Source organism: Ochotona princeps, chromosome 2 (assembly GCF_030435755.1).
Source record: "Ochotona princeps isolate mOchPri1 chromosome 2, mOchPri1.hap1, whole genome shotgun sequence".
NCBI lineage: Eukaryota > Metazoa > Chordata > Mammalia > Lagomorpha > Ochotonidae > Ochotona > Ochotona princeps.
The window spans coordinates 89,964,869-90,036,957 of record NC_080833.1 but is presented as its reverse complement, the minus strand read 5'-3'; positions in this window follow the sequence as shown (position 1 = coordinate 90,036,957).

Here is a 72,089-nt window from a genome sequence, read left to right as displayed (position 1 = left end):
GTTGTTTGTTTCTAAATTAACTGTATATAGAGCATGATATTTAATGTTTTATTTTCTTAAAAGATGTATTATCTTTTTTAAAAGTCAGAGTGAAGGATAAATAGTTAAAGAAAGATATTCCATCCCGATGATTCATTCTCCACTTGTTCACAGTGGCTAGCACTGAGCCAGCCTAAAGCCAGGAACCAAAAATTTATCTGAATCTCCATGTGGGTGACAGGTCCCCAAGCACTTGGATCATCATTTGCTACATTTCCCAGACCATTAACAGGGCAGTGGATGGGAAGTGTCCTAGCTACAACACAAAGGCAAAGGGAAGGCTGTCATCACAGGTGGATTAACCCATTGTGCTGAAACCTTGGCCCCAAGTATTTTTCCTTTATATAAGAAAAGTGCTAAACATACTTTAATTCTCACTTTTTAAAAATCATTGTTATCATTTTATGATACAGTTCTATAGGCCTTGGGATTTCCCTGACCCCTTCTCCATGTCCTCTCCTTCTCCCGACTGAGTTCCCCTATATTACTCCTAGTAAGCAGATTCTCCTGCTTGGGGCAGGTTTCAAAGCTCCGTCACACACAGGTCTACAATTTGATTTTACTTGTTGCAGCTGGTACATGATTCTTTGTTTGCAGTCACTCATGCCACTCTATCCAGCGAGTTTCAGGTCTGGGCTATTATGTTAGACTTCCGCCCTGGTCTCTGTAGTCCCAGCTCCTGACTCACCAGTCTCCACCTCCTGTGTTACCATGCTGAGTCTTCACTATTGTATATACAAGGTTTCTCCCACTTCTGATTCCAACAGTTCCAAGGATTAGGGAGACACCAGGTGTCCTAAATAGCTACCTTGTTGGTAGTACTGATCTTGCTTGAACCTGCTGGCCGATAGGTCTCAGGGCTACCTAGACCTATTTTGAGTCATATTATGCCAAAGTCAGTATTATTTTCGCTATGAGATCAGTACAATATACTGAGCTCACTGGGTTTGCTCCCAGCTCGGTGCATGTGCAGCTCACTCACTGTTGCCCCAGAAGTCTCAAATCCTTTGCCACACTGCTGGCTGTTAAGTCTGGGGGCTACCTGGACCTATTTTTGGTAGAACCTGTAGGATGTCACGTCAGTTCACTGTAGTGAGCCAGAAATGAGTTTGTTCCCAACTTAGTTCATGCACAGCTATGTCCCATTGCCTTTGCCCGCCCACACAAGATAGCACCGAATTCAGTTCTGGTGAGGGTGTGGGCTGTGAAATCCACGCTGTTCCCGCACTGCCTGTTTTGGATCTGCTGCTCTGTCTCTGTTGCTGGGCAAATCAAACAAACCAGTAGGATGGGCAGTTTTTTGGGTTCATCTCTTGAGCTCGCAGTGAACTCTCCTTCCCACCTGGTTGGTGGTGGAGTTCTTGCCACCGATGGAGTTCAGATCACCACCACTCACTGAATGCCACTAGGGTATCTGGTCAATGCAACATCCTGTATTCATCTCCACTGCTTTCCTGTGTCCATCTGTCTCCAGGTGTGCCTCTGCCATTGGTCTGTCCTTTTGTATGTCTAGTCTATGCGGATATTTGCAGCATTTCCGTGACAATTTTCTCTAGTAAGTTATGATATTAGGATTATAATTTTGATCCAATTTTGAGGGTTTTTTGGTATAAAGTGTATGGTAGAGTTGTTTCATAATTTTACATACATAGAATCATTTCCAGCACTCTTTGTTGAAGTGACTGTCTCTTCTCCAGGTACTGATTTTAACTAGTCTGTAAAAGATTAGTTGGTTATAGATGCATGGATTGGTTTCTTGTTTTTTTTTTGTGTGTGTGTTCCATTGGTGGTCAATTTTATTTTGTGTATGTGTGCCAGTACCAGACTGCTCCAGTTATAATATCCCTACAGTATATCTTACCATCTGGTATTGTAATGTTGCTAGATTTTTGCTGTTTAAAATTGTTTTGATTATTCACTGTCTTATGATTCTGAATGGATTTTGCCATTATTTTTTGTGTATCTGGGAAGAACATCCATGACACTTGAGATTGGATTGAATCTACATTGCTTTATATGGTATCAATGTTTTAATGATATTAATTCTTCCAATCTACATGGGCATGGGGATATTTTTTCAAGTTTTTTGTGGATTTTTTCTTTCTTTAATGTTTTGTAATTTTCATGGTAAAGAGCTTTCACATCCTTGATTGATTTTATTTCAAAGTATTTAAATATTTTTGTAGCTATCATGGATGCTATAGATCTTACACATTCTCTATCAGCCATGATAGTTTTTACATGTACAACAACTCTTGAGTTATATGTGTTCATTTTATACATATCCAATAAATTTACCGAACTATTTTGAATTCTAGTTGGCTATGAGTAGAATTCTGGGTTTCCTTATAAATAGGATGATGTGATCTACAAGAAGGAACAATTTGATTCTTCCTTCACATTTTGTATTCATTTTGTTTGTTTTCCTGACCTAATGGCTCACACTAAAACTTCCAGAGTTATACTGGATAACTAGAAGGAGATTGGGAGGACTCCAGGATTCCAGCCCCTTTAATTAGTTTGAATAGTTTGAGAATAATATGAATTTGTTCTTCATATGATTGGAGTTAGGCAGTGAGGCTATCCAGTGCTTGGAGATTTCATTGTTGAGAGGGTCTTCATTACAGATTCAATTTCTGTCTTGATTATTGGTCTATTTAGATGTTCCATGTATTCCTGATTCAACTGTGATAGCTTGTATGTTTCTAGAAATTTGTCCATTTTATCTAAATTTTCCAGTGGTTGGCATATAGTTGTTTACAGTAATTCCTGATTGTTTTTATTTCTGAAGTATTCATTGCAATGCTTGTTTTTCAACTCTGTTTTTATTGTTTGGGTCTTCTCCCTGTTTGTGTGTGTGTGTGTGTGTGTGTGTGTGTGGTATGTCAGCCAATGATGAATCAATATTTTTTGCATTCTTCAAAATGCCAGTTTTTCAGTTTATTGATCATATGTATCTTTGTTTTCAGTTTTATTTGTTTTTCCTCTAATTTTATTTATTTATTATTTTTCTAGGTCCTTAGGATGTATTGTTATATGACTTGTTTGATATATTACAATTTCTTTTTTAAAATTTTACTTGTATTTATATACTTATTTATTTTTATTGAAAAGGAAGATTTACAGAGACAAGGATATATAGAATGATCTTGCATTTACTAGTACATTCCCCAAGTGACTGCAATGGCTGAAGCTAAGCCAATCTGAAACCTGGACCAGGAGTTTCTTCCATGTCTCCCATGTGGGTGAAGGATCCAAAGGCTTTGGACCATTCTCAACTGCTTTCCCAGGCCACAAGTAGAGAGCTGGATGGGAAGTGGATCAGCTGGAATACAAACTGGTGCCCACATGAGATCCCAGCAGATGTAAGGCAAGAATTTAGCCACTAGGCCATGGTGCCAGGTCCTTCAATTTCTTGATGTATGCACTAATTGCTATATACTTCCTTCATATATATAATAATTGCTTTTGGTATATCCCGTAAGTTTTTATGTGTTCTGTTGTTTTCTTCATTCATTCAATTAGGGAATTTTTAAATTTCCCTTTTGATTTTTCTCAGACACTGTTTTCAAATTTTTTTCTTTTTCTAATTTGATGAGACTTGCTTTATGTCTTACCATCTGGTGCATCCTAGAGACTATTCCATGAACTGGTGAAAGTAATCTGTATTTTACAGCTCAGGGATGAAATATTCTGTAATCTTCTGTAAACTTGCTCAGCCCTGACTCACATGTTCACCAGCGGGAGGTATGGCCCATCAGGGGAATTCCCCAAGTTCCCCCACCAGGCCAACTCCTTGGCACAGATCTCATGCATGTTAGCAGATACTAAGCTCTTACCCAGCATAGTCCACACTCAGTCCTGGCCTTTGTGTGTCCTGGTGAATGTTGGGGCCCTGCCTTGTCAACACTCAATTCTTGAGTGTGCCTACAGGTGCTAAAGCCTGGATCATCCTGGCCAGTTCCCAACCCCAGCACATATGAGTGTGTTGGTGAATTCCATGGTTATGCTCCATTTATCACCACCCTCTAGTTCTTGAGTGAACCAACAGATACTGTAGTACCACATTGGTGAGCCCACACATCTCTCTCAGAAGCTGCCTCCGACCTGGTACTTTCATGTGCTGGTTATCGTCACAGTGCAGCCTAATGTGATCCATCTCCTGTTCAGATACTCACTGACGGGTACTATGATCCAACCCTGCTGTGTTGGCCCCTAGGCCCTAGCTTTCATGTGCACCAGTTGACAGTGGTTGATGCCAGCTAGCCCAGCTCAGGTCTTTTACATGGATGGATAAATTGATCTGGCCCAGAAAGATCCTTTAAGCCCCTTCAAAACTGCTCAGTCAGGCCCATTGCTTACCTGCAAGTACAGCAGTCTTATTAGCCAAAGTCCCCTACAAGTCATTCTTTACCTGCAATATATTCCCTCAGCAGTCACCCCTCTCACACATTACATACTCCCCTCTCTGCTCAATCCTGTGCCCATAAGCACATGAGTTCCACAGTCCATTCTTGTGCTGGTGTGGTGTGGTGTGCTGGCCCGGAGCCCTGTCAGCTCACTCAGGACTCGAACATGAATGACTCCCCAGACCTAGTCTGCTGATCTGGGACCATATACTTCCACCCACCTGGGACCCAATCATGTGCATGAGTCTGCAAACGTTTTTCACCAGAACACCATGCCAGCATGGCCTTACTCCTTGACCTACCCAGAACCCAAGCACATAGATGCGTTCCTGGGCCTGCTCTACCAGCTCTGGCTACACTCTGCAAGTTCCCCATCCCCAAAAGCTACCCAGGTGGTGTATGGATAAAGAGGCAAGCTGCCCAGGATGTGTTTTCAAAATCATATGCCTCATAGAGTAGTAAGTGCAAAGCTTGGTAGTGATACATAATTATTATGAAGAGTGCATAAGTAGGACATAATTGACTTAAAACATTTTCTAAGTTTATTTCTTACCTAAATATATTAATTATTCTTATAGAATTGCAATGATCATTTTTTGTTAAGATGAAACAAAGTTTGATGCTTTATTAAATTTATCCATTGTTAGTACTGTTTCTTAAAGTGAAAATTTAATTATTTCAGTGCTTCCAAACTAAGCAAAAAATCAGTTCAGCTGAATTTTAGGTAATTTAGGCTCCTTCAGCTAGTAAAATCAATGCATATAAATACAACACATACAGCAATTAAGTATATCTTTATATTATAGTGCTTCATAATTTTGCTCATTAAAATAAATAAAATTAATGTTTATTACTTATTTTATTTAATTTTAAGAGACAGTTCATAGATTTTATACCATATAGTCCCTTTAAATATACAATCTCTATATAGTTGATTTTTAGACATACATATTCCTGTATCAATATTAAAAATTTTATTAAAAATGAAGTTAGGGTTATCTCATAATAAACCAACAGTGTAAAAATGTTTATGTCTTATTTAAGTACATTAAGAATTTCCTAAAAAGTAAGCTGAAAAGTAGCCTATTTGTCTTTACCCCAAATATAATTTTAATGGAATATTAGCAAATGAGTGAATGATTGCAATAGAAATCAGACATTACACGTATTTGTGGGTCATGATAGTGAGGTAACAATGACAAAAAGAAATTGTACTGTCTTTAGATATAGTTCACAGTATTAACCCTAAGAGTTTAAAAGTATTGAAGTTTCTTCACGGTGAGGCTTTCAGGTGCAGATAATTACTATAGATCAGAATTCCACATTGTACAATGATAGCAAAATGGTGAACCTAATAAAATGCAAGGTATTCTATCCTTCTTTATGGAATAAATGCTATCAGACATTATTCTCTGGTATTTCTTACTGAATAGTGTTGCTCATTCAAAGAAAGATTTTTGTCAGGACTTTATAACCTGTAAGATTTAAAAACACTTTCTGAGTGATTCTCACTTGGTATAACTTTGAAGCATTGTTGTTTGCCCACAGAACTATATGTTATTGAATCTGTAAAGAAACTTAGTGAAAACATTTTAAGAATTTCATGAAGATATTATCATGTATGGAGTTTGATTTTAAATGAAAACTAAATCCTGAAAATATGGACTGAAATGATTTTTAATGCTATTTAACTGATACTATACCTTGAATGTTAATGAAGACATTTTAGTTCAATAGGGCAGAATCTGTCCCTATATAAGAAAAAACTTTATTTTACAATATTTAATATACAAAGGCTACATTAAATTTTATTTTATTTTATTTTATTTTATTTATTTATTTATTTTTATTATTTAACTTCATTAATTACATTGTATTATGTGACACAGTTACATAGATACTTGGGTTCTCCCACCCCTCCCCAAACCCTCCCACCATGGTGGATTCCTCCAGCTTGTTGCATAACCACAGCTCAAGTTCAGTTGAGATTCCCCCATTGCAAGCATACACCACACATAGAGTCCAGCATCTTATTGTCCAGTCAAGTTCAACGTCTTCTTAGGTATACCCTCTCTGGTCTGAAGACAGAGCTAGCAGAGTATTATCCCAGTCAATTGAAAGCTCCATCATACCATCAGCAAAAATTTACATCATTATGGAATTAATTGACATAGTAATGAGTAACCAATATGTTGAAAGTAAATGCGGGTTCCCAGCCACCTTCTGTGACCACCTCACCTATACTTCAATTTAGTTTATACACAACATATGGGCCAAACTGGAAACCATAATGCTAAGGGAAATGAGCCAATCACAAAAGGTTAAATACCACATGTTTGCCTTAATTTAAGATAATATGATGTTATGTATAACATGTTATGTTTTGAATGTTATATGTTGTGTACATTAAATTTTAAACCACATTACTGTAGCATTGTCCAGAATCTAATCAATGAATAAAAATTATCTATTAGATTTCATGGCATTAAAATTAAGTGAAATCAGCTCTCCATATTCTGGCAGTGATAATAATTATTCCATCTGCCAATAAGTGATTAATAATTTTTGCTGTTTGTTAATTTTAATTATGTGAAGAAAAGTTCTCATCAGTAGTTGAAAATGACATACTGAAAAGGCCTTCTGTTTTGTCCTTTTTTTTTTTTACACAAGAAACTAGATTTTTTGTGATTTAAAACAATAATTAATATTTTTCGGTATAATGACCATACATAAAATGCACATTTGGCTTTGTGTTTGTAATGTGGAGGCAGCCAACACCAGCTGTGTCTATAGTCATTTGAGGGTTGATTAGCCTATATCCAAGACGGTAAGAGAATATGTTGGCTAGCCTTTGATAATCCAATTAAAACTGCTGATCTGAATGATTTAGATTTGACTTCTACATAGTTATTTTTTTTTTTTAAGATTTTATTATTATTGGAAAGCCAGATATACAGAGAGGAGGAGAGACAGAGAGGAAGATCTTCCATCCGATGTTTCACTCCCCAAGTGAGCCGCAACGGGCCGGTGCGCGCCGATCCGAAGCCGGGAACCAGCAACCTCTTCCAGGTCTCCCACGCGGGTGCAGGGTCCCAATGCATTGGGCCGTCCTCAACTGCTTTCCCAGGCCACAAGCAGGGAGCTGGATGGGAAGTGGAGCTGCCGGGATTAGAACCGGCGCCCATATGGGATCCCAGGGCTTTCAAGGCGAGGACTTTAGCCGCTAGGCCATGCTGCCGGGCCCGACTTCTACATAGTTTAGACTTCTCCTGCAAGGGAAATTAATATTGAGATGAGTCATCCTAACAGACTTTTACAGTGCATTTTATTGGCTGAATAAGACTTTAAGAAGTGAAAATTCAAGAAAAATGGAACTAAATTCGACTTCATGATGTGAGATATAACATACATATGTAGTAGGGGAAGGGAATGATGGAGGCCATCTTGGAGCTGCTTATAAACACAGGTTTCATTTTATAGACTTGATTTATTTCAAGCAATTTAAGATGTGTGGCACATTTGACTAGAATGTTCAAAATTTTCTCACACAATCCCTACCCCTAAATAGGTAGAATTTCACACGTAGTCTATATGAGAATAATGTCTTCATTATAATTGATGAACCAGCATTTCTGCATCATTATCCCAAATCCACAATCTATGTTAGGGTACGTCATTCACTAAACAATCTGTGAGTTTTAAACAAATTTGTAAACAAGTGTCTGTATGTCCCCAATTATATATCATATAGGATAGTTTCATTTCAGAATTATGTGTTCCACCTGTTCCGAAAACGTTGCTGAGAAATTGAATTTTAACACTGAAAAGAACAATTGCCAATTAAAACATGTTCATTACAATAGAATTAAGTTAAATTATGTTAATAGCACTGTATTTAAAAATAAGGTAGTGTAGCACAATCAGTAATTGCAAAAACATGGAAGCAACCAAAATGCCCATCAGCAGAAGACTGGATAAGAAAGCTGTGGTTCATCTACTCCATGGAATACTACTCAGCTATTAAAAAACACAAAATGCAGTTCTTTGTGGCCAAATGGGCCAAACTGGAAACCATAATCCTAAGGGAAATGAGCCAATCCCAAAAGGTCAGATACCACATGTTTGCGTTAATTTAAGAGGATATGATGTTATGTAAAACATATTATTTTATGTATATTATGTTATATGTTGTATATAAATTAAAACTGATTTGACAATGAGGTGGTCACAGAAGAGGGTTAAGAAATTGCAATTGTTTTTAACATACTGGTTACTCAATACTATAACTATTAGTTACACAATGAAGTTAATTGTTGCTGTGGGTATGTTGGAGCCTTTAATTGATCGGGTTGATAGTCTGATGGTTCTGCCCTCGGACCGGACAGGGTCTCCCCAGGAAGCTGAGGAACTAGATTGGACTATGGGATGTTGGACTCTGTGTTTGGTTTATGCTTGCAAAGAGGGAATCTCAACTGTACTTGATCAGTGGATATGCAACAAGGTGGAATATTCCACATGGGAGGAGGGCGGGGGGAGGGGTGGGGTGATTCCCAGTTCCAACGAAACTGTATCACATACTACAATGTAATCAATGAATAAAAAAAAAATAAGGTAGTGTCTGGCACATAGCCTAGTGGCTAAAGTCCTTGCCTTATATTTGCTGTATCCCATATGGGTGCCAGTTCATATCCTGGCTGCTCCAGTTCTCATCCAGCTCTCTTCCTGTGGCCTGAGAAAGCAGCAGAGGATAGGCTAAGGCTTTGGGACCTTGAAGTCATATGGGAGACCCAGAAGAAGCTCCTGACTCCTGGCTTTGGATAGGTTCATTTCACGTCGTTGTGACCACTTTGGAAGTGAGCCAGCAGACAGATCTGTCTCTATGCTTCTTCTCTCTGTAAATCTGAGTTTCCAATAAAAATAAATACATCTTTTTTTTTTAAAAAAAGATATACCTCGTATTAGTGATTGACTTTTCAATAAAATACATTCAAGAAGTATTAGCTGCTCCTAGGTACTAACTTTTAAACTCCTAGGTAAAGTGAACTGAACAGCAATGATAACAATTTATATTAACACATTAATTTTTTTGTGTGTCAGATACCAACCCAAGAGCTTTCTAAATAGTAATTTACTTAGCTTCTATCTGTGGCTACTTTCTGCCTATGGGTGATAGAAATGAGGAATAGAATGACCAGCTTTGAAGTATAGGCAGATAAGTTGTCGCTGTGTTATAATGGCATCTTGTATGGGGCCAGGATTTGAAAACCACCTGCCTTGCTTCTCATTCAGCTTCCTGTTAGCGTATCTTGGAATGAACCAGACAATAGACAAAATACTTGGTCTTCTGCCATCCACATGGGAGACCTGAGTGGAGTTCAGAGATCTTCGTTTCAGCCTGGCTTAGACTTGGTTTTAGTGGCTATTTGCAGAGAAAACTAGGCAATGGGTGATCTTTGTCTGTCCCTCTGCTTGTCACTATACTTTCAAGTAAAAATAAAATAAGGTACAGAAGATTAAGCACCTTATCCAAGGCCACCTGATAAGCAGATGATAAGGTCAGATGATAAACTTGGACTCTGGTTTCAGAGTCCAGGCTTTCTTATCTATTATTTACGTTATACAGATTGCAGTGCTGTGAAAAATATAGAATCATAAGTTTCAGATCAAATCAAGTAACAGATTGCTTAATTACATGCTTGTTAGTGCTGAAATGTACTTGGAGAATAATTTATTGGATTATTGAATATATTTCCATTTGAAGAATAACACCTGAAATTTAGACCTTAGTTTCTAATGCTGCCCTTCCACAAAAGAATTAAATGGCTGATTCCAGGACTCTAGTTTCAAAAATACAGAACACATCATAAAGCCATAAAGAAGACATGTTCTATTTTTCTCTCTCTCTTCTTTGTGTGTGTGTGTGTGTGTGTGTGTGTGTGTGTGTGTGTGTGTGTTAGACACACAAAGAAATGGGATTTCAAAAAAGACACAGAAAGAACCGGTATTATAGTATAGCAAATACATCCACCACCTGCACTACTGAAAAATTTTTTGAAATTCCTTGTAATTGCTGATTTGTGTCCTGGTTGCTTCACTTTTTATTCAGCTTTCTGCTACTAGCCCAAGAGTTATTCAGCAGAAGATAGTCCAAGCATTTATGCCCTTGTTACCACATGGGAGACCTGGAAGAAGTTCCTGGTTCCTGTCTTTGACCTGGTCCTCTCCTAGCTGTTGGAGCAATCTGAAACATGAACCAGCCAATGAAATATTTCTCTGTCTCTCTCTCTGTTTGTAACTATGACTTTCAAACAAATAAATACATCTTTATATGGGCTAACATGTAAAAATCTCTCAATGAACAAATTGGAAATATTTGAGTGACAAAATAAATAGCACACTACGAATCAAAGCATAAAATGAATATTCATGAATTGATATAGATAAAATATTTCAAAAAGTTTATGGAAATGTAATTAAAAGGAAAGTTTTGTGTTGAAATTGGGCTGGTGGCTAAGCAGTCAATTAGGATACCTAATTGACTTTTGAAGTATCTGGGTTTAATAGCCGTCTCTTCTCCCAACTCTAGCTAATGTAGACCCTCGAATGCAAGTGGGGTTTATATTGCTCAACTTGGGTTCTGCCACACATGGGAAATTTGAATTGACTTCTCATCTCTTGGCTTCAGTCTTGCTTGGTTTCAGCTGTTGGGGGCCTTTGTGAAATGAAACAGTGAATTCTGTCTCATTGTCCTTTCTCTCTCTCTCTCTCTCTCTCTCTCTCTCTCTCTCTCTATATATATATATATATATATATATATATATGTATATATATATATGGGTTTTTGAGATTAATGCATAAAAGTTGTGTTTAAAAATTTGTAGAATGTGTTTTATGAATAAAATTGTTGCAGAGAACAAGAGAGATCATGCCAGACGAGTATAGAATTGTGAGAAGGAGTCTTTATTGTCCAAGCTTGCCAAAAGCAGCTCCTGCTAAACTCCAGGAGACACTGCACTGCACGGCCAAAGTCAGGAGTTTTTAAGCTCTCACTCTCCAATCAGCTTGAGAGGTATACAATAAGAAGTTCCCACACAAAATACAAAATATTCAATCAACCAAGTGTCAGGAGGCAGGAAGGAAGTTTCCGTGCAGTTAATTAGCCTAAGTAGCATGGTGGGTGGCTGGAGTGGCAGGGTACACAGATCCTCTAGAACTACTTACATTTTGTCAGCTAATCTGAATGGCATGCTTGAGGCAGGAGGAGCGGGATGCATGTGGAACTTCAGAGCTCATTTCTGTGCGTCCAATTAACTTGAATGGCATGGGAGGAGGTAGGAAGGGTGCATGAGGAGATGTTTCCACAGTGTCCGTGCTATCAGTTATCCCAATAAGCCTACCCATTGCTATTGAATATCAACTGGCTATACCCCATCACAAAACTACACATGGATTTCTAAAAAATTACTTCAGACATTCATTATGTTTTTTTTTTTCATTCATTATGTTTTAATTGCATTTTGCATGGGCATTTTGAAGTACCTTCATATTTGTAGATAAAGAGATAAAGAAATAAATGAAGGAGAATAATAAATCATCATTGAAAGAAAATTATAGTTATGATATGTAGCTACTATTGTGGGAGGTGAAATTAAACCCTTTATATTTGTAGAACAGACTTGATGTAGTGATTCACTTTCAAAGACAGAAGTATTGAAGGGGAAAGATGGAAACCTGACAGACACAACATTGATCAAGTGAGTCAGTAAAACCTCACTAACAATAAACTATGCGCTGCTAAATTTGATATGCTAAGAAGACTAAATATCACAGAAAGAACTTCAGAAGATTCCAAATCAAATAAGAATCAATGAACCAAAAGACTAGTAATCTTCAAAAATATCAAAACCATGAACAACAAAGTAAATTTGGAGACTGTCTCTGATCCAAAGAGATTAAAAAGATTTATATTTAAAAACAATATATTACCCTGATTTATACCTTGCAACAGAAAAGGGATCCTGGTTACAAAACTAGTTAAATCAAGAGAAAGCATATGGATTGGTTAATCATTAAGTTAATTTCTTAATTTTAAATGTGTACCAGAGTGATACGTGAATATTATGCAAAACTAAATAAAAGGTTTGTAATAATTCTATTATTTTTAAAGATTTAAATATTTATTATTGGAAAGGAAGATTTACACAAAGAAGGAGAGACAGAGAGAAAGATTTCCCATCTGCTGGTTCCCTTCCCAAGTGGCTGCAATGGCCAAAGTTGAACAGATTCGAAGCAACAAGCCAGGAGCCTCTTTTGGGTCTCCCACCTGGCTGCATGGTCCCAAAGCTTTGGGCCATCTTCTACCACTTTCTCAGGCAACAAGTAGGGAGCTGTGCTAGAAACCAGCTCTGGCTGACTTGAGAGCTTCCAAAGGATGCATGGATCTGTGAGAAGACAAGGTTGAGACGTGGACCACTATGTCATGATGCTCATAATGGACAACTCAAAAAAAGCTGCTTTTTTTGTTTATATAGAAACCATCACATGCTTTTGCACAACATCCAATTGTTTTATTTTTACTTCATGGTTAACAGAATACAAAAACAATCCTATAAAAACATTGTTATTATTTTACTTCAAAGAAAACGTGTTCAGCGAACCATTACTCATTGAAACCTTCAGTCACCAGGCTGAAACTAGTAACTCCATGGTTGGCAGCACATGAGATTACACAGTAACAAGTTTTTTACTTATATTCAAAATCAGTTTAACTAAACCTATACCAATATTACTTAAAATATCAAGAATACAGAATTAAAAGGAAAACTCATAAATGAAAGTAATTTATAAAGTTATATGTCATAGACTCTTTATTAAATCTTATAATCAGTCATATACTAATTACCATCACCTTCAACTAGTACTGATTCGATTATTTTTGTTCTTTTGTTAAAGGGCAGTGAAAAGAGTCAGGGCAACTCAGCCTTCCAATGGACAGAGGACCTTTAACAAGAAACTTCTTTTTATCTTTTTAAAATATTTTCTTTCTATAAATATAAGTACCCAATACAAGGCAGAAGTTTTAAACCATTTTTCTCTAGGGGTTCACATTTGTCTCCATTTAGAAAATGTCCCATACTCTGCTTTCCATGGTGAAAAACCAAAATGCGTCATTTCATGTGTTGTAACAGTGCAAGGCTGCACAGTACACAAGCTCTATGTACCTCCATGATTGCCATCTATTCCAAGATATTATCAAACCATTTTTGATGGATAACATCAGACATCTTAGAGTAAGTTCCAGGTCAAAAGTGGGCACACAATAAGACATTTGGGAACAATATAGGCTCAGTTGTGCTACTGTATGCTTTTAGCTGTGTCTCGTCTCAAGTTGCTAAAGACTCTTTTACCATAACATGATTGATAAAATCAGTTTCCAGTATTAAACTAGTGGCAGAAATCATTTAACATTTGCAGAAAAATAACAACACCTTCAGGAGAATTCCATGAAATATCAGAGAGGTGATGGAGTTTCTGTACAATGGGATGAGGCAGCAATGAAGTGATTAGAGACATTCTGCCAGGCCTTGCCATGCAGCCAGAAACCTCTCATAGCCTTTCTAACCAAGGAGCCATGCTTGTTACACCCGATGCCATCTGCCCCAACTGCATGCCACCCCACTGCAGAGCTGGGTGGAAGTAGAGTAGCCCCAACATGAATCAGTGCCCCTGTTGAATCCTGGCTCTTATAAGGTTAGGATTTAGCCACTGGGCCGTCACACCGGATCCAAACTCTATTTTTTTTCTTTTTTTTTCCCAAATCTATACTGCAAATCCAAAACTATTCCTTAAAAAGTTAATTAAAATAGCAAGGTATTTTTGTGCAGCATGTTTCCCAATATGAACACACACAAATGCATAGCCAAACAAAGAGAAGGGAAGTGGGATAGAAGGAAATACATCAACAAATATTAACTGTTTTTCTCAGTTTTATAGATATAGATTAATTTTCTATCCTTAATGTTTTTCTGTATTTTTCAATTACATATAGAGCATATTCTGCCCTTATAATTAAAAATGTGAAAAAAATGAAAAGCAATGTAGTATAAACACAGTTTATGAGCAGCATTTGTTAGAGTTCTCAGAATGTTAATTGATGCAAATGAGAATGTTAACTAATTTTTCGAGTATTTAAGAACAAGTACAGTGGGAGCTAGGATGAGACTTGGGTGAAGCATCTGGAGGGTGTAGAATTGCTTCTTATTTCTAATGCTTCAGCACTTTTAAGAAAGACATTTTAGTGATATTGACACCTTCTTCCTAGCCCTAATTTTTAAAAAATAAAATGACTGCATTTTGTTGGGTTTGAAGCCTAATTTTCTTATTTTGGAATAAGGATATATCTGGAATAACATGTGTAAAATAGTATACAAATGTTGGGTACTTTTGTTGTTACTACTTTTTAAGATATAATTGCCAGGAGAAAAAGAGAGAGAGGGAAAAGCAGAGAGAGACACCACATACTTGTTTACTATTCATATATCCACAGTGCCTAGCTAGGGTTGGACCAAGGATGAGAAGCAAGTTGGAAACTGATAACTAACCCAGGACTCCTGTTAGAACGACATAACACTGTTACGTGAACCATCATTTCTGCCTCTCAGGGTCTGCAGTAATAGGAAAGTAGACCACAGAGCTATAGCCAGAAATTCATTCCAGGCAATCCAATGTGGGAAGTGGTGTCTTCATCTCTATTAAAAGAGATTTCTCTTATTAGTAATGATATTATTGTAGTATAACTCTTTAGTATTTTTTGACTGTAACATTGTATCATTAATGAATACTGGAGCAGTAAAGGGACGTGAGTAGAACTACCCAGTGTACACATTGCATATAATGGTACCTCCACAAATTCATTCTACTTTGGCTATTTTTGGTTCTTGAAGTAATGTACAAGGTTCCCATAATGCTGAAAATTTACCTACTTAAGTGTTTGATCTTCTAGAAAATGGCTTTTGTATTTCCCTTAAGAATAGACTAACATTACCTTTATATCTTCACTATGTTTATAGTTATGATTATTAGAGCAGTCATTACAAGCTGCTTTCATGTCTATTTACTTCACTCTTCTGAACTGTCTGAGGAAAGAGCCCTCTTTCAGATATTTTTAAAAACTCCACACTAATCAGGACATTTTTTCCAAGTGCGTATCAAGTGTCAATAAATATTTATCACATTTAATTATTTGTTTATTATTCAAATGGATTTATAATTTTGTCTCAAGTCCTTTGGAACCATAACCAGATTTTGAAGGGTAACATTGCATCCTAATAATATAAAAATTCATTTTGGAAAACTGATTGAATGGGAACAGGAATCTAATCATAGAGAAAGAAATTCAAAGCACTTATTGCTGTGAACTGAATACTGGTGGAAACAAAGAATGGAGTCTGCAAACCCTTGTCAAAATAGCAGGAGACTGATTGAGTCATGCTGTGTGCTTCTGACCATAAGGAGTTATGACTTTCTTTGGAAGAGATGGGGACAGATCCAAATCATTATTTAGTTTTTGGATCTTCTTTTTTTGTTGCATCTTCATTTATACTTCACGCACTTGTGAAACACAGGTTATGAAGAAACAAACTAATAATGGATAATAACTTGTGCAGAGTCATGCTCAGACAAAAAAAAATCATTTGCACTCTTCATCCTCAACAAGGAACTTTTGTATCATGTTCATTTCTTACTAATCATGAATGTTGAATCTATTCATTTTCCTGGAAGAGAAGTCTGTAGAATAGGGGTCTAAAACAACGAAACTTTGGTTTTTCACTGTTGTGGAGGCTGAGCAATCCAAGATCAAGGTGCTGGTTAATTTGGTTCTTGATAAATGTTTTAAGCATTTCTTCCTATCTTGAAGATGATCATCATCATGGGTCCATAGGTGACAGAAGGAGAGAGCAAGCGAACAAGCTTTTCATTGCCTCTTCATACATGAGCACTAATTTCACCATCATGACTTCATTTAATCCAGATTTCTTCATATAGACCTCATCTCCAAATGCTGCCTCTTTGGAAGTTAAGGCTTCAACATAAACATTCACAACAAAGTGATGATGAAAAATCAACAATGAAATAGCAAAGAGAAGTTGCACTCTGGATGAACTATATCTAACTAATATCTGCAGAACTTTTCATCCAACAGCTACAGAATTCTTGTCAACAACACATAGCACAATGTCCAGAATGGTTCCTATGGCAAGCCATACAGCAAGTCTCAGTAAGTTTTAAAATATGGAAATCATTTTGAGTATGCTTTATAACCACAATGCATTAAAACTACAAGTCACTGAATTATTGAATAATCATAAAGCTTTCTTTGCTAACTTCTTAATCTTTGTCACATTACATATTAATATTCTCACTTTAAGAAAAAGTTAACTATGTATATACTATGTAATATACTTTACTTATACATATATAGTATCTATACATGAAGTGAATGTGTCAAAATTTGTTTGCCAAATCTAAAAAAACAAAAATAAAGACAATAGCCAACATTAAATTGTGTGAGAAAGGGATGAAAGCTTAAACTCTAAACTCTGGAAAAAGACAAGGATGTATAGTTTTCACCAGTTTTATGCAAAATAATAAGGACATCCCAGGATAGACAATTAAACAAAAGAATCGAGGACATCAAGATTGGAAAGGAAGACATCAAACTGTCACTGCTTTCACTGACATGACTTTACCCATGGAAAATCCCAGTGACTTGATGAAAAATTTTTAGAACTCATTAACTTAACAAAGTTAGCAGAGTTGCAAAGCATACAGAAATACATGTACAAAAATCAACATCATTGTGATACATTGATAGTGATTCATCTAAAAAAACTAAATCAAGAAAGAAACCCCCTTTCTAATAACTATCCTGAGTTCCCCTACTTCCACAAAAGCCTGATAGTAAATTTAACCAAAAAAGTGTAAGTCACTACCATGAAAATTACAAATTATTAAGGAAGCTGAAGACACAAATAACTAGAAATATATGCTTTGTTCTTGGATTAGAAGAATCAGTGTTGATAAAATATGTATACAACCCAAAACAATTTACAAATTCAATTAAATTGGTTAAATACTGACATTTTTCAAAGAACCAGTACCGAAATGTATATGGGAGCACAGGAGATCTGAAAATAGCCAAAGCAATCTTGAGAAATATGAACTAATAAAGGAGCTATTATAATATCTATTCAGTGTATATTTTAAAGCTGTCAGAATTAAAACAGCATAGCATAGGCATAAAAGGATGCCCATAAACCAATGCAAAAGAATAGAAACTTAGAAGTAAAGCCAACATCCATAAACTGATGTATGGCAAAAGTGTTAAGAATATACAAGAATATACATTGTAAAAAGGTTACTTTCTCATAAATGTTTCTATGAAAATTGGATATCCACATGTAAAAAATGAGACTAAACCTTTATCTCTCACCATGTACAAAAATCAACACCAAATGAATTAAAGATATAAATGTGAAACATGAAACTTAGAAATTACAAGAAAAATAAGGATAACATTTCAATATATGTGACTTACAAGAATTTTGTATGTCAGACTTGAAAAATCACAGGAAATAAAATAGACAAATGAGATTTCATCACAATACAGAGCTTTTGTACAGCAAAGAAACAATCAAAATAGTGAAGATATAACCTATGTTCAAGGGTGTCAGTGTTTTGTTTTAGGATGCATAAAAAGAAAGTTTTCACATTAGTAGTTATAAGCTCTTTAAGTGAAAATGTAGATCTTGTTGTCTAATAGATGTATATGTAATAAATCTTGTCAAATATATATAATTGTGCTGGGATCAAAGGAAGAACCAAGCTGGTGAACTGAAATTTAAAGTTGTTTTTCTAAAAATTCTACCCTAGCGTTAAGCAATGGCCTAGGATGCCTTGCACCAAGGTCATTAATACACAGCTGGAAGAAAAGCAGCTAATAGCTGGCAGGCAGCCTGTGTCTGGTTAACGCCAAAATTCTGTTAACTATACCAGTATACTAGAACAGTTGCCTATCCTATCCTATTATTTATTTATTTATTTATTCATTCATTCATTCATTGATTCATTCATTCATTTATCTGTCTACCTATTTTTTAACTTTTTTTTTATTATTGTTTTATGGCACAGTTCCCTAGTCCTGGGATTATCCTTATCCCCTCCCCAGTTCTCTCTCACCTCAGAGAGTTCTTCCATATCGTTACTATGGTATATTTTTTCACTAGCAGACATTTGTCCATCTTTGCGGGCATGTACAATGGCAGAGAGTCCTGCCATTGTACATGCATCCTATTGTCAAGGTATAGTAAACAGTTTCACTGGGTGTCCATCTTTACCTGGAAGTAGAGATGCATACTGCATTGTATCCTCTTATCTGAATATGATAGTATCCATTACACAGTTACTATACATCCACTTAAATGAAAAGGTGCAATATAAAATCAACTACAGAAGAAAAATAGAAAGTTACAATGCCAAAAAGTTAAATTACACGCTGCTAGATATGATAGCTTCCATTACATAGTTGCTACACATCCCCTTAATGAAAAGCCACAAAATAAAATTAGCAAAAGGAAGAAAAAAATGAAATTAACAACATCGTGACGTTAAATAACATGCTACTGAATGACTGATGTGTCGCTGAAGAAATGAAAAAGAAGATCAAGAACGTTCTTGAAGAAAATGGTGCTACTGTATGATCTATGAGTCATTGAAGAATTTAATCACAAGAAACTGTTTTGAAGAGATGAAACTAACCAAAAAATTCAAAATCCATGAGATACAGTTTCCACTGATCTTTGTTGGTGAAATGTGTCCCCTGTAGGCAACAATTAGATGAGTTTTGTTTTTTAATTCAGCCTACTAATCTATGATGTTTGATTGATGAGCTTAAGCCATTTACATTCAGGGTTAATATATATGGGTGGTAATTTGGTTTTGGTATTTTAGGAATGGGTTGTTCATTGATTTAGTCTTCTGTTGTTATTTTACTGGGATGTTCTTTGCATTTACCTTTGGTTTTGATGGGCGCTATTCCTTTTCTCTGTCAAGAGAACATCTTGAAGTATCATTTGTAGGGCAGGTTTGGAAGAGGCATATTCTTTTAACTTTTCTTTACTGTGGAAGAATTTTATTTCATTTTCTTTCAATAGTGTCTTTTAATCCTTGAATACTCTTTTTGGCCTGATCCAGCTTTGCTTCCAGCTTTTTGTTTGTTTCCCCGTGGTGACAGGAAATATCTTCTAATTTAGAGATTCTCCTGCCTTCTTCATTCTATTTTGTAGACTATCCACTGTACTTTTATTTTGCTTCACTGTATTCTTAATTTCTGAGATATTATCTTTCATTTGATTGATTTCCTGTATGGCATAACCCTTGAATTCCTTGAATGCCTGCTTTTCAAGCTTCTCATTGTTGATAAGTTTTATAACAAGTGTTTTGAATTCTGTATCCCTCATTTTCTTGATGTTTTCCTGAGTTAACTCTGAGGTTGGCAAAGGGTTTTGCTCCTTTGCAGGGGAGTGTTCAGTACTATTCATTGTGTCTCTCTCTCTTCTTTTGCTTTTGGTCATTGTGCTTCTGGTTATGAGATTTTTCTCCTTGGGGCAGGTTTCTAAGCTATGTCATCCACAGATCTACAATTCAATTTTACGTATTGCAGTTGGTACCCAGCTCTTCATTTGCTGTGATTTGTGCCACTCCCTGCAGTAAGTTCCAGGTCTGGGTTCTTATGTTAGATTTCCACCATGGTCTCTGCAGCCCCAGCTCCTAGCTTACCACTCTCCACCTCCTGTGATACTTTGCTGAGGCTGCACCATTGTCTGTACAATCTTCCTCCCACTTCCAGTTGGGATTAGGTCCCAGGATTAGGGAGACATCATGTGTCCTATATAACTAGATGGTAGGTATTGATTAATTTGCCGGAACCTGTTGCTCGTTAGGTATGAGGGCCACACAGACCTATTTGACCTGTGCCATGCCATCGTCGGCATTATTTTCCTGTGGGACCAGTGCAATGCACTGAACTTGGTGCAATTGCACTGACTCGAGTTCAGTGCAGTTGAAGCTCACTGTTGTCCCCTGCAGTCTAAAATTCCCTGCAACACAGTATGTGCCACTACTAGAGTTCTTGATATGCTGGCCGTGAGCTCTGAGGGATACCCAGACCTGTCTTGGGTGGAACCTGTAAATGCCACGTTGTTGCAGTTCACTGAGCCAGAGAAGAGTTCACTGCCAGCTCTGTGCATAGGCATTCCTGCCCCATAGCCCTTGCCTACTTAAAATCGCACCAGATTTGGCTTTAGGGGGTGGATTGGGCTGTGAAATCCAACCTGTTCTCGCGCTGCCCGTCTGGGACCTGCCGCTTTGTCTCTCTTCCTGGTCAAATCAAACAAACCAGCAGGACGAGCAGTTCTTTGTCTAGGTTTACCTCTGGAGTTCCCAGTAAACGTCCCGTCCCACCTGGTTGCTGGTGGAGTTACGGCTGCCATTGGAGTTCAGATTGCCGTTTGCTGAATGCCGCTGGGGTATCCTTCACTGCAACACCACACCGTTGTTTTCACTGCTTTCCTGCATCTGTCAGTCTCTAGGTATTGCTCTGCTGTTGTTCTGTCCTCTCCTATTTCCTGGAATGTGCCCTCTCTGCTTCACACTAGCTAATATTTATTCATCTGTTTAAATGTGTCCTTACCCTATTCTGCCATTTTTATTTTCCTATCTATCTTTAAATATATATGGGGAGATTTGTTGCTGCAATCCTGGGCCATCCTGCTTAAGTGCCATTTGGAGCTGTGCTCCCCAAGCCTGGTTCAGGCCGGCTTGTGCAAGCACCCTTTGGTACCACGTTCACTATGTGCTCCTTGGCTTAGGGTCTGTGAATTAACCATGGCAAGGGGCAAAGAAATATGTAGGACAGAGGAATGCTGAAGGGATATCTTGTAGGTGAGGAATGGCTTCTGAGGGATTTCCACTAACAAGGCCACTGTATACTTGCTGATCATGGAATGCACGTGTCAGAACTGGGCCTCCTCAGTTGCTCACATGGAGCAGTGGATGGCATATCATTCATGTGCATCCATTTTGGGGGTTGCACAGGACACCTGGTACCATAGCAGAGGATAGAGGGCAGTATAAATTGGTCAACCATCCCACTCAGATGTTGACAGCAAATATCTGGGTGATTGGAGACTCTAATGTGGATTATATCAACCAATAGACCTTGGAATGTTTTACTCATCCCTGGAGTGGCAAGATTGACTGTATTTCAGAATTATCAAAATCGCCTGATCAAAAACCACTCAGAGCATATTCCACATTAGGGACTCTGCAGTGACACTTGGATCTGGAGTGTGAGCATCTGAATTCATGTTTTAACTACTAGATTAAACAACCAACTTCAAAATTTTTCACCACTCTACAATTTCTCATAATTCCCCCATATTGCTTTTTAAATATTTTTTCCCCATTCCTTTCCTTCTCAAGTCCTACCTTAAGTTGATGGGATTAAGGATAAAAGCATATATTGGGCCTGGCATGTTGGCTCAGTGGCTAAACCCTTGCCTTGCCAGTGCTGTCCTCCTATGTGGGCACTTATTCACATCTCAGCTGTTCCACTTCCCTTCAAGGTCCCTGCTTGTTGCCTGGGAAAGCAGTAAAATGGCACATAGCCTTGGGACCCTGCTCCCATGTGGGAGACCCAGAAGAAGCTTCTGGCTCCTGGCTTTGGATAGGCGCAGCTCCAGCCATTGCAGCCACTTGGGGAGTGAATCAGCAGATGGAAGATCTTTCTCTTTGTCTCTGGTTCTTTCTTTAGATCTGCCTTTCCAATAAAAAGAAATAAATGTTTTTTAAGAAGTATTTACTTATTTTGGCATAATCAACTTCTTAATGATGAAGTGTTCAAAATATTTTTGTAAATTGCATATAATAAGAATAAATATACAAATCCTGTGATACTTATAAAATATGTCATCAAATAAAACAAATAAGCAATTTTCTGTTACTTTAATTTGTTAAAGAAAGGTTTCCCTTTTTGAAATTTAAAGAATTTACTATTAATATGGCTTCATGTGTTATATATTTATATGTGTGTATATATGTATATATATACATATATATATATAAATAACTGTGAATCTCAACAGTTAAGAGTGTAAATAGAAGATTTTATGTTACTGGTAGTTATCTAGCACTGAATGCTCATCATTGACTATTTTTATGGAAAACTCAATAGGATAAATAGTCTCCAAATTCTGTTTCATATTAGACATCCTCAGTAGCCTTCAGAATCCATGGAGTAGAAGGTAGTAGGCATGGGTCTCATCCTCGTTTTTAATTAGTAAAGTTCTATCTTTAATAGTTTTATGTATCAAGTTTTGGAGTGCTAAAATGGAAAAAAAAAAAGGAAAGTGTTCCAACTGATTTAACAACATTTGAAAGCTGCTAGTTCTATATTTCATTGCTTCTCAAACTTGGCTGTGCATCAGAATTCCCTGAAGGGATTCATAAAAGCATTAATTTCTGGGTATTTTTCCATAGCTACTAAATCCAAATTTATGGGGCTGGCTTGTAATATCTGTATTTTTACCAAGCTCCCCAGGCAAGTTTTATTCAGCTGGTTTTTGGACATTATGTCCTCTTAGGCTCTTTCATAATTTTAAGGTGTTATATTTCTTATTAAGTTTACTTAGATGATAGAAAGAAAAATTCAAATTCGCAGTATCTATAATACTTATGGGTTATTATTCTTGAAGCCTTACTTAAAGAATAAAACACCAGCATTGATGCCTACCATCACAGCAGGTTAAAGTTGGTTTAGGAAGTACCAAGTTATTTTGGGTAATAACTATATAAATGACTAAGTAGTAAATAATTTGTAACTCTATCTATCTATCTATCTATCTATCTATCTATCTATCTATCTATCTATCTATACCAGCTGTATGTGTATGAATCTTTCACTATCTGTAAGTACAAACTGCATTTACAGTAATGAGAAGGAAAATTGTAACACATGTAAGAGAGCAACAGATTTTTCATCTGGTTTTATAGATACCCAACAGAGTCTTAGAATTCTAAAATTCAAACACTTTCTTACATGTTATGACATCTATATTATGTGTAAAATATTTTAATATTCTCATTTTAGTGCTAGGGAAACTAAATTATAAAAGATAAGTAATTTGCCCCATTATACAAAGTTAATGCTTGCTGATAGTAGAATTGAAATGTACATTTCTTATCTTCAAAATCAGTGTTCTTTCTAATATTTTCCCCTGATTTAGGGTGAAATATTAGGAGTAAGGAAACATGTCAGCTGAATAACCCCAGGGAATTTAAAATATGATGTAGACCTAGATAGAGTGCATTCTTGTTATGTGTGTATGTCTCACCCTCTCTCTCTCCTTTCCTGTCTCTAATTCTTATCCCTCAGATATAATAAAACATATATGAAAACCATGAGAAACATGACAACTAAAAGAAATAAAGTGAAAAATCGATCAGTTTACACTCAACATTTTATGTTGGTTTCATACTATGATTAATGCACTCTCTTCTTTCTGGGAGGAAATCTCTCTAATCAAGGCAAATCTGAGAAACAGTGAAAATTGTATACAGTGTGAATCCCACTGTGTGTAGAAAGTGTGAATGAATATCGCCCTCCCTTCTTCCTTCTTCCTTCTTCCTTCTTCCTTCTTCCTTCTTCCTTCTTCCTTCCTTCTTCCTTCCTTCTTCCTTCCTTCTTCCTTCTTCCTTCTTCCTTCCTTCCTTCTTCCTCCTTCCTTCTTCCTTCCTTCTTCCTTCCTTCCTTCCTTCTTCCTTCCTTCTTCCTTCCTTCTTCCTTCCTTCTTTCTTCTCCCTCCCTCCCTCCCTTCCTTCTTTCTTCCTTCTTTTCTCTCTCTCTCTCCCCCCATCTCCCTTCCCTCCCTTCCTAAATGCCACAAATATTTATGAGATCCTCTATACTTAGTCATATCGTAGCATTCTAGGCTATGGGGAGGATAAGGAGGTCTGTTTCTAGATAAGGCAAGTTAAAATAGGTAATGAAATGAAGATGGAAAGCTAGGAATGAAATAAAGAATACCCTGGCTATTGATGGTATAGTATAATGATGATCAGAAAAGGTCCTTTCTAGGAAAGAACATTTGAACTGAGAACTGAAGTCTACAATGGAAAGTGCATAACTGTTTAAGGGAGACTATTCTGTGCATGTTGTTTTTGCCCTTACCATCAGACCCTTGTCTCTGTGTTAGTCCCTGTCTTGCCTCAAGCTCTCTTGAGGTACCAACCTATGAATCCTTTGAACTTGACCTCTGCTTACCTCTGCCTGTTTGCATCAAATATCACTGCTCACTGCCATCAGTAGACATGATAATCTTATCTTGTTCCTGGTCTTATTATATTTAAAACTAAATACTCCATGTCTTAATACCACTTCTACTTTTTTCTAGCCTGAAATGCCTCTATGGATATGTTGGAACATATAGATGTATTTTATTTTCTGCGAACAGGTTACCTGAAAATAAGTAAAGTCCATATCTACTGTGTTATCTTTTTAAGCCTTGGGTATAGATGTACACATATAGACAGATAAAGTCCTTTAATGTTGGGATATTTAATTTTATGTTAAGGATCCTGGGGAATCTTGGGGTTCCATTAGAGTTTATAATAATGATTTTCTAATTATAAGAGATATTGTCATTTTCTAGTTCCTCCCCTAAATCATCAAAGCCTAACTTTCCTGCAAGGCTGCATATTCTGAAAACTGTTGTTTCAGTAGTGGTCCTGTCAATAGTCAGCAGTTTATTGATGATTTGCTGCAGGGGTGGTCCAAAAAGCAGCTCTGATTAATATTCATCAACATCTTGAGTGAAGGAAAAGCAAATTAACTTCATATGTTAGCAGAATATTCTGAATGTGATATGCAGAACAGAATCAGAACACCAAACAGCACCTCAAATAACCATGAGAAGATTATTTTCCAGCAAAAAATGAATGATCCAAAGTTTATTTTCTTATATTCCCTATGGAGGATATTGTAGAAGAAACAGGATGAAAATAACAATACGGCCCAACCATGATTCACTGTTCACTCACCTGCTTCCGTACTCACTCCTGATCCAGAATAAGAGATTAGCCTCATTCCTGGGACTCTGAGTGCACCTGAGTCAAAGCAACACAGTCAGGTCTCAGTTTTACTGGATTTGGAGGTGAGGATAAAGAGTAATATGATAAGAACGGGAAGGTAAGAGCAGGGCTCATGCGTGAGTATTTTGCAGTCTATAAGAAAAATCATTACTTTTTAAGATATCTCTCCATAAATGACACCCAATACAGGTAGAAGAGGTTCAACGTTTTTAGATACATTTGTAAATTTTAAGCATCTGTGGTTGCCATGAAATACAGAGCTAAAACTAAACCTTAATTTGACCGTATGTATAAATACTTGTGATTCGGTTTCCATTTCATTCTTCTGTAATCAACTGTTTTTCCAAGAATCCCATTACATATGTTCCTTTCATCCTACTTTCCTCACCTTCCTTATTGTCAATATTCCATAATGTCCACATGTTGTCAATAACTGGGAATTAAATATTTGTTATTCTTCTGAAGACAATCTACAAAGAACTGAAAAAAACATAAGGATGAGCATGAAACTAATATTTACTCTAGGTACCTCATATGGCATACTATTTTTTTAATTCCAGTTTTTTATGTTAAGAAGATTGCATTTTTATTTTTCATTTCATTCCTAAATTCAATAGGGACAACCCTGTTTAAAAAATAGTAATGGATATATGCTTAAGTTTCTTATCTGAATAAAAATCTTACTGTGTAGTAGCTTCTTTTTAACCTTGACAACAATAAGAAATCCATTTACTTCATGGCTAAGTGCACATACACACCGCACACACATATAGTAAATGTGTCAATATAGAATAGCTGACTCCCTGTAGCAGGAGTAACTCGTAACTTTCTAATATTTTATTCCTGTTTCTATTGTTTTCTTTTTATTGTAATAAAATACACATGCTAAAGAATTATCAACTATTTTTAGTGTAGAGTTCAGTGACATTAAGTAAATACCCCTTATCAGGCATCCATAGCGTATTAATCTTCATGACTTTTAATTTTGACAAATTGGAATTCTGAACTCATTCAACAATAATATTTTCTCCATCTCATTCCCTGACAATCACCCACTTACTTTGGAACTTTATGAATTTGAGCAGTCTGGTACTTGACATCAATGAATTTATTCAACACTTACACTTTTAGAATTGATTTATTTCACTTAGTGGAAGTGTGAGGTTCATCCAGCTGTCAGAATTTCATTCATTTTTGAAGCTTACTCCATTAAAAGGTATATTCTGAATGTTTTACTCACACAAATTTACTTTAGTCCAAAAGCATTTTTTTCTATTCCACTCTGAACACATGAATGATTAAATTGGCCTATTGTAGTTTCCTTCGCTCACTTATAAGTCAAAGGTCGTTGTTTGGAAATCTTTATTTGATGGCATGTCCTAAGTATCAGTCTGACTTCAAATACATTCAAGGTACATATTCTGGGAGATCCTGAGCTGATCATGAAAGATCGGATGATATCTGCTCTGTGTGCATGTTAAGAACCATTAGCTGTGTTTTCCGTTGGAAAGGCAGAAATGCAGAGAGAGAAGGAGAGACAGAAGGAAAGATCTTCCATCTGCTGGCTCACTCCCCAAATGGCTGCAACAACCTAAGCTGAGCCGATCCAAAGGCAGAAGCTTGGAGCTTCTTCTAGTTCTCCCATGCAGATGCAGGGTTCTAAGGCTTTAGGCCATCCTCCAAGCACACTTTTAAAAGGCAAAATGTGCACCTCCCTCTAGGGTTGCCACTACCACTAGAGAACATGAAAACTAGTACTGGGGCAGACATGGCTGGACAGAACGACACCCAACAGCATGTATGTGGGCTGGATAGTGGGGCTGGTTGGATTGAACTAGGCTCCAATGCCCATTGACATGTACGAGAGCTGAAGGGAATGTGGGACAGACTGGATCAGTCTGCTGTACATGCTGGCAAGCATGAGAACAAGGGCAGAGGGTAAGCCTGCAGCTGACTAGGTTGCAGCTCCCACTGGTTTGTGTGAGGGCCAAGTGTGTGGTGGGCAGAATCAGGCTGGACTACAGTAACACCCATTAGTTCGTGTGGAAGACAGGGCTGGAAACAGAACTGACCCCGCAATTGCAACTACCAGCATCTGCATAAACTGGGGCGATGGACTCTGCCGGACCATGTACCAGCATGCACACAGAGGAATCAAGTCTGGGATCACCTCAGATGAAGTTTCTTTGGGGATCCCTCCAACTGAACTGCTGATCTCAGAACCCCAACCATGAAAAGAAGTGCAGGTTCCATGATCTGATCATGGAGTGCAAGGGTCAAAGCTGAGCCTCCTCAGAGGCTCAGATGAAACAGTAGACACAAATCCAAGTGCATATGGAGGATATGTCAGTCCACTGGAACCTGCAGAGGACACCTGGTACCACAGCAGGATGGAGATCAAATCAATATCTACCCCAGCCATGTGCTGGCATTGAAAATCTGGGCTAATGGAGATGAAATCTGGAGAGATTTCATCATGCTTGGGATGGAGAGAGTGGCAGCAATTCAGAACTGTTGGGTTTTCAAAACCACTTGAGCAGTGCCCTTGGAGCATGCCCTACGTCGGGGACTTGGGATGGGGTGGGAGGTTGGGTGCGGCCTCTCCCCTTATTTTCCCCAGGCTCCAGCTACTAATGTGTGAGTGAAGGTGTGCTACTGCACTATGCCACAATTGTTAAGATGCTGTGCCCTTCTCCATTCTTTAATGTGACCATTGTCTCAAAATTAAAGATAGAAGACCCAGTGAAAGAAATAATCCAAGGTTTTAGAGAGCAATGATATTCTCAGATAAAGGAATCTGTGTTGTTAAATTGTCCATTCTTACAATGTTAAGAGCAAAAAACACTGCATTTTTTTTTGGTGAAAGGCACCGGGATTAGAATCTTTTTATGATATAGCAGTTAGCTTACTCATACTAATATTGAACCTCATACATTCATCCATTAATTTTTGCAACAAATGTATTACACAGGTTATTTCCTTTCTGCATACCTATTATGCAGAAAAGAACATTGAGAATGGAGATTTTAGACATCTTGCACAGCATACACAGCTAGAAAGAGTCTGAATCAAGGTTCAGATTGGCCAGCTGATCCCAGAGACCATATTCTCTGACACCAGAGTCTATGTATTCACTCTGAGGAGCATTTAATGCATTTAATCCTCACAGTGTTTTCTTGAGGTGCTATTCCCAATCCATTGATGGGGAGATTGGGTTTTAGGAAAAATAAATGATCATTAAGTTCTATAACCCACTTGAGCCTAAGTTTATAAGACTCTGGAGCTATTTTTAATATGACATGATTTTTTGCAAAGAGGTATAACATGTGGATAAAATACTTTTCCAATTCTGTGGAGCAGAGAAATGCGGCCACAAGAGCAACAGCTACAGAGAAGTAAATCTGAGTTTAACCGTGGAAAATTCTTCTTGTGATTTTAGCTGTCCATGAAGAGTAAGGCTGCATCTTGGGGCAGTAATTTCCTTCAACAGAATTGCATCGCATGCTGGACAGCCTGTAAAGACACTTTGAAGAAGATATTGCATGGCTATGTGTTTTACTTGGGAATCTGTGAAATGCTTTCAAAATCTGAATTCTGTGACGATACCTAATGGAAAGACTTCGAGAGTCACAAAGTTCACACGGAGGTGACAATATGGAACATGAAGATGGCAATGTGAAGCAGAGTTAATAATAATTAATGATCCATAAATGCTGCTATCTACTTGATATTGTTAGAATTAGGTGTCAGTCACAGGTGGGGACTGCATCATTGCTGTTGGACCTCTGTTCTAATTAGCAGGTATGAGATCTTTGTTGTGAACCCAGATTGTTGCTGAAAGCAAGGAAAACAGCCTCAACATGAACTGACTGAAGAAGAACAGATGTAAATGTTTTATACCCGATAGGCCATTCCCTTGCCCTTGCTTCTGTCTGGAGACTTGGGCCCTGAGACACAGCTGCTCTCTTCAAGGAGACTGCCTGACCCTGAGCAGTTGCTTCATTGCTTAATGTATTCATTTTGTCTGAGGTTGGCTTTAATTTTTCAGGTCCTCATCCAGCTGCCTGGGGAAAAGTCTGTCGTCAAAACATCATACCCTCACTTCCAGAAGCCATTTGGTATCCAGGGTTTCAAAAACAGAAAAAAAAAATGCAAGTCACATTTTATACCCAATGTGGGATAATTCTTTTCTTTGCTTTACAGTATGTGCCAAATTTGATTCCTGTGACAATTCATATTGTACAAAGTAAAAGGAAGATTCTCAGCCTGTTCTTTTTTTTCTTCCTTCCATATGGCTGATTGATTCATCTCATACTACAAACTCTTTTCCTCACTAAAATGTGATCTCTGGTGCTTTAAATGAATATATCATTGCTTAAACGGCGCAGTATGGCACAGTGTTTCCATTTCAAAGCACAGGCTATGGAGTCAGAGAGAACTGGGATTAAAATACAGATCTGACTACTTATTAGCTATAAAGCATTGGCTAAATCAGTTATGCTCTCTGCACCACTATGTCCTTAACAGTAAAATGAGGGCGAATCTGAAGTTGCACATTTCTTCCCTAAGAAGACTCCTCTTTGAGCCTTCACATCTCTTATTTGATTTGCCACTTACTTATTTGAAAACAAATATTCATTGCCCTAATTTTGCTCTTCAATCATGGTGACAAACATAAGGGAGAGAGCAGTGATTAAGACTAGGTAGACGTTATATTCATGGAGTTTAATATATACTATAAAATACGAGTGTTGTTCTAAACCTTCACTGAAAACTAGTATGGTGAAAAAGCTATGCTTGGATTTCATTTATTACAATAAACACATCTTTTAATTATATTTTACATACTTTTAAAAGATTTATTTATTTTTATTGCAAAGTCAAATATGCAGAGAGGAATATCTTCCATTCAATGATTCATTCCCCAAGTGACTGCAATGGCCATAGCTGAGCCAATCCGAGGCCAGTAACCAGGAACTTCTTCTGGGTCTCCCACGCGGGTTCAGGGTCCCAAGGCTTGGAGTCATGCTTGACTGCTTTCTCAGGCCACAAACAGGGAGCTGGATGGGAAGTGGGGCCACTGGGATTAGAACCGGCATGCCCATATGGGATCCTAACTTTAGCTGCTAACCTACCGCACTGCACCACCATGCTGGGCTCTCCTTGAAAGTTTTGAAGTCCTCTCATACGGAAGTTAAGTAACTACCCAGCCAGTTCATCATTTAAGGAGAATTTTGGGTATTTCTATGAAGGAAGAGAATTGGGGGAGGTCAGTTAATAAGTGATGAATAAGGGATGTGATCTATTATGAGGGACTGGAACAGTCTGCTGTGAGATGTAAGACCAGTTAGCTGCATTCATTTATTCATGTGCATACTCATTACTTATTCAGCAAGTACTCACTAAACACTGATGTTATACAAGGTACTATGCTATATTTCGGGAATATTGTTGACAAAAAGAAAAGAAACAGGTTGTCTACAAGAGTTTAAAATCCTGTTAGTTGTTTTTCCCCAATTTCACTCTGAGCACAAAAATTCACAATTGGACACTGATAAGACAATAAAATGGAAAAGGCTCTTTAAGGTGAATGTACTGATATTTATTTTATGGGAGAAAAAAACAAGAAAAATTTAAAGTTAGGGAAAAGCTTTGGCTGAGAGGAATATGGAGAAGAAAAATTTATGTGTAAAACTTGGTAATTTGTCTGGGGAACTTAGTTTGATGCCAGAATGAATTCTGATGAGAATATTACTAAGAAGCATTATTGAGCTCTCTGATTTGGTTGGATGCTGATTCCTTCTGGAATAAATGGTCACATTTTCCTCTAGTATGCAAACTCAATGACAAAGCAGAGCAAGCTACAAAATCTCTGAATTTTATTGTCAAAATCGAATAATATTCTAGTATGTATTTAGAAAGTCAAAAGAAATCCCCCCTGATGGACATTATCTTTTCCTAATGCTAGGGAAAAAAAGATGCTGAGATTTGTTAATAGCACTTTGTTAACATGTAAATATTGCTTTGGCATCCCTATTTATAGGTGCAATAATCAACTTGTGACCTCTTCAAATGAATGTCACAGGAAAATATTCAGTTTCAGTTTATCAGAAAAACCTTCAGCTCTGCTTCTTAATAGTTAAATGCCCACTCTTGTTACAGTCATCACCTTTTCTAAGCCACAAAGAAATATATCCTGCAATAATTGCAGTAACCACCATTCTGTTTGTATGGCACCTTATCAAATCAAAGTGTACACTGCGGCCAGAAAGCATTTTTTAAACGTGTCAACTTAATAATTACTTTCTTTTTATTTTTGTAAGGAATGAAACAAAATTTCCTTGTGGGCTTGACTGGCATTCCTAATCCATCTCTTGATTATCTTCATCAGTTAAAAATCCTTAATAGTTATTTAAGAAAATTTATTTTGCAGATTTGTTTTTAGAATAGGTTTGGGCTCACAACAAAACTGATGTAAAGGTGTGGGGAATACCCTTATGTCCCCTGCCTTTAAAAATGCACCCTCCATCAAATCATAATGGTACATTTAAGCTGATAATCCTACATTAACATGTAGTTAACTCCAACATCTGCAGTATACATTAGGGTTCTTTCTTGATGTGGCATGTTGCATGAGTTTGCACAAATGTATGTTCTTACCACCACGTGATACTGTTATGGCTCTTGCTGTTGACCATTCTGCACTGGAGCATTTTCAAAAAGCTCATGAAAAACTGGTGATGAAAAGCTGTGCAGAGATTTAATAGTTTTTCTAAAGAAACAGATTTTTATCTTTCAAAGTTCATTTTCCATGAACTTTAAAAGTCCCGTCATTGTTATGTGCTAGTACTCTATTGTTTAAAATTTCATTTCTTTGATGATATAAAATGTGAAATATCTTTTCATTTTTTTATAATGACTTAGCAAACTTCTTCAGTATAGTAACAGCAGAAAATTACCCTAACGTGGAGAGGGACATGGACATTGAAGTGCAGGAAACACAGAGAAATCAAATAGATGTTATTAGAGAAGATTTTAACCATGATGCCTTATATTCAGACATTCAAAAGTAAATCATAAAGATCGTAAAATGTGCAAGAGATAAACATCAGCTTCACTTTAAAGGTTCTCCAATCAGACTGGCAGTACATTTCTTCTCAGAAACCATACATGCTATAAGAGCATGGAGATACATAATCCAAGTACTTACAAATGAAATGAAATGAAATAAAATAAAATAAAATAAAACAAAACCAGAATGCTGTACCCAGCAAAGCTCTCCTTTATAAATGAAAGGGAAATAAAGACCTTTTAAGAAAAACAGAAAAAAATAATATTTTGTAACCACTTAACCAAGCCTTATTAAAGGATATGCTATATATGGAAATTAAGAAAAATAATCAGTATAATGAAAATGTGAAGGTGAAAAGCCTTCCAATAATACTACAATGGAGACCCAAGACAGGCAAAGAGAATATGGAAAAAATGGCAGGACAAAGTCATTTACAACTTATCAATTACAATGTTAATGTAAATGGACTGAAATCCCCAAATAAGTACACAACCTATTAGAAGGGATTAAAAACAATCACCAACCATATACTGTCTAAAAGAAACCTCTTACCAACAGTTATACACAGACTTAAAGGAAAAATATAAAATGGTACATTCAAATTTGGTGGAAATTAAAAAAAGCAATAGTAGTTATGCTAATATGAGGCAAAAAAGAATTAAACGCAACAACTATTAAAAGTGACGATGAAGAGCATGGTGGTTGAGGGATCGATTCAAGAGGAAGACATGACTATAGGAAAAGTATATGTACCTGATGTTATGAAATCCATTTATTTTATTTTTTTTAAAGATTTATTTATTTTATTACAGAGTCAGATATACAGAGAGGAGGAGAGACAGAGAGGAAGATCTTCTGTCCAATGATTCACTCCCCAAGTGAGCCACAACGGCCGGTGCGCGCCGATCCGATGCTGGGAACCAGGAACCTCTTCCGGGTCTCCCACGTGGGTGCAGGGTCCCAAAGAATTGGGCCATCCTCGACTGCTTTCCCAAACCACAAGCAGGGAGCTGGATGGGAAGTGGAGCTGCCGGGATTAGAACCGGCACCCATATGGGATCCCGGGGTGTTCAAGGTGAGGACTTTAGCCACTAGGCCATGCCGCCGGGCCCAGCTTTTGCCATTTTCAACTGCTTTCCCAGGCCACAAGTATGGACCTAGGTGGGAAGTGGGGCAGCCGGGACATGAACCATGACCCATATGGAAATTGCTGCTTGCAGGACAAGTACTTGAGCCACTATTGCTGACGTGCTGGGCTTGGTAGTGAGAATTTTACTAAATTAGTCTTCTAACACTTGCATGTTTATGAAATATTAGTGAATGCCCAACATTCTGAAATTCAGATACAGGGTGGCTTGATACAAGCTGGCTATACCTGAGGTTTTCATTTTTGTGCATTTGGTAACCCTCAGTGCATGGTATGTAGAGGAGATGCCAGTTCTGTATGTGGAGTGGAGGAATGAACTCTTTTCATTCTAGAGTCTTTTACTCTGTTTGTTTCTGTGGAGAAATATGGGCATGATACAGTTAACTAGAAAGAAGCAAACAAAAACAAAACAGGAAATGCAGAAAGAATACTGGGATTTCAAAAGCCTGTTTTTCTAGGTGGCTGCAGGCCACATGCTAAAGTCCAGTCAGATAAGTTCTTTTTTTTGTGTGTGTGTGTGTTTTATTTTATTTTAAACAAATGGTGGTGGTTCTAAAGGTAGACGTATGTTCCAATATAATATTGGGGACACTTTAGTACTCCACTTTCATCAATGTACAGATCAACAAAAGATAAAACAATCACCATCATCAACAACAACAAAAACAGTTGAGATAATCTACACTATTGACTGAATGGATGTATGGTATACAGCCACAGAATACACATTTTTAAATCCACACATGAAACTTCAGCAAAATTATAAGGTGATGTCTGCATGGAAAAAATAGCATTTGTATACATAAACAATGCCATGGCTGAGAAAAGTTTCACAATAACCATTCAAAATAGCTATATATATTCGTGCACATATATATATATGTATATATATACATATGTATATATGTATATATTTTGTATGTATATATTTAATATCTGGGGACAAATTTACATAAGGATGAGATAGATCTCCATAATTAAAATAAAAAAACATAATAAAATTTTAAAAGATACAAAAAATTACTTGTGTAATTTGCAAGTGTTTTCTCTTGTTCTGTTGGTTGTCTCCTCACGATGTTCACAATATCTTTTGCAGTTAAAAAGCTTATCAACTTGATATAACCCAATATTTATTTATTTGTTTGTTTGTTTACTTATGTTTACTTTGATTGTCTGTACATTTGGGGTCTTTGTCTGCACGAAGTCTTTGCCTACATCTTTATCTTACAGAGTCTCCATAAGGTTTTCAACTAGTAATCTGATAATATCAACTCATGGTTTTACAAGCTTGTTCTATTTAGGGTTAAGTTTTCTATCACGTCCAAAGTAGAGGTCTTGGTTCATACTTCACACATAGGTTCAGTTTTCCCAATACCATTTGTCCAACAGACTGTTCTTTTCCTTCTGGATTTATTTCAGTATGCTTGTCAAAATTTAGTTTACTGTAAATAAATATGTTGGTTAATTTTTGGGCTTTCTGTTTTGTTCCACTGATCTGTATGTCAGTGCCACTGCCACTACTAAACTTTTTTGATTGTAACTGCTCTCAGAACATTTTTAACTCTGATATTACAGGCGATGTGATGTCTCCCACACTGAATATGGAAATTACTTTACATAGTGTGTAATGGAAGGGTAATTTTTTTCACATTTTTAGGCTATGTGTTGAAACATTTACCTAATGGAGTGTTAAGTCTGTGATTATGAAGTGAAATGACAGCATGCCAAAGTAAAACAATTTTAAATGAAGAAAGTAAGAAATAAGAAATTAGGAGAGTGGATGGAGAATGAAAAGAGGAGTAAGGATAGATTGGGAAGTACCAGTACCCTGCTAAATCTGTATTATGAAATATATGAAATTTTCCCTTTTTAAAATAAAATAAGTTACAAAAGAAAAATAAAAGTAAAACAAAGTTCGAGGCATCAGAATACCAGATTTCAAACTACTTTATAAGGCAGCTAAAATCAAAACAGCCTGATATTGGTTAAAAAGAAAAAGTAGAGTTTTGGACCAATGGAACAGAACAGAAAACCAACAATTTACCCCAAACATCCACAATGAACTAATCCTTGACAAATGAATTAAAGCAGATCCCTGGAGAAATGGTATTCTCGTCAACAGGTGATGCTTGCCAAGATGGATATTCATATGCAGGAGCATGAAACAAGATTCCCTAAACCCTGTAAAAAAAAGTCAACTCACAATCAGGGATCTAAATCTAAGACCTGGAACCATGATGTAGTAGGGAAATAGCACAGGTGAAATAACGCAAGACATTTACATAAGCAAACATTTCATGAATAAGACAACAGAAGCACAGTTTGTAAAGGTAAAACGTAGACAAATGAGATTATATCAAGCTAAGAAGTCTCTGTATAGCAAATAAAACCCTAAACAAAGTGAAGATATAACCAATAGAATGCTATAAAGTATTTGCAAGATATATCTGATAAAGGATTAATATCCCAAATGTATAAAGAGCTCAAGAAATTCAATAACAACAAAATAAATGATCTAGTTAAGAAATGAGCAAAAGATATGAACAGGCATTTTTCAAAGGATGAATTATAAATGGCCAGCAAACACATGAAAAATTACTCAGGATCACTGGCCATTATAAAACACAAATAGCAACTACAATGACATTTCACATCACCCCAGTTGGTCTATCATTCAAAAATCAAAAAGTAACCATGTTGGTGAGGATGATGAGAATAAGGTACCTTAATACACTGTGGAAATGTAAACACATTCAACGACACAGAATATGTATGCTTCAGCAACAGGAAATAGATATAACACATGACCTGGGCACCCCACTCCTGTGAATTTATCCAAAGGGTGTGAAATCAACACATAAAAGTATTATTTGTCCAATCATGTTTGCTGCAGATAATTCACAATAGCTAATACATGAAATCTACCCAGATGTCTATTAGTTGATTACTAGAAAAGGAAGATGAGATTATGAAGACACACACACACACACACACACACACAGAATTACTACCCAGCCGTGAGAAAGAAAAATGAAGTGTTTTGCAACAAAATGAATATAACTATATACCATTATATTTAGTAACATAAGCCAGTTTCAAAAAAGACAGTGTAATGCTTTCTCTTGACCAGCTGTAACATAGATTACAAAATAACCCTACTCTGATGTACATTGTGATACACTGACATCCAGTTCTTTGTCTGATGGCTGTAACCATTGGTACACCTGCAGAACAGTAGTAATCTACATTTTTAAAGGTTTATTTATATTTATTAGAAAAGCAGATATACAGAGAGAAGGAGAGACACAGAGACAGATCTTCCATCCTCTGGTTCATTCCCCAGTTGGCCGCAACTGCCAGAGCTAAGCTGATCCAAAGCCAGGAGCAAAAAGCTTATTCTGGGTCTCCCACACACATGCAGGGTCCCAAGGTTTTGGGCCATCCTCTGCTGCTTTCCCAGGCCACAAGCAGAGAGCTGGATGGGAAGTGGAGTAGCTGGGATATGAAATAGTGAACATATGGGGAGCCTGACACATCAAGGCGTGGACTTTAGCTGCTAGGCTATTGCGCGTAGTCCTATATGTATTGTTTATATAGAGCTCTTAATTCAGAGGAGCACTGAAACTGAGATCACAGAGTACATTGCAAGTATGATATCACGTGAAAATTAAAAGAAAGAAAGAAATAGCAGGGAGGGAGAGAACAGGAAAGTATCACTGTATCCTTGTAATGTTGTCTATGAAACTCCTGAAGCCTGTTCTTCAATAATAAATGAAAATTAATAAAAACTTAGTTCATTAAAGTATTTCCTGTTTACTTTTTAGTATATGTATATGTGTTTTGGTGCTCATGCTTTATCAGGTGTGTGTTTGCAAATACTTTCTTTCAGTCTGCAGTTTGCTTTCTTAATCTTTGGAAAATGTCTCCTATAAAACGCAAACAACAACAACCAAAAGGACAAACGACTTTTTTTTTTTAAATAAAAAAATCCAAGACCTGCCTTCTTTTGTTATTTTTTGTGTTAAAAGATTGTTACTTAATGATTCACGTTCTTTACTAGATACACGGTTACTGAGATTGTATATTATCTGTGTGTTTTTACATTTTTTGAAGAATTTTTCTATTTTATTTGTTACCGAATTTCTGAGCATGTAATTACTCATGATACTAATTTATTACAGTTTTTTAGAAGACTTATCTATTTTGATTGCAAAGTCAGATATACAGAGATGGGGAGAGACAGAGAGGAAGATCTTCTGTCCAATGATTCACTCCCAAAGCAGATGCAATGGGCTGGAGCTGAGGCAATCCGAAGCCAGGAACCTGGAGCCTCTTCTGGGTTTCCTGCCCAGGTACGAGATCCCAAGGCTGTGGGCTGTCCTTGAATGCTTTCCCAGGCCACAAACAAGGAGCTGGATGGGAAGCTGGGCTGCCGGGATTAGAACTGGTGCCTATATGGGATCCAGGAATGTTCAAGGCGAGGACTTTAGCCTCTAGACCACCGTGCCAGGCCCCTACACTTTTATTTTTCCTGCAACAGGACAATATATCAGCCATTTGGGGGCAAAAAGTCATTTTGTCATTATTTGTGCTAACAAGACACAAACATTGACAAATAGTAGATTTGGGAGGCCTGGTGCAATAGCCTAGTAGCTGCAGTCCTTCCTTGGCAAGTGCCAGGATGGAAGACCTTTTCTCTGCCTCTCCTTCTTTCTGTAACTCTGATTTTACAATTAAAAAATAAATAATAATTCTAAAAAAAATAGTGGATGTGTCTTGAGGTCTCCTAATACCTACAAAACCGTATCATGGAAGAAAATAACAATTATGTATTAAAAAAAACTTTAGATAGCTACCAAATGACTTTTCTTTGATAGTATATTTTGTTTTATAATTACAAAAGAATGTGAATGATGTAATATATCATCATATATAACATATCACAAGTAAAACAAGGGTGAACTTAATAAGGTTTTCTTCAACAAACAATGGAAATCACCTATATTTTTATATCTAATTAATAAGTGCATTATTTTTTCCACTCTAAAGGGTTCAATAAATATTTATTGAATGTGTTGGCTAGGAAAAAGGTGAGAAGAATTCAACCCTCTCAGCTTGATGTCAAGTATAATTGGAATTTATGTGGGGGAAATGTGGTTTAAAAAATCATTCATATTTGGGGTCTAGCAAGGTGGCCTAGCGGCTAAAGTCCTCGCCTTGAATGTGCCAGGATCGCATATGGGCACCAGTTCTAATCCCGGCAGCTCCACTTCCCATCCAGCTCCCTGCTTTTGGCCTGGAAAGGCAGTCAAGGACGGCCCAAAGCCTTGGGACCCTGCACCCATGTGGGAGACCCGAAAGGAAGTTCCAGGCTCCTGGCTTCAGATTGGCGCAGCACCGGCTGTTGCAGTCACTTGGGGAGTGAATCATCGGACAGATCTTCCTGTCTGTCTCTCCTTCCCTCTATGTATCTGGCTTTCCAATAAAAAACAAATAAATCTTTAAAAAATCATTCATATTTGGTAAATAAGTACATGTATTCAGGTGTTAACAAAGTAAATGTTAAGCAGAAAATATTGGCACCAGACTCTATGGCAAAATGTCAATGGCAAATGTAATGGCAAAATGTCAATGGCAAAATGTAATTTTTGCGAATAATAAAAAAACGTTTATATGGGATCATTACTTTTCTGACCCAATTCAATTTGAGACAGGTGCAGAGATGCACTATTAGAAACTATGCCTTTCTCTCTTTATGTTCAGATATCCTGTTTTCCAATGATAGTTATAAATGCATTACAAATGAATCATTATTAATCTATTAATAATTAGGATTAGGATTAGGTTTAGTTTCTAAAAGTATAAAGTTGAGCTTTGTTTCTTTATCTCACAAAGCTTACTTTTAAACTGAAGGGACTTGCAGTTATACTATGTAGTTTTCAGTAAGTATTTTATATTCTCTGATCAGTGAAAATATTTGTTCAGTATCTGTAGTGCAGCATACTCTACCCATCATTTCTTGAACTGTGATTCTTTTGTGATTTCCCTTTTCAAATCTTGTTTGAAGTTTAGTTAACAGAACTGTTGTGGTATTGCAGTTGTAGTCCGGTCTATCATTGTCAGAGTGACTTCTGCTATGGGTAGATCTTCAAATTGACCAACACTACAAAGGCATATTCTCTAGAACTATGAGATCTTCTATATTGTAACCAAAAATTGACTTCTCAAGTTCTCTCTTTCATGGTTTCTGCTTTTATAGTGGCTCTGTATACCATGGTTATCATAATGTGCAGAGTTGTATACATTTCTCCATTCTTGCCTTTCATCCGATTAGCTGTCTTACAATCCTCTTGCTCGGGCCCGGCGGCGTGGCCTAGCGGCTAAAGTCCAAGGCTAAAGTCCTCGCCTTGAAAGCCCCGGGATCCCATATGGGCGCCGGTTCTAGTCCCGGCAGCTCCACTTCCCATCCAGCTCCCTGCTTGTGGCCTGGGAAAGCAATCGAGGATGGCCCAAAGCTTTGGGACCCTGCACCCGCGTGGGAGACCCGGAAGAGGTTCCTGGTTCCCGGGTTCGGATCGGCGCGCACCGGCCGTTGCGGCTCACTTGGGGAGTGAATCATTGGACGGAAGATCTTCCTCTCTGTCTCTCCTCCTCTCTGTATATCCGGCTTTCCAATAATAATAAAAATCTTTTAAAAATTTAAAAAAAAAATCGTCTTGCTCGAACTGTATTCCAATTTGCCATGCAGAAATATGCTTTATGTCCAATTTCTGTAAAACATATTTAACATCTTTAACAACCTCAAGTTGAATATAAGGACATTTTCTTGAGCATTGAGTGTAGAAATTAAGTGGAGTACATACAGTAAGTATAGGACCACGATGATGAAATACACTGTGTATTTCTACGGATTGAATGTCATCTGCCAGGTTCCCAGCTAACAGAGATGTGTTTAGGAGGTGCAGATGGTAGGATGCAACAGTGGCCTAAGTTTTGGCCAGGGACATCAGCTTGTTCAGTAAACTTACCTCAGCTAAACCTCAGACACACACACACACACACACACACACACACACACACACACACGAGAAAAGAAAGAGACGTCTTCTTTTGCGATGGCAACTCTAAATTTTTTTAGACATTTATTCAAAAGACAGGGCAACCAAGGGAGTTGGATGGAGAGAGATGACAAAGACAGAGACAGAGAGGCAGAGAAAGAGGGAGGATATCCCCATTTACTGGCTCACTCCTGTAACAGACAAGTCTAGACCAGTGCAAAACCAGCCATCATACAAGTCTCCCACATAGGCCACAGAGACCACTGTTTGGAGGCCGCCTTCTGCCCCTGGGTGGATGAGCACCAAACTAAAAAAGAGTAGCTAGGACTGAAATTGGCATTCCGTTATGGGATAACAGCATTGTAAGCAGCAGCTTAACATGTTGCAGCACAACACTGGCTTCCTTTTATTACTTTGATTTTTTTAAGTATTTATTTATTTTGAAAGAGTTGAAAAGAGAGAAGGAAAAGCAGAAAGAACAAAATCTTTCATCTACTGGTTCACTCTCCAGATTGCCACAACAGCCAGGGCTGGACCAGTTTGAAACCTGGAGTGAAGAACTTCATCCAGGTCTCCCATGTGGGTGGCAGCTTCCCAAGCACTTGGGCCATTTTCTGCTGTCTTTCCAGGCCTTTATTAGGGAGCTGAGGCGCGAGTGGATCAGGCAGGACACAAACAGCTGCCTGTGCATGATGGTGCTATGACAGGCCTCAGCCTCACCGGCCATCTGTTGTTTTCTCCTCTTCATTTCAAATATCACTACTTTTTAATTAGGTAACATTTCCTTTTTTCTTTTTTAACTGTGCTAGAAATGCATAATTCCTATTGAGCTTCTTAATCAGCTTCTGATTTTCTATTTTCTTTTTCACTGATTGCTGCCCTTTAATTTTCAGTTTATCATTATTTATTTCTAATTAATTGCAGAAACTTGTAGAAATTGTATACTTTCTATTCTTTTACATTTGCTAAAGTGTGTTTATGGTCTAAATTTGGTCCACCTTGGTGAATATCTTAGGTAAACTTGAAAAATGTGTGTTCTACTGTTAATGAAGTAGTTTACACGTGTACATTAACAATACATTAACAATACTGAATTCAATTATGTTCTTATTGAGCATCTGCCTACTGAATTTGTCCATATCTGGTATGGTACATTGAATTTTTCAGCCATAATAAAGGGTGCATTGGTTTCTGCTTGTCATTCTATCATATAGTGCTTTCCATATGTTGATGCACTGTTGTTTTGGGCATACATGTTACAGTTAGCTGTGGTTTATAGAGAATTGATCCGCTTGATCATTATGTGATACCTTTCTATTTCTTTGATCAAGTTCTTTGCATTCTTTAACTTTAAATTGTCTAGACACAGACACAAAGACTTACTTTTAAGCTTGATTTCTCCCTAACCAGCTGCAACAGCCAGAGCTGTACTGATCCGAAGCCAGGAGCCCATACCCTCTTCTTGGTCTCCCATGTGGGTGCAGGATCCCAAGGTTTTGGGCTTTCCCTGATTGCTTTTCCAGGGCACAAGCAGGGAGATGGATGGAAAGTGTGACCACTGGGGTTAGAACTGGCACCCATATGGGTTCCAGGTGCATGCAAAGTAAGGAGTTCATCTGCTAGGCTACAGCTCCAGGCCTGGTAGCTCTAAATTTTAAGAGCCAATTCTAATGTTCTGTAGAATTCTGTGATAGGAGTAACCTGAGATCTTATCTGAACTCTGCAATTAAGATTTATAAATAGGGGCCTGGCGAGGTGGCCCAGCAGCTAAAGTCCTCGCCTTGAACGTGCCAGGATCCCATATGGGCGCCAGTTCTAATCCCAGCAGCTCCACTTCCCATCCAGCTCCCTGCTTGTGGCCTGGGAAAGGCAGTCAAGGATGGCCCAAAGCTTTGGGACCCTGTACCGGCGTGGGAGACCCGGAAGAGGTTCCTGGTTCCCGGCTTCAGATCGGCGCAGCACCGGCTGTTGCAGTCGCTTGGGGAGTGAATCATCAGACAGATCTTCCTGTCTGTCTCTCCTCTCTGTATATGTGACTTTGTAATAAAAATAAATAAATCTTTAAAAAAGATTTATAAATATTAAATAATGCTATAATGAAAAGCAATAGTCACCTTTACTTTTAGAGAAATAATATTATGCCTGAAATATTGAATCTCAGTACAGACTTAAGATATAAATTCTATATTCCTACACTGATGCTCTCTTAGATGTTGGTTAGGTTATTTTTTAAAACCTATTGTCCAAATATATAAAATGAGAATAATGGTAGTATTTATTTCACAGTAAATTTGTGAATACTAAATTGTGTGATCTGTGTAAATATTTAAATCAAGCTTTACACAAAATACATTCTTAAAAAGTGTTAGATGCTGCATTCATTTTCCCTCATTGTACATTGGCTAGAGCGCAGGCACAGATGGCCTTGGTTTTTACTGTTGGGATTGTTCCTTAGAGACTGAGAAAATACTCTTAGAAGTTCAATTTCCTCATTTATAGAAGGGAAAATAATGAAATGCCTCCCTGGAACCTTACTTTTAAAACATAAATAATTTCTATATTACTTCTCTATCAAGTTTTTGACTACCTGTCACCTCCACAGATTGAATTCCCAAACTTCCTTCACTTCTCATTTTCTCCGACTATTCAAAAGTAATCATTCCATTTCTTTTGCATCATTCTTCCTCCATTTATCAACCTCTATAATATTTCAGCCTTTTTTCCTTACTTCCTCTTTGCTTAAAGTCCTCATTCCATATTCTTTCCTATGTCCTAGTTTTCCTCCTATCAGGCTTGTGCTTTTGTGACTTGTAATCATTAGGCCCTTGAATATGTTATAACCCTCAAACCTTATTTTCCCTTGTCTCTCTCTTAGCCCATTCTAATTCATGAATTTCCTTTCTCCTTGATAATTAAATTCTTAAATCTTCATTTGACTGGACCCACATGATAAATTTCCAAATGTGGTAGGCTGAACAAGAATCTGTCCAAAGATGCTAAACTTCAACTCAAAAAACAAAAAAAAGCTAGTGATACGCTACGGTACAAATAAAAGTGACTTATTATTTCTTGAGATTTGTAGATTGTGCATACAGTGTCCCTATAGGGGGAAACTAGAGGAGGAAAGTACAAAGAATGAGAAAGAAAAATAGGATCATGCACGCATGTTACATACATATAAGCCAAAGGAAGTGACTAGTGTCAGCAAACTCAATCAGAAAGAATGGGTTCTATCTAAGACCCCCCAATAACATTATCCTGGTGAATACCTTCATTTTAGTCCCAGACCATTTATTTAAGACTTGTCGCTTCCATATTTCTAGAAGACATATTCCAGGCCAATAAATTTGCAGTGATTTGTGACAGTAGCAGTAAGAAAAATGAGCGCAGCAAGCATGCCTGAAGTTCGACCCTGCATGTGGCTTTACTCAAGCTGAGATTCCTCCTATATGAAAGTGACACAGTGAAAATGATCAATTAAGACAGTGTGGTAGAATCACACGTCTAGCTGGCTGGTAGCAACCTTGCCTTCTCACCATAAATAATTTGAAAGGATGGACCCAATATATTCACAACTGTTTTCAGGCATTGGAACGTTGGCATCTCAGCAATGTGATCCTTCAGGGAAAGGAAACAAATGAAGTGTATTACGTGTTTGTCTTTTAGACATTATCTGGACCATAGTAGGGGGAGTAGAGCCTGAGAAAATTACAGTTATTTATCACTTAAAGATGAGATACGTTTTGAGAAATGTGTTGCTAGGCAACTTCATATTTATGAGAACATTGTAACATGTACATTAAACAAACTATGTAGCTATAGCACCACTGGAAGGCTTAATCTTTAGGGCCATCCTAAAGACTTAATCTTTAGGGCCGTCCTGACATACACAGTTGGCGGTTGACTAAAATGATATTATATGGAACATGGCCCTCCTAATAGGCTTGTTGAGTTTGACTCAAATGTTAAAATTTGATTGACTGAGAATTGTTAAAAAAAGAAATCTGTCTTGAAGAACAAAAGTAGAAATTTGTGGAGAGAGTACTAATGAAGTTTTTCTTTAAACTTTACTTAGTTAACTGAAAGGCACAGTGATAAACAGAGAGTGTTTATAAATAAATAAATAGATAGATAGATATACACACGTATATCTTCCAGCTGTTGTATATATGTGTATATATCTTACATTTGTTGATTCATGTATTAAAAGACCTCAAACTGAAAAAAAAATGACTTCATACAGAAGATGGGCCTTTAGAACAGAGGCATTACCTACTGTACCACATTGCCCACCCCTATTTTTTAGACTATATTTTAGGTTGCATGTGCATAAAGAAAAATGGCAAATGTGAAACAAAGAAGAATTTTTTCTTCATTCTTGTAAGAACAATTCTGAGCTACATTCAGGCGAAATAGTGATTGACAGTATGGCTAATGTAACCTTAAAGTTATACCTACTCCAACTTAGGCTAAGGAAATTTATAAACACGTCTTTAAAAAATTAAGTCCACTTCACATTCAGTTAGAATAAAGCCTAACACTGCCTTTTGTGATGAACACATCCACCATTATCCAGAAGTTTTTCTTGTTAAGTATTGCATGAAAAATCTCCTCCTGTGTAAGATATACTTTCCTTGTTCCAAATCGCCCCATTTCTCTCACCTGAAACCTGAAAGTTCCTTCTTACTGCTATTCTTATATCTGTGCATTGGAATTTCTTTCATTCACCTGTAATGGAGATCATACAGTATTTCTGTTTCTGGTTGATCTCAGTATGTCTTCCATGTTCATTATTTGTGTTGTTGCAGACACCCAGTTTTCTTTCAAAAGTTCATGTAAATGGAATTAGATGATTTTGGAGGCAAAGAAAAAATTGAAATTACCTAACACACACATACGTACACATCTCAAACTTTCCTTAGGCCTAAATTTAGGCCTAAAGTCAGGTGTTGATGTAAACAGGTTGTTTCTATGTCCTGGCTACTGTAAATAATGTTGCAACAAATAAAGAGATGTAGATATCTTTTTAAGATACTGATATATGTGAATACATATATACATATATATATGCACAGAAATGTAGTTGCTCAATTTAATGTTAGCTATACTTTTAATTTTTTAAAGAATCTATGAACCATCTTTTCTTCTGATTGTCCCAATTTACACTCTTACCAGCAGTATGCAGGTATTATCCTCTGCACCCTAATCAGCACCTGTTATTGCTTGATAGCAGACATAAGAGTAGATGTGAGGTGATGTGTAATTATACTTTTTAGTTTGCATTTTCCTAATGGTTATTGACGTTAAACATCTGTTCTTATTTCTGTTACGCTTTTTTTGTCATTTTTAAAAAATACTCAATTTCTTTGCGTATGTTCTCCACTAAAATAATTTGAACAGCAGAAATTAGAAAAAATTACTGTTCTTCAGAAGCATAGATAAGGAATATAAACATTAATCAACACTCCAAATGTCAATTTTTCCTCATATAATTTTTTTTACTCTGTATCGCAGTTGCCACAAGTCGGAAAATGCATATTTGCCCTTTTGCAATTGGTTTATTTCACTAGGTATAACAGTTTCCATTTGCATCCATTTGTTGCCAAAGATGGGATTATATTTTTTTCACAGCTAAGTAGTATTCAGTGGTGTATATATTCCATAATTTCTTTATTCAGTCTTTACCCTGATGGACATTAGGTGTGGTTGCTCATTTCAGCTATTGTAAGTTGAGCTGCTATAATTCAGATAACACTTTCATATGATTATGTTTTCTTTGGCTAAATTCTCAGGAGTGGAATGGCTGTAGATATATTTTCAGATTTCTGGGGAATTGAGAATCATAATGGTTAATGAGTTCCTATTTCTATCAACGGTGCTTAGTGTACCTTTCCCCCACATCCTTGCCAGCATTTACTTTTTTGGTGAGGGGGAGGGTATAGCTATCCTAACTGGGATAAGGTGAATCCTATGTGTCATTTTTGTTTTTCATTTCCCCAATACTAGCTGTACTAACACCTTTTCATGTATTTGTTGGCCATTTGCATTTCATCCTTTAAAAAATTCCTGTTGGGCCTGGCGCGATAACGTAGTGGTTAAAGTCCTCATCTTTAGCAGTTTATAGCATTGAAGCATGATTTCGCTGAACCTGGCTATTTTTCGGGTGGTCTAACGCTATAATTCTAACAGGATATATGTCAACAGTTTAGGTGAGCATGTTTAGGAGGGGTGTGCAGAGAAATCTTCCATACCCCAGTTAGGAGTAACTAATCTAAAGACTAAAATTAAAATAGGCATGAGACAGCTGAATAGCAATCTAAGCCATTTTAAGGTGTATAGAATACGGTTGAATGTAAACCAAAATTGAAATGTCTATGAAGAAGTCACAGGTGGTGGTTGAGAACCTGCATTTTCCTATTAACATATTGGTTAATCAATACCATGTCAATTAATGCCATAATGTTGTAAATGGTTGGAAATATTATGTTGGGACTTTTAATTGATTGGAATGATACTCTGCCGGCTCTTCCTTCAGACCAGAGATGGTCTCACCAAGCAACCATTGAACTTACCAGGGCAATAAGATGCTGGACTTTATGCTTGGTTGTCCCGACCTGCAGGACACGACGCTCAAACCCTGAGGGTGGACTGGGAATGCCGGGCTGCTGGCCCAAGAAACGCACGGACACTCGTACTTGGTGGAAAAGAGTGCCTCTCTCTTTATTTTTACTCTTCATATATATACCTTCTTCTCTAGGGGAGGGGGAGAAAGGGAGGGGCTTCCTGGGAGTAATTATCTTCCCTGAAGCAGGGAAGGAACTAATCATCTATATTGAAACATTGGAGGAACTAATTATTTGAGCAGGAACAAGGGTGGAGGTTCTATTCTGCTTGCTCTACAGAGGATGTTTTGGCCTAATATCCTGCTTGCTGTAGCCCTGCCTGCAGGCTTTTGCAATGCAACAGGCTTCAGGTAGGCCAAGTCTAAGGCCCATAAGTCTGTGGCTCCTAACACTTGGTAAAGACCTCCAATGAGGTGGGTTTTTTATAGGGTGTGAATTTGAACTATGGAAATGCAGCAAGGTGGAGCAATCCACCATGGGGGGAGGGTTTTGGGAGAGGTGGGGGGAATCCCAGTGCATAAAAAAATGTATCACATAATGCAATGTAATTAGTTTTAACAAAAAGGAAATGCAATAAAAATCTATGTTGAAAAAAAAATAAATAAAGTCCTCGTCTTAAATGTGCCGGGATCCCATATGGGCACCGGTTCTAAGCCCAGCAGCTCCACTTCCCATCCAGCTCCCTGCTTGTGGCCTGGGAAATCAGTCAAGGACGGCCCAAAGCTTTGGGACCCTGCGCCCGAATGGGAGACCCAGAAGAGCTCCTGGCTCCTGGCTTCAGATCAGCGTAGCACCGGCCGTTGTGCTCACTTGCGGAGTGAATCATCGGATAGAATATCTTCCTCTCTGTCTCTCCTCCTCTCTGTATATCTGCCTTTCCAATAAAAAGAAAATAAATCTTACAAAAAAATTCCTGTTAATATTCTTATCTCATTTCTTACCAGGTTGTGTGTTTTCTTGTCGTTGAATTTTTTGAGCTCCTTACATATCCTCAATATTGCTCCTAAATCAGATGAATAGTTTACAGATAATTTCTCCCATTCTATTGATTTTATATGGACTTCATTGAGTGTTTCATTTGATGGGCCAACACCTGCTATCTTGAGGTAATCCAGCTCATCTTTTGTTGCTTTTTTTGCCTTTGCTTCAGGGATCATATTCAAGAAATTTTTGCATATGCCAAGTGTTTCTCTTATGTTTTCCCAAAGCAGTTTGGTGGTTTCATGCCTTAGATTTATATTTCTGATTCAAGCCATGTGGGTTTTTTATAGGGTGTGGGGTAATAGTGTTGTTTCAAATGTCCGTATGTAGAGATCTGGTCGTCACAGCACCATTTCTAGAAATGACTGTCCTTTCTGTAGGCACTGATTTAAGTTTGTCAGAGATTAATTGATTGTAGATGTGTGGATTAATTTTTGAGCTTTCTACTGTATTTTACTTGTATAAATGCCTATGGTTACTCCAATTGTTGGCTATTTTGATGACTTTTTCCCTGAAATGTGTGTTGAAATCTGGAATTGTGCTATCTCCAATTCTATTTTTATTATTTAGGATTGCTTTGCTGTTTGGAATTTCTAGTGGTTCCATATGAATTTTAGGTTGTTGATTGACCATATAAAAATTTGTATCTATATATATATCTGCAATTGGTAGTAATTTTTGAAGATTCTTCATTTTTGTGGTATCTGTGGTATCTGCTGTAATGCCTATTTTTTCTAAATTGAGGCCTTTTCCTGTTTTTTTTTTTTTTTGTTGTTGTTAGTTGATTTACTGGTATACACAATTAGTTCATCAAAAAACAAAACAAGCAAACAAAAAACCAAAATACTTTCATTTCACTGATATTCTGTATGATTTTTTTTCAACTTTGCTTACAATTTCTCAAGTTTTCATCATTTCCTCTTGTTAATTTTTGATTTCTTTTTTCTTACTTGTCTATTTGCTTGAGATGGCATTATTTGATTCCTTACCATTTTGTGATGTAGGCGTTAATTATTATACTATTACTCTAAACACTGCTTTTGTTGTATTCAAAAACGTTTTGATGGGTTATCACCATGAATGAATATGTTTTCTTTGTTCATTTATAGGATTTCACCTTGTTAAGATTCTGCCTTCTCCCTGCTGTTCACCAAGTGCCTCCACGGGAGAATGGGAGCGATGTAGTGTGCTGTTCTTTCCTGAGGTTGTCACCTCTGCTCTCTGCGAGCATTTCATGACAGACTCAGTGTCACTATGGAGATGGCATCCTTTCCATCCACTGACTGTGGGAGTCGCAGGTGACATCTTGTTTGCTGCTGAATGATTGCATCACTTCAGCTACTCTATGGCATCTCTCTTTCTGTGAATTTTCCACAACAAACTTCTCTCCAGTTGCCCCTGAAAAATTCATTACTCCACTTTTATGGTTGTTTTTCTGAGGCTAAAATCGCACAGCTTTTTTCTGTTTAGATGACTTGGATTCTGCCTGTTTCTTAGCGATATTTGAGAAGTACATGCATTTTTTCCATTCCACACACGGCTTATATTTCCGTTTATTTATGTCTTCAGTTTCTTTCATTGGTGTCATATATTTTACTTCATAGATCTTTCACTTTATTTTTTAAATTTATTCCTTCATATAATGTCTGTTCTGATGTTATTGTAAGTACAACTTAAAATATTTTTTTTAAAGAGCTTGCTGCCATAATATAAAAATACAACTGCTTTTTGTGTTTTCCAAATTCCTGAATGTATCTTTTTTTCTAGCAGGTTCTTTTTTTAAAAAGATTTATTTATTTTTATTGCAAATGCAGATATACAGAGAGGAGAGGCAGAGAGGAAGACCTTCCATTGGATGATTCACTTCCCAAGTGAGCGCAATGGCTGGAGCTGAGCCAATCTGAGGTCAGGAACCAGGAGCTTCTTCCAGGTCTCCCACATGGGTTTCTAGCAAGTTCTTGGTGGAGTCTTCAGGATTAAGAATATCAGATCATATTCAAACAAAGATTTTACTTCTTCATAGTGTCCTTTTTGTTAATCATAGAGGGAAATCTTGCCAACCTATTACCATTGGGTATTAGCTATGGGTTTTTAGCATATATTTGAAATACATTCTTTTTATATTATGTTGAATGTTGTCAGATGCTTTTTCCTCATCACTATTGTGATGTTTTAAAACATTTACTTTCATATGCTGAGAAATTCTTGAATTTCTAAAATGCGTTCTATGTTATAGTAGGGTATAGTAGTTTCATTGTGCTGTTGAATTCTGTTTGCTCTTATTTTTGGTTGAGAATTTGTACATCTCTGTTCATCAGTGATATGACCTGTCATTTTTTCTTTATATAATATTCTCTTCCGGTTTCATAATTTGGTTTCTATTGTCTAGTTTAACAAAAAGTTGAGCAGGTTCATTTTTCATATTAAGAAAATTTCTCAGCTTCATTACTACTTTCTCTCACCTTTTAGTCTATATTTCATTTGGGGTTTTTTTTTTGTCTCATTTCTATTCGTTTTGGGCTTCGTTATTTAATCTTTTTCTATTCGTAATGTATCATAAAAGAGTGTGTTTATTTGAGATCACTTTTTCTGCACAAGCTTTTATTGCTGTAATCTTCTTTCATAGAAATGATTTCCTTGTATACCATAAATTTTGATACTCTGTGTTTTCACATTCATTTTCTTAGTATATGTTTAAATTTTTCTTTCGATTTCTTCTTTTATCCATTACTTCTGTAGTAGCATATTGTTTAAAATGGAATTTTAAAATACTGTTCCTGTTTTATTGTCTATTTCTCCTTACAGTTCTGTTAATATTTGATTTGCATACTTCTTTATTTTCATGCTTATCAAGGTAATGTAGCAATAATAAATAATATGCCAGAATGTTGGAAGTTCAACATTCTCTGTCTAAAAACTTAAAACAATAAAAAATGTAAATTTGACACTGTATCTCAATCAAGAACACTAGAAAATTTAGAATATGAGACTAATTGGTAAAAACATAAAGAATCAGAAAGATAATTGGTTTCTAATTTTTAAATCAAAATACTTTACAATTTGGATAGTAAGGATAAAATAAAATCATAATAATACCAATAGATGAAGGAAAATGACTTTTAAAAATCCTTAAATAGTAAATAATGATAATTACTATCAAGAGTCTAGCAATAAAAGAACTGCTTCAAACAGAAAATCAAATTTTATGTGGGTGGAAACCTTTTTATTAGTCCTCTCCATCTTAAAAAAATAGCTATATGTTATTTGATACAGAGTTCCCATCAGGTGGTTTACATAAAAATGCCTGAAAACAGGCAGGATGGCACAGGGTCAGAGTCAGTAGTGAAGAATGCAATAAAGGGCTCAGACATCAACAGCAGAAACCCAATAACTTGCTGCCTCCCAGGGTCTTCATTGGCAGGAAAGTGGAGTCAGGAGCTGAAGCCAAGAACTGAACCTGTGTACTCTGTTGTAAAACATGGGCATCTTAACACTAGAGTTAAATGCCTATTTCCAAGGGTGTTGGGAATGATATTGAAACTATTTACCACAGGCACAGTTTTCCTTGTCTCTTGTCCTACATAATGCTCCTAGCATCTCCAATCACTTCTCATCGTATTGTTCATCATTCAGTTGTACTGGTTTGTCCATAATTGTCTTAAAATATCTGTACAGTTGTTTGTTAATGAGTGAATTGTGCCTGGTTCTCAGGGAAGCTCTGTATTACTGACTTGGAATATCTTTGTGATGCAGAGTAGACCATGCCCTCGCCCCTTGATCTAGACCTACCATGATCTCTCTCGCTCTTTTTAAATAGTTCTCCATCTTTTCTTGAAGTTTCCTTTTTTTGAGTTTTTAAATTTTTTTTTTTTTGTAAAGTCAGATATAAAGAGAGGAGGAGAGACAGAGAGGAAGATCTTCTGTCCAACGTTTCACTCCCCAAGTGGCCGCAATGTCTGGAACTGCTCCTATCTGAAGCCAGGAACCTGGAGCCTCTTCCAGGTCTCCCATGCAGGTGCAGGGTCCCAAAGCTTTGGGCTGCCCTCAATTGCTTTCCCAGGCCACAATTAGGGAGTTGGATGGGAAGCGGAGCTGTTGGGTTAGAACCGGCGCCCAAGTCGAATCCCAGCGCATGCAAGGCAATGACTTTAGCAGCTGAGGTACTGCGCCGGGCCCCTATCATGAACTCTTAAACTTTTTACTTTATTCCACATTCTAATTCTACAAAATAATAAATATTTGAGAGAATTTAAACATGGATTAATACCATTTTAATGTAAACTTAAAGATTCAATTAAATGACCAAATATTAAAATATTTAGCAGCATGTCTACTTATCCAAAATAGGTTATTAATAAGTTAACATCAGAAAAACTTCATGAAATACAATTTCTTTTAATGTTTATTGACTTAGTTCAATAAAAATTAACGAAAGCCAAGATTGCCTTTATCATTATGGAATGGTATAGAAATCTATGTCTAAGAGCCAAAGTTGTGATGTAGCAATGTAAAGACACTGTGATGTCTGCATCCTATATGGGCTCTGGTGTCCCGGCTGCTCCACTTTCAGTTCAGCTTCTTGCTAATGTGCTCAGAAAAGCAGCAGAAGATGACAGGTTTGTACTTCTGGCACCTCAGAGACCTAAGTGAATTTCCTGGCTCCTGACTTTGTCCTTGGTCCTGCCATGCCATCATGGTCATCTGGATAGTGAACAGGAAGATGGGGTCTGACTCTCTGAAACTCTGCAAGTCTCTTCTCTCTGCAACTCTGTCTTTCAGATAAATAAATATCTTTAAAAACAAATGTAAGCATGTATAGCATTATTAACGTAACTAAGGGATTTTCACTGAGCTAAAAACAAATTGAACATTACTTTCGGCTCTGCTATTAAAAATGAAAGGCTCATTTTATGCAAGTTTTAAAAATTGATTAGGTTAAGAAGCCTGACTTTTCAACTTATTTTTCCCCTCAATTTCAGCAGAGCACAACTATGTTTGTGACTTGATATATTTTCTTTTTCTCTAGAAAATAACTGAAAAACAAAAGGAAAAGTTGTTGAGAATAATTCCCCTGAAATTAGTATGTTCTTTTACTCCAAATAATTGAAATATTAGATTATCATAGTGATGTGTATACTCTGCGAAGCTCATTTGATAGCCTGAGTTACATGACGTTTTTGAAAGTCTGCTTCCAGCAACATGTTTCACAAGATTAACCAGTCTCTAGATGGGCATTTGTTTGTTCGCATATTTTAGAAATAATTTAAAATGTCATCCTAAAATGCATTATTAAGTATTGGAGGTTTTTGTTCTGATTGGCATGTGCTGAAGACTGCAACTTCAACTGATTGAGATTTAAGTGTCATGAAATACAGGAGTGGATGCCATGGACAGACTCTTTCAGGGCGGTTTTATTAAAGCAGCACTTTGATGCTGCTCTATGGAGATGGCAATGGTGCTAAGTAGCTTTTGAAAGTAGTATCTTAAAAATAAAGTATTCCCCAACCCTTTGTGGCTCAGAATGACAGGAACACTACTTGGCTACTGATCACCTTCATATTTATGCCCCCTATGATGCCAGCATATCCACTCAGGTTAGATGCCTGCTTTACCCCAGGAGCTGTATGTCAAGATCTAGTGAAGATTTGGGGGTCACAGGAGCTGGGGACAGGGCTTAAATGATGTGCCAGCCCACACCTGATTTCTTCTGTGTCTGAGCCATGTCCTCCCTGCTGAGCCTCGGATTTAAATGGCTATGTACAACCTCTTCACTTTCACCAGAAGGCAGCCGGGCCCTTTGAGGTTTTCCAGCTTTTACTTCACTGCCAATTTCTGCCACAAACAACAAGCTTCATCTTTCATTTACTAAACAAATTTCAGGAGATTCTCCTTCACAAGTCTTGTTTGTTTTTCTTTCAGGAATTTTTTTTCTATTATTATTATTGGTTTAATTCAAGTGAAGCCTGAACTCTTCAGAGACTTGTCACAGAGGTTTATTTTGCTTGTTCCATGTCATCATTTGCTTGCCCAGCTCTCTGTAATTAATTTTTAATACCTTTAGTCTCTTCAAGATCATTGTGTAAGGCTGAGATTTCCTGGAAGATTTTAGAATTTTGCTTTTCAGAGATGCTCTAGCTCCATCAGGAGGTGAGAATTTTCTGGCAAGAGGGTCTCTGTTTCTATTTTTAACTTGTTGCCGCAGCATCTCCCTTCCTTTCTCCTGTTCCCCCTAAGGATTTTTGCAGTTTTTCTGCACCTTCTTTGCCTTCATTTCTTTGTCATAGCTGGATCTTTTCAGTACTAGTTACTTCCTCTTGTACAAGTAAAAATATTCATTCTCCAGTGAAATGAAGGAAGAATTGCATGCTTTTTCCATTCTGTTGTATGAGTTCTAGTGATTTGGGGGGTTTCCAGAGTCCAACCACAACCCTGCATTAGTTCTTTAAAAAGCAGTTTCACATGCATTCATTTTATGAATTGTAATTTTGGGGAGTGTTAATTGAAAAGTATAGGTTAGTCAATCTTTCAGACTTTTTTTGAATACTGTGGAAAAGTCTGAATCTATGATTTGGAAACACATATTAGGCTTTAGTTTCATCTAAAGATAGTTTGGGTTAATTATTTTTTTTAAGATTTATTTATTTTTATTATAAAGTCAGATATACAGAGAGGAGGAGAGATAGAGAAGAAGATCTTCCATCTGATGATTCACTCCCCAAGTGAGCCGCAACGGCCGGTGCTGTGCCAGTCCGGAGCCAGGAGCTTCTTCTTCCGGGTCTCCCATGCAGGTGCAGGAACCCAAGGCATTGGGCCATCCTCTACTGCTTCCCCAGGCCACAAGCAGGGAGCTGGATGGGAAGTGGCGCTGCCGGGATTAGAACCGGCACCCACATGGGATCCCGGCGCGTTCAAGGCAAGGACTTTAGCCAGTAGGCCATGTCACCGGGCCCGGGTCAATTATTTTTTAATCAAGGCATTAACTGCCAGTTTCCCTGGCATTCATAGATTTTATGAGCTTAACTTAGTACCTATTGTTGTTATTTGAGACACGTTACAGGGACCTTTGTTGTGTATAGTGAGTTTAACTGACACTCAAAATGCCATTATCCCGTCTGAGCACCATTTTGTGTCACAGCTGCTCCACTTTGGATCCAGCTGTCTATTAATGACCTGGAAAAGGCAGTAGATGATGGTCCAAGTAATTGGGCCCCTGCCACCCATGTGGGAGACCCAAAATGAAGTTCCTGGATGCTGGTTTCAGCCTAGCCCAGCCGTGGACAATGTGGCCATTTGAGGAGCGAACCTACAGGTGGAAGATATCTCTCCTGGTCTCTCCTTCACTCTAACTTTGAATTTAAAAATAAATAAATGGCTTTATTTTATTTTCATTTGAAAACCAGAGTCACACAGAAAAAAGAGGAGACTCAGAAAGATCTTGTACTGGTGGGCCACTCCTCAATGGCCAGAATGGCCTGAGCTGAACTGATCTGAAGCTGGCAGCCAAAAGTTTTTTCCAGATCTCACACATGAATTCACAGGCACATGTTGGAGATCCTTGAACCATTTTTCACTGTTTCACTAGACCATAATCAGGGAGCTGGATTGGAAGTGGAGCAACTGGGACATGAATGAGTGTCGTCATAGGATGCTGGTGCTGCAGGCAGAGACCCAGCTCACTATGCTATGACACTGGCTTAAAAAAATAGATAAATACGTGTTTTTAAAATGTTGACTGCTGCTTGTGTATCATCCATTAAATAAATATCATGTGAAGCATAGTATGAATACTCCAAAGATAAAATTTTGTGTGTTGGTTACAGGCTAGTGGAAAATCATGCAAGCAACCAAGTTAATCATCACGCTGTATAATAAACTATTAATGATGGTGGAGTTTGTGTTGTTGCAGAACTGTCCAAATTAGGAATGATTCTCTGGACAAGCCTCTCTCTGATTTTTGTAAAAGTGAATACCAGAAGTTTTAGAGTGCTAAAAAGAAAGAAAGAGCCAATTAAGAGGTTAATGTAGTGAATGCTTGCTTATTCTTTATGTAAGTAAAAAATGAGGGACTTTGTGTTTCATTATGGTTTTCCAACTCTCTGTTAAATGGGAGATTTTAGTTATGTATCTGAGCAGTTACAAGATGTCTGGCTAGCAGAGTCTCTTGGATGTTTGTTCACAACCACAGTGAAGTTCAGCAGGCATAACCAGAAGATTTCTGTTTAGGTGTGAAGATGCTTTCATCTCTCGGGACGCGAATGATAGCTTATTACATTTTCATAGTAGCATCTGAGTCAGCTCTACCCTGGATACTTCTGTGTTTATTAAAGAGCAATCAAGGGCACTGTCTGTACAAAAGGAGTCTTATAATTTCTCAAATGTTGCTTACAAAATAAATATAATTAATTTTGCAGAAATATACATTAACTGTCTTAAGGATATTATGCAACAGATACGATTACTTGATCTCACATTTTTTGAATGAGCAAAACTCATTAATTGCAGAGAGAGTTATGAAGTTTTTCAGATCCTTTAAAGATGTTTTACCAAGGATCTCCGAGATTATTTAAAATTCTATAGGCATGTGGAGTAGTAATGACATGGTTTCCAATTTTTTACCCAGGTTGTGTGAAAAAGAATGCATTGATCAGACTTATGAAGTAGAAAAAATGGCAATACTTCAAAATGTATTTGTTTGAAATTATTCATAAAGTATAGTAACAAATTTTGTAAAGAATTTACAAATCTTTGTTTTAACCTACTTTTTTTTCAGGTTTTACACTTCCCAAAGAGCAGTGATTATTTTGTTTGGCATGAGTGAGTGTATTCTCTTCCTCTCAACTAATTTCTTTTTCCTACATGAGCTGTAATAATGGTGACTTGCAGTATTCGAGTATTTCAGGAGTTACATAGAGAAAGTAAATTACTTTCAATTTTAAAATCCATTTCTTTGAAATATTATTTTTAAGATAATTTTCTCAAGTTGTCAACAGTGAATCTTCAATCTACTATTTCCTTCCACCAATATTCCTTATTTCTAATCACTCTTGGTGAAGCTATAGCACAATGTTTAGCCTTATTATTATTATATTAATAGTCATTTACATAATTTTTATGTTCGCAAACTTTAAGACTGTTGAAACATATTATATAATGAATGCTGTGTAACATAGCACATGTACATGTAAGTAACATTTGGTGTTTTGTGTTACTCTATTAGCACTGAATCAAGTAAGAAAATACTTTTGTGTCTATGATTTCCAATCATGATTCTAAGCTCTAGAGCTACAAAATGCATTTGTATAATGCATTTTCTAAGTGAAAGTCAGAAAACTTAAGACAAGTCAAACTGCAAGTGCTGTCTAAGAAGAACAAAAATAATGTAGAGGAATGGGAAGGAGTGAGTTGAAGGTTAGTGATTTCAGACGTAGTCAACAAAAAAGAACTTCATCAAGCAATGATAGGTAAGAAATAATACTGGCAATAAAAAGAGCCATGCAGGGATCCAGACGAAAAGCGTTCTAGTTAATGGATCATTGTATGTGAATGCCCTGAGTTGATAGTAGGTCAAGAAACAAATGTCTAATTGAACGGAAAAACTGAGCAAGAGAGAGAGAATGGAAAATTAGATTCTGTAGGAATTTAAAAGGCATCAAGGCACTTTTAAGTTTTAATCCAACACAGATGAAAATAACTTAGGGGCTTTTGGTTGAAACAATTTGACTTGCATTTTAATAGAAACTATTTTCATTGTGTTAAGAATACAACACATGTTGAAAGAGTGGAAACTGGGAAAAATATCAGAAAACTTTGCCTTTTTGCTTCCTTCTTTCCTTCTTTCCTTCTTTCCTTCCTTCCCTCCTTTCTCGTTTTTATTTTATAATAACACATTTTCATTTTACTTCATCGTCATGAGCTCAATGCTCCACAGGATTCAGTATGAATACAGACAAGGAAAAAAATCAATAATCAAATTTCAAGTTGTCAATTTAAGTCACATTATTTCTTTGATGCAATGAACTCATCTCTTTTGGGTACATAAGCAGTAGTGAGATTGTTGAGTCATACAACAAATCTAGTTTTAGTTTTTTAAGAACAATAGTGTACAAGAGTTCCCCTTTCTCCATGTTTTTAGAGGAATTTATTGTTCTCTGTGTTTTAGATAATATATCTTCTACAGCAGTGAGATGCTATCTCATTGAAGTTTTGATTTGAATTTTCCTAATGGCTACTGATACTGAGCATTTTATTTTCATATGTTTGTTGGTTATTTGTATTACTTTCCTTTGATTAGCTGCCTATTCAAATTCCTTACCCATTTTTGAATTGGATTGGTTGTATTTTTGCTATTGGTTTTTTTTCTCAATATCTTATATTCTATTTTTTTTCTCTTCTCCCATTGTGGGAAATCTGGGCTTAAAAAGTCACAATATTTACAGATTGGCCTACTATATTGTATTTAGTCAGGAATTCTTTGTCTAGGAAGGCAAATGGACAAAAGGGCATTATTTCTTCATAAGAGACTTAAAGAGATTAATTTTGTTTATTAAATATTTAGCTTATGGAGCTGTAACTGTGACAAACTCTAGGTGAATACTAAAGAAATAATCTTTCCATAAGGAAATCAAGCTAAAGGCTAGTGGTATCTGATCATTTGAGTATTAAGAGAATTCAACTTAAGATTTCATTGGTATATGTGGCTTCTTATTTGAGCTACTTTAAATCATAATTTGGTTTAAAAAGATGTATCATCAGCACAACTTCAACTTTTTCTTATCTTGACTAAATTTTAGGTAGGTTTCTACCTAAATAGAGTATTGATCTCAGTGTTCTGTCTCAGTTACTTTAGGAAACTCCACATTCTTAATTATTTCTCTGCTGCTTTGAGATGTGTGCATTTTATAGTCCAGAAATGTCTATCTCAAGGATCGGAGAACCATTCTGAGAAGTAGAATTATCAAGAAATATAGGGCATCTACCTTTCGGTCTGTTTGAGAATATGGAGTCTAATTTTGATAAGCAATAAATAGCAAGCACAGATGGCTTAATCACCTTTACCAACCTTTTCCTGACATCTTCCATGACTCTTCCTTAACTTATTTATTTATAAAAATTCTCCTGACTTTTGTTTTAGCAAGTTGAATTTAAATTCTCTCTCCTATTGTAGACTACAATATATAATATATAAAATCTATAAAAACTATAAAATCTTCCATGTCTAGTTAATCTAGTGCAAGTTTTCATTGGCACATATGCTATAGATATGGTGGATCCAGGAATATCAAGGCATGGCAGCTGTGATGAAGACACTCAGAAGCAAAGATTTCCAAAGTCACAAAAAATTGGATCAGTCTCTACTAGAAAAATGTCGTTTTTATTTCTGAAATAATTCTATTTGAAATTACAGCTTGTTAGAATTAAAACGAATTCTCTTTGTCACTGTACAGTTCTTTTTGTTGACAAATGAAGGAAGAGGTCAATTTTATAAATTTGCCCATTTGGTCATCATTGATATCTTTTTTTTCTTTTGTTTTCAGTAAGGTTTTCTTTATTTTTATTGGAAAGGCAAATTTATAGAGAAAAGAGAGAAAGAAAGATCTTCTATGTGGCAGTTCACACCCCAAATAGCTACAATAGCCAGAGCTGAACAGATCTGAAGCCAGGAGCCCAGGAGCCTCTCCTGGGTCTCCCACATGGCTGCAGGGTCCAAGGACCTTAGCCATCCTCTGATGCTTTCCAGGTCATAAACAGGGAGCTGGATGAGAAGTAGATTGGCCAGGACACAAACAAGCTCCCAGATTGGATCCTGGCACTTGAAGGGAAAGGATTAAGCCATTGTTCTGAGTCTAACTGCTATCTTTTAGCCTGACTTCTGACTTTTACCCTATACCAGGTTCAGCCGACTTTCCGCCGAGCTGTGCTGTATGCTCTTGCAGATGCATTCAAGAACCTGTAAGTTATTAGCCTTGGAATTTCATTTGATCTATTTAAGATGCTAGGCCTACCCCAGTAAGTAGCTCATAAGGACTGTTTAAGTTGTCATAATTTTTTTCTTTGTTTTTATCTGAGATTTAATATGAAATACTAGATCACTGAAAGCCTCATTATTTGAATTAAGATTTACCAGTCAATGCCTGATTTGGTTTTAATTTTAAAGCATCTAATTTTGCTTCAAGCTGTTATGAAAATTAAAACACATCATTTTTAAGGTTTATAGCACATTCAACTAGTCTGTTGTCATGAGATGAATATTGCACTCTATCAGTTTTTATTCATGATGCTATTTAAATAAATATTAAGTTTTTGCATGTGCTGTTCGACTTTTCATTATTATGCATCAAAGCTGTTTCCAAATTGCCTGAGGATAGTGCCTTTGTTGGAACTCAGGAAACTAGAAAACAGTTTAAATCATGAAAAAGTTAACTGGCCTATATTTGAGAAAATACATATAATTAAAAAAATTAACATCAAGGTCATATCATCATATTTAAGCATTATCAGACTTGAATTACTAAATATTAACTCTCATAATTATTTATTCATAGCACTATAACTTGTTTCTTCATGGTCATCTGGGTTTAGCGTCTGTTCAAGTTTCATGTTGGAAACATCATAGGTCAAAGAGAGTATTTAGTGTAGCTTGGATTTGAGGACAGTTTGAAAAGAGCACAGGTGAAGCAGATGAATTATCCTTTGACTTAAATGTAAAAAGGATTAAAACCTAATGGCTGTACCACATAGCTAAACATAAGCTGCTCTGTTGCTGAGCTGAAAAGTTTATGTTTCGTTTAGTAGTGCCTGTTTGTGACTGCAGCCTCTGAGGAAGGAAGGGCATTTTGATGCTCAGTTTCAAAGTGTCATTTCTTCTATTTAGTATTGTAAATGAAGAGAAAATGCCATGCAGCAGCTGTCCTGTGTGCATAACAAATGGTTAAGTACCTATTCCCTACCTGGCCTAATAAGTCTTTGCATTTAGAAATACAAAAAAGATCAAAACATTTAACTTGTTAAGGAACTAAAGCACATAGTAATTGACCAAGCATTTGACCTTTCTCTTGAGAGAGAGCTACTGCACATGCTTTGAACAGTACCCATCATCTTCGCTTATGCTTTTGTTTGGTCATATCTGTAGTCCTGAAGCAAGTTCAAAAATCCTTGTCCTTAATTCAGAAATTTGAAAGGGCGTCCATTGCTGGATAGCCTCAAAAATCTTTGTCAGCTTGACTTTATGTGAAATGAGTTTTATTTTTATTCATTATATTTAAATTAAGTATGTATATACCAATATAATAAGCTGTAAAAAGATTAAGATTTCTTTAGGATACAATATGAATGACATAGGCATAGGAGACAAACTCAACAACTTTAAGTGTTCCAAAGCGATCAAATTCTAATCAAAATTTACACATTCTATGACAGTAAATTTTCATTTTTTTTATTACACTGTCATCATAAATTGGCTTATTCCAAAAAGGGATGCTTCAGGTAAGCAGGGGTGAAATTTTCCTGCATTAAAGGTTATTTTCTTTAGAGATGATTGGTTACAAACATCTCCTGACCCAACATCTCTATATAGAAGCTACAAAACAAGAGGTTACTGACTAATTTTAAGCAGAGTTTTTCTGGGAATTGGTAAGAAATGTATTGTTAAATAATAAGAGATCGCTCATGCTTGCTCCAGATGGCTAGGATGAAACAGCTCTTACGTGCGTATTACCCAAGGCACACTGACCTAGTGGATATGATTAACAGCTCCGTCCAACTAACCTGCAGACAAAAGTCAACAGGTGAGGTGCTTCATTATATTTTTTGCAGGTTTTTCAGGCACAATTTGTCTCATGTATTATTATTTATTTATTATAATTTAGTGTAAACAATAATTTATTTCTCTGAGGATATATTATATTTTATGTAGGAAGTTTCCTTATATACTTTATTTATGAAACACTCTACATAGATGTAAAATATTTGATTCCATGAATCACCATGAGAAGGAACAAACTCATCTTTATGAAGTTCCACATTGTATGGTTAGATGAGTAAGAAATGTGTTTGCTGTTGTTATAAACTCCTGAGTTTTTAGCACCTGTTTATTTCAGTAGCTACTGTTGTTCTAATATGATATTATGTTATTTTCTAATTTTTTAAGATTTATTTTATTTTTATTGGGGAGTCAGATATGCAAAAAGTAGGAGAGACAGAGAGGAAAATCTTCCATCTGATGATTCACTCCCCAAGTGACCACAACGGCCAGAGCTGAGCCGATCTGAAGCCAAGGGTCAGGAGCTCTTCTGGGTCTCCCACGTGGATGCTGGGTCCCAAGGCTTTGAGCCTTCCTGGACTGCTTTCCCAGGCCTCCGGCAGGGAGCTGGATGGGAAGCAGGGCTGCTGAGATTAGAACTGGCCCCCATATGGGATCCTAGAACATACAAGGTGAGGACTTTAGCTGCTAGGCCACTACACTCGGCCCTGTTATTTTCTAATTATTAAAAATAAGTAATTCCTATCTCCAAATAGAGTATACATTCTTGAGGAAGTTAACTAATTTTATGCCTGTATTTAGTACTTGTGCCAGTGAAAAGGTATAATAAAGAGGCTGCTTTATATAATTGAAAGAATCTTGACTTACCAGAACTGTGTTTAAATTTCAGTGTCATTTGACAGTGTAAACCTTGAGCATACCATAATTTCCTAAACTATGTTTTTTCCCACTAATGAAACAGAGATAATAGTATTTGTATGGAAAGACCAAGTTCAAAATTATAACATATGGACTGGAAAAATGTATTGCATATCAGATTTCCTGACAAAAATGGTTAATTAATGATGCATTAATTCATTGCCTTTAAATGCCTTTGGCAAAGTGAAATAGTAACCAAAGAAGTAGTGATTTATAATTTACAATGCATTTTCATTATATATCCTCTATCATTGCAACGACGAGTTTGGGAACTTGCTGTGCTTTGCAGTAGTACTTTCGCAATTAGAAGCAGAGGCTCAGAAGTTCTTGCTACTCGTAAACTGGAATCTCAGAAGCAGAAACTAAATCTGACACAAAATCCTATGCTCCTCTATTTTCATAAAATCTTAAATTCTCTTTTCTATTTTATAAGCAAGTATTTATAGAAAGTGCTTCTGTAAGTTTGTTGTTGTTTGTTTGTTTGTTTCTTTTTTGGTTGTTCTGCTTTGTTTTGTCTTGTTTTAGGCCCAACATACTGCATAAACTGAGAGGGAATTAAGCATAAATTTACAGGCTGAGCAAAATATATGTATCAATCATTTTCCTGATTATATTAGAAAAGGTCTCCTGACATTGTAAAGACATATTATGGTAATCATAGTATCTTCAAGAGCTTACTATATACAACTACTCATGTATTAATTCAATTTATATTCATAATAATCCTATGAGAAATTAATGTAATTAGCCACATTTTATAGATGAGAAAACTGAAATTGGGGCACTGAAATAACTTTCTTAAACTTAAAAAGATCTAAGTGGAAGAGCTAGCCATCAAACCTTCCATAGCCAGAGCTGGCTTGCTTAAGCACCATCTTATCATGCCTTTAATATGTCTCAGTGGTTAACATTTCTCTAATTCATGATAGTTTTTTGTTCAATTGCATGAATGATATGCCATTTATAACACATATTGATTCAATGTCTAGGTCAGAATTATTAGTGCTGGAAATTGGATTTTAGATCTGGAAAATTACATTTAATTTGACTCTTTGTACAGTTTTTTATAAAGTAGTTTCCAGTCTAAATGAGTTTTGGAGACTGACAATAATTAATAGCAACAGGAAGAGGGATATTTGGAAGGTTAGTAGGGAAGGAATGCAACAGAGGAAAGACCCAGGTTAGCGAAGAGATAAGCAGAGGTAAGAGATATTAGAGAAAAGAGATACAGAGTACAGACTGTTACTGAGAAACTTCATCCTTGAAAACTTAGCAAAGGCAATGGATGCCATCTGATACTAACAAGACTAGGGAGAGGTTTCCTGCTGTCTTAGATCCCATTAAGCATCTACTGCAAAACCAATTTAGCAAAGGCAGGGACAAACCTGGAGTGCATTAGCTGTCTTGCAAAGGAGTTACTCTTTCATAACTACTTTGATTGTAAGTTACCTCTGTTGAATTTTGATGCCTTTAGCTATTATCCCATCCTGTATTTCCAAGAAGAAGCTCTCATACTGTGGCCTCTAAGAAAAATCTACACAATTGCTAATGCCGTGATACTAGTATGTTTGCACCTCCAAGGACTTCGATCTTTTAAATAGTCACCTTATTATTTTAATAAGTATCTTGTTCATTTTTTCAAATGGCTCATTTATTTAGTACTTTGTTTCTGCTCACATGTTAGTGTGTAAGGTATGGTAGAACATTAATTGAAGGTCAGACCCTGGGGGCCAGGCAGATATGGATTATAATCTTTGCTCATCTAACTTTTTTGCTTTGTGACCTTGAGTATGTTACATAACCACTTTAAATCTTAGTTACATCACTTGTAAGCTGGGGAATAATAAAAATACCTACTTCATAAGGCTGTAGTGATAGTTTAATGAAATAATGTTTGTAAATCACTCAGTGAAGTCCTTGGCCCATAATTAGTGCTCAATAAATATAGCCTCTTATTAAACTGATGGCACATTTTGTGAAGTTGATTTAGCTTTCGAAAGTGAGCAATGTCACTCTCTTCTTCCTGGCAGGAATAAGCTCAACAATATATTCTGATAGTGCCACTGTTGCCTTGGCCTACGCAAGTGACTAGAATATGAAATGAGGAAAAGTTGACTGCATTGGCTCAAGTTTCAGAATCAGAAATGGAAGGGTGTGATCTGGCAAAGTTCTTTCACTTAATAGTAAGGAAGTAGCTTCTTTACTAAAACTTGTTGCAAAAATTACCAAAAAAAGCAACATTAGTGTAAGGATAGTTAACTGGTGACAAACATGAGCCTGAGTTTGTGGTTGCAAGTCTGTTTACCAGAGAGATGCAGATCACGGAAGGAAGCGCACAGGGACACACACAGGATCAGTTTAAACAAGGGCCGCTATTTACCAGGAGCATCCCAAAGGCTGCAGCATACAGAAAAAGCCAAGTGAGTGACAATCTTTTCTTCAGGCTGCGATTGACCTGAGTATACTTCTGAAGAGAAATAGCATGAAGGGAAAAAAAATTTAACTTTTTTTTTTAGATTTCTGCTATCCTTCCTTTAATTGCTAAATCATCAAGTTCTCCAAGAGAGAATCATATTCTCACTTTTACCTTATGGGCCCATTGAGGATATGAGACCAAGAAGTGATTGTTTGTTGAATATTTATGCCCCAGGGCTTCATGGGAACTGTTATAATCCTCTCATGTCCACAGGCTTCCATCAGTTTTATGAGCACTATTAATCTTGTCATTTAACCATCTTGGCTTCACTTTTTACTCTCCTCCACCTTGCTTGTCCTTGATGGCAAAGAGCAAGGTTTGCTTGTTCTCTGAGGAGAGATGTGTCTGTTCCTTCCAATGATTAACAAAACCTTTCTCTCTCTCTCTCTCTCTCTCTCTCTCTCTCTCTCTATATATATATATATATATATATATATATATATATATGTGTGTATCTCAGATCCATTTTCAGGTGGTCTCATCATCCATCATTTCTTTTAGAGTAGTGATTGGAATTAGATCCTTACTCCTTTTATTCAAACATGTGTTTAAATTTTCAAACCCCAAAAGCCAACCTTACCATCCAGTGAGTTAAGCCCCTGCTTACAATACAAGCGTTTCATACGGGAACTGGTTCTAATCCTGGCTTTTCTATTTCTGATCCAGCTCCCTGATATTGTACCTGGGAAAGCAGCTGAAGATGATCCTGGTGTTTTTGGGCCCCTGCCACTCATATGGGAAACCCAGAAAATTCTTCTGGTTCCTGTTTTCATTATGGCCCAGCTTGTCTTCTGTGGCCATTTGGGGAGTGATCATGCAATGGAAGATATACCTCTTTTATTTGCTCTATTTTTCTGTAAATCTCTTTTTTTAAAAGAAATCCAAAGTGCTATCTCTGGGTTTCCTTGAGCACCAACATATCAAAAAACTAATAATAATAGCAATAATAATAATAATAGTAGATTTGGGTTGATAATAAAAGCAATTTTGAAGAATTGAAAAGATCACAAATGGGTATTAAATAACCCTTGCCATGTTCACTATCCTCAAATTTTAATAAGAAATATCACAAATTCAAGAAGTCAAAATTGTTGGTTTCTTTGGAAGTTGTGCTTTATTTCTTACTCCATTTTTTTCATTGACTCATTCAATAAGCATTTCTTGAGCTACTATTATGTGCAGAATTCTAAGGATGAAGTAGTGAAGAATAAGTAAAATGAATGCTCCATTGCAAAGCAATTTTCAGTCCTACTGGAAGGCAGATGCAAAGATGCAAATTAATGTTATAAATAAAGATTTATAAAAATAGCACAAACAAAAAGCTGAGGATGCCTAGGAAAAGGAACCGTTCATTCTCAGTAGAGGCCATGCTGACTTTATGTTAAGAGAAGGGAAAGGTGAGATGAGTAGTGTCAGTCACCACAGGTACAGTGAGAAGCTTTCCCTTATGAGCAATCATACACACGTGTTGCTCGGGCATGGCTCTGGCTGATGTCATTACTGCTGGAGAAATTGTTAATCCAGTCACCTCTTGTTATGCAGAGTGATGACTGCCTGTTGGCATTAGAAGCTCAGCCCATCTCTCAGTTTGTAGCTCCAGCTTTCCCCCTATTCCACAAAGGAGAAATTTGTTCATGGTATAGCACTCTGAGCACCAAAGTTAGAATTGTCAGGCAACTGAAAAGAAATAGTTGGAAAACATAAGTGTTGGACTGGGAGATTGCATTAAACTCTGGTTTTAGGTAGTATGTGGCCTTTTGTGGTTAGGCTTTGACCTATGATTTCCCTTTGTGTGTTTTGTGTCGTGCTTCTATAACACAAATAAAAATAAAAATTCATCACCATTTACATTTATTGAAGGCTGTATTAAGGTAGAGCAAACAGGCTTCTTTATTCTTTAATCTGGATTTCTTATAGCCTTTACGGTCCTCAACTACAATCTAGCTTTTACAAATGTTAAATATGATATATTGTGCACCTGGACTAGAAATAAAGTTGTGGAAGCCTTTTTAACACAGATATTGTAACATGCACTCATTTCATGAAGCCCAGCTTTAGACCCTGAAACCCATGTGCTGGTGTGTTAAGAGAAGATGAGATCGTCTTTAAGATTTAACAGTTGTCCTTTAATTGGATTTTTCAACTGCGCTTTCTACTCAGTTGCTGTCTTCTTTTGTTATTGCTGTTTCCCTTCCTGAAAGACCAGTAAATTGGAAAAATATTTGTGTGAGAAACACAATATCATCATTTCTTTTTACTAAAGAAACAATAGGGTAAAGTGGCTGGTATTAACCCTAACTTGTGGCTATATTGTATTGAAAGGCCAACATGCTCCAGCTGTGTGACATGGAACAAACTACATCATCAATTTGTGTTCCAGTTTTCCTGTCTGAATTGAGTACTGTATGGAAAACTTTACCTTACATGGTAGGTTGAGGAGAGTAATTGTGGACATACATGTACATTGCTTGGAGCACTTCCTGCATGTACAAAGAACTACGTATGATGTCTACAGAGTGTGGATAACAACATGTTTCCTTTGCTAGGTCATTATCCAGTTAAATCAGATTGTTCACAGGAAGTAGAATTGCCCAGGCTATACCAATGAGGGTGCTCCTAAAGCTTAAGAACTGAAAGTCGCTAATAGTGCCCATCTTACATTTCTTGGGTTGAATTCCTCATCTATAGAACAAGGGCAATAAAAGTTTTGTATTTTATTTCTCATAATTATTACACACAATATTATAGAGCAAATATTATTATATACACTTCGAATATACTCAGTAAATGCCAGTTTTTGCTTTCATTATTGCTAACCTAGCCTTCTCATTTTCTAATTAGATAGCAAGAATCCTTGAAATACAAGGTACATAGTCCACAATTTGTAACTTTTTCTACCTACCTATGTATATCAGTATACACATATACATATTCAGGTGTATATTTACCTGCCATCTTTTCTTTTCCATGGACTGTTTGGAAGAGATCAGCTCAGATCTGGAGTTCAGACTCTGTTGCCATGATCTACCATTCACAATTAATCAGGTGTGTGATTTGCCAAAACCTGTGTGTACAGCTCTTCTTCTAAATAATAAATGCCATGTGTGACTGTATGTTTTATCTGTTCTAGTTCTGAATTTCTGTATTCTAATAATGTAGGTTTTATTTTATTTCCCATATGTGGAAGATTCTAGAAAAACAAGGTATAAGTAATGTGACTGGTAGTCAAATCCATGTCGGAAGAGGATGAGACCCTTAGGATTGCACTTCCAGTCAGTTTCTCAGCACACCAGCCCCTTTTGATAGTTTCCCTGCCATCCTTTTTACAGTCTTTGAAGTTTCTCAAGACACCAAATAACTCCTAAAAAATGAAGTCTAATCACCTCTGCAGTTTCTCTCATACTGGGGTCTCAACTTTCACTAGGGATTGTAGACTAACATTTTATAACTTCTCAGTGACCCCCCCATATCTAAGAAATTTGAATCAGAATATGATGAAAGTAGATGTGAAGCTCTTGGGATGGCAGAGAGGAAAGACTGAATATATTAACCAACAGGTCTCTGCCCCAAAGCCCTCTTCAAGTCTTTCTCTAATATTAATGAATTACTTTCAAAATTTCTACACATAAATAAATCACTCAGAGAATCAGAAGTACTGAAAAAAAAGGAAGAGTGGCAACTTGACAAATCCAAGCCTTGCAACTGCTTTGATTTATTCTGTCTCTGTGCCCGAGGGACATAACAGGTAATTTTCCTGTGTGACCGTCATTATCCTAGGCTGCCTATCCTGCGAAAGGACCCCCTGGAGCTGCTGGCTGACCTTGTCATTTTTATCTTTTGGTTCACGCCAACATACCAGGAGAAGGAGAGAAATTCTATATTGCAGAAACTGCTCTTATTTCTCCCTCACTTGCTTGGGGTCATTTGATTTGTTCCATTTGCTGTGGCTTTCTTCTTTCAGTAGAATTAAAAGCAGATTAAAAACTTAAACAACCTAAATAGAGAAAATAAAAAAGTACATGCAAGTAAGTTAAACTTGAAATTCTATCACTGCGTTTTGATCATAGCTAAGATCTAGGTCATGCCTAGAAATAAGTGATGGGGGTTTTTATACCTTAAAATTGGCATGTGTCTAATGATTGAAGAAGTGGCTAATAGAAAGTCAACTTGGATTCATGAAAAGCAGCTTCTTAATAGAGTTGACATGCATTCGGGTGAATAAGTAGAGGGATTGGAAATGATCTCTCACAGCTGAAGGAGCATTTCAAAGGGAGCCAAGTGTCTTAGCAACATTTCAGAATGTCGCATCTCTCAAAGGCAGTGCTTTCTTTAATTACTTGGGAATGTGCCAGAAACTTTTGACTGACTTATCTTCTTCCTTAACTTTTAATTTGTCCTACTCATTCTTTGTTTGTAACATGATATCATATTTAGAAAATCTGGACCATCATTATACATGCTGTTCAGAGACTTGTTCTTTTCATTTAACAGTGAGTGTTGGCAATCTCATTCCTGTGTACCTCAGTGTGTATGCAAAATTGTGTGAGTATGAGTGCCGGTTCTTGCACTTCTGAGTTCAGTAACCTTGAGTAAGTTATTGCCCGTTCCTGTGCCTTTATTCCATAACCCATTTAGCAAGGATGATGCTAGGATCTTAGCTGATAGATGTCTCTGAATATGAAATACATGTGAAATCTGACACCTGAGTATACGTATGCAATATTTGGAAAAACTGAGTAGACTTTCAATGTATGGCTATGTGCAAATTTATTATTTAGTTCGTTATTCTACAACTGACAGTGTTTTAAATAGCCCATTTCTAATTATCATTTTCTTTGCAGGAATCTTTACACATCAGGGTGCATAAGCATTAAGATATTTCTCTCTCTTTACATTTTCACTTGTCCTTATAATTATTAAGCTGTATACGTTCTCCTTTCATCTCTCCTACCTCATAATACTTTCTATCTCAAAGTAACAAGCAATTTTTCTGTGTAGCTAAAGAGACAGAGATCACTTTACATATTTGATCTTCTAAAACACAGTGTCTGGAGTCTCTTTTTTTGGCTTTGCCATCCATGTACTTGACAATTTCCCAGTAAATTCACTGCATTTATTCTGGGTTTGATTACAAAGGTCATATCTCAGCAGCAATGGCTGTACCCTTAGCCATATGGCTTTATTTTCACATAGTTTCAGTCTCTAGCTTTCCCATTGCCATCGTCTTTTATGTTAGGGGTCACTATGACTCTGATTTCTATAACTTTTCTCCCATAACTCTTGATCAACCTCCTCCTGTATATGTGCTGGAAACAGAATTCAAGGAGATAAATGGGAGGTGGTCCTTGACCTTGAAGAACGAATGCAGGGGGAAATATAACAAACAAGGCCTGGCATGTTACAAACTCAGCACAAATACCTTTGCAAAATGAACAAGAGAAGTTAGCCTGTGATTGTAACATAGCATGGGAATTCCTGTGGCAAAGGTGTTCTAGAAAGAAAGGCAGGGAAATAAAGTGAGAGCTTTATTAAATTGTTACCTGTTGGAAGGCATACTGAATTAAAACATAAATGAGAAACTATAGCAATATATATATAGTGCTATATAAACTGGATATTACAAAACCATAGGTTACATAAAATGTCTGAATCTCTGTGTTGTCATCAGAAAAATGAATTTGTGAGGAATATATATATATATAAAACTGAAACACAGGACCCTTATTTGGGATTCCAACTATATAAATCAAATATATATATGTGTGTGTGTGTCTGTGTGTCTGTGTCTGTGTGCATGTATGTGGAAAGAGGGAAGAACTAGGAGGACATAGTTACAGGCTAGCTTTCATTTATATCTGTTATAATTCCAGGACTGCTCCCTCTGTCCCTACTTAGGCAGAATAAGGAAATGTGAAGTAATTATATTATATTTAGCAAAACATAATAAAGTAATTTAATTGTAAAAATATGTAACACACTCATTAGTTCAATGTACCTGGGATTTAAAATTTTTGCCCACTTTTATTATATCTGTCATGACTAACTACCTAATTTAGCTCAAATAAACAAATCTTGAATTTATGTGTAGGTATGGTTGGGACTAATTGGTGTAATTAATGTGTGTGCAAGAAGCTTGGTTGGGTAACGTCTGAAGGGAGCAGAAAAAGTGCAAATTCATGGAGTACATTTCAGATTAGCATCATACCCAAGATAATTTTTCTTTTTCAGCAAGAAATTCAACCTTCATTATGTACCTTAGTTAATAAAGATGTGGTTAGAATTTACAAGTGAACTTTCTTCACCCTTAAGGAGTCCGTGTTTAATCATGATGTTTTACATAAACTATTAAATATGCAAAGCAGAAGTCATGAATTAAATAATATTCTGACAATTTAAAGTA